The sequence below is a fragment of the Mugil cephalus genome, chromosome 4 (assembly GCF_022458985.1).
Source record: "Mugil cephalus isolate CIBA_MC_2020 chromosome 4, CIBA_Mcephalus_1.1, whole genome shotgun sequence".
NCBI classification, from domain to species: domain Eukaryota; kingdom Metazoa; phylum Chordata; class Actinopteri; order Mugiliformes; family Mugilidae; genus Mugil; species Mugil cephalus.
The window spans coordinates 28,366,147-28,436,800 of record NC_061773.1 but is presented as its reverse complement, the minus strand read 5'-3'; the positions used below and the strand labels follow the sequence as shown (position 1 = coordinate 28,436,800).

Genomic DNA, 70,654 nt, shown 5'->3' with positions numbered 1-70,654 from the left:
TAATAACAAATAAACCTAAATAATACTTTTTAGTAATTTCCCTTACCCTTGCCCATTTGGACTAGTCCAATGACCTGCCCCCAATCATGTTACCTGAGTATAAAAGCAGGAAATATGGCCGCACTCCCTCCTTTGACAAATGGTCTGACCCACTTTGTCCCCCCCCCCCCCCCCCCCCCCCCCCCCCCCCCCCCCCCCCCTTAAGACAGTTACTCTTCAGAGTCACGGGACAAGAAGTCAACAATGACATTCCTATGTCCTGGTCTATACCGGACCTGGAAACGATTAGGTTGGAGAGACAAATACCATCTGGTAATTCTGGCATTGGTGTCTTTCATCTTGTGTATCCACTGTAAAGCACGATGATCAGTCTCAAGAATAAACTCTTTACCAATGAGGTAATACTTCAAAGTGTCCAAAGCCCTTTTGATCGCTAGAGCTTCCTTCTCCACAGTTGAGTACCTCATTTCCCTTGGAAACAGTTTCCGACTGATATACTGTACAGGCAACAGATCTTCAGCTTCCCCTTGAAGTAAGACAGCACCAAGTCCTACTCCAGAAGCATCTGTCTGTACAGTAAAAGGAAGAGTGAAATCTGGACACTGCAACACAGGTTTCTCACAAAGACAGTTTTTCAAGTCCTTAAAAGCATCTTCGCTTTCTTGAGTCCATTTAAGCTTTACTGGGCTGGATTTGCGAGTCATATCAGTTAACACAGCAGATCTTTTTGCAAAGTCGGGTATTAATCTGCGATACCAGCCGACTAACCCCAAAAATTACCTCAGTCTCTTCTTGGTGTTAGGTAATGGTGAAGCTGCAATTACCTCCACCTTACCTACCTGGGGTCGGATGCCACCACCTCCGATCACATACCCAAGGTACTGAACCTCAGGCTTGGCAATGTGACATTTCTTTCCATTAATGACCAAACCAGCACTCTGGATACGTTGAAAGACATCAGCAAGATGTTGTATATGCTCCTCCCAGGTCTCGCTGTAGATAACGATGTCATCAATGTAGGCTGCTGCGTAGTCCTCTGCACCTCGCAAAACCTTGTCCACCAGTCTCTGGAATGTTGCTGGTGCTCCATGCAGACCAAAAGGCATCATTCTAAACCTGAATAAGCCCCTTGGTACTCTAAACGTTGTTAAGTCCTTCGATGCATCAGTCAGGGGTACTTGCCAGTAACCTTTGCAGAGGTCAAGGGTCGTCAGAAAGTTGGCATGTCCCAAGCGCTCAATCAGCTCATCCACCCTCGGCATTGGATATGGATTAAAAGCCGAAACTGCATTCAATTTTAAAAAGTTGACACAAAATCTCAGTTTTGGGTCGTCTTTCTTTGGCACCAACACCACGGGCTGCACCACTCACTACGTGAGGGCTCGATAATTCCCATAGCCAGCATATCCTCCACTTCCTGCTTCAATTCAGGAACAAGTTTGGCTGGAATGCGACAAGTAGTGTCTCTGATGGGTTGCTGCTCGGCTGCATGCAGACGGATGTGATGTTTGATGAGGTGTGTACAACCTGGTTTCACACTGAACAGTTCTTTTGTCATGTGTTTCTGAAGCACCTGGCACTTCTCTGCTGGCAGGTGACTCAACTCAGGATACACTGGTCTATCCATTGCAGAGGGAAAATACTGCTCTTGAAGCTCCTCCTCAACAACTGCACGTGCCCACAGGTCCTAGAATGTTCTGGCTGGTCCACCCAGTCTTTCAAAAGATTTACATGAAAGATCTGATGTTTCTTCTGGCGATCTGGTAAAAACAGTTCATATGTGACCGGTCCAGTCTTTTTGGTGATCTTGTATGGTCCCTGCCACTTGGCCAGTAGACCACTGTCTGATGTTGGGAGCAACAGGAGTACTTTCTGGCCCTCCTGAAACACTCTTCTCCTTGAAGACTTGTCATAGCTCTGCTTCTGCCTCTGCTGTGCCTGTGCCAGATTGTCATTGGCGAGCTCTTGGAACTGGTCAAGCTTGTCTCTCATTTTCAGAACATATGAGAGTTCACTGCACTGTTGCTGTGGTGCGGGTCCCTCCCAGGCTTCCTTCAAGACATCCATTGGACCCCTCACTGAATGTCCAAACAGCAGTTGGAAAGGTGAAAATCAAGTTGATGCCTGTGGGACTTCCCTGTATGCAAACAATAAGAATGGAAGCCACTGGTCCCAGTCTGTCCCAGAGTCATTCACAAACTTCCTCAGCATGGACTTGAGGGTCTTGTTAAAGCGCTCTACCAGACCATCTGTTTGTGGATGGTAGGGACTGGTCTTCACCCCTTGAATGCCCAGCATGCTGTAGACCTGTTTCAGCAGGCTTGAGGTGAAGTTGGTACCTTGATCAGTGATAATCTCTTGGAATTCCCACTCTAGAGAACAGCTGGATGAGGCAGTTGATGATCTGGCGAGCTTTGATCTTCTTCAGTGGAAAGGCTTCAGGGTATCTTGTGGCGTAGTCACAAACTACCAGTATGTACCTATGGCCTGCACTACTTCTTTCGAGGGGGCCTACAATGTCCATGGCAATACGGGAAAAGGGTGTTCCAATGATGGGCATGTTAATAAGGGGGCCCTATCTCCCTTCTTGCCTGGTGCTGTTAACTGACATTGAGGACATGACTGGCAATGTTTAACTGTGTCAGCATATTGAAGAGGCCAGTAAAACTGGGGAACCATCCTAGAAAATGTTTTTGCCTGCCCTAAATGGCCTGCCCAAGGAATAACATGACTCAGATTTAAAATTGTTGACCTCAAACTCTCGGCAATGACTAATTGGTCACCAATCTGGCTACAGCGATACAACAAGTCTCCCTTAACCACATATGCTTCCTTTCCTCTGTCTATTACCTGCATGGACCCTGGTACACATTTAGCAAACAGATTTGACAGAGTAGGGTCCTCTCTCTGTAGCCTAGCCACATCACTAGGAATGAACACGAGATCAGGCTCTAAAGGCTTGGTCACCTCCTCCACTAGTGACGTCCCCCTTATTCTGTCCTGTCTTCTCTGCCTCCTAGTCTTCCTCTCTCTGAGCCGTCTGGTTTGGGTGAAACTAGGTGCTTCCTCATTAGCAAAAGGTAGCTCCTCCCACTCTGAAACTGAGCTAAGCTGATCCTGCTTGGTTTTTGACCTTGTCACTGCTAGTAGACTTGAACTATTGCTAATAGCCCCGGCCTCCAAAGACTGCTTAGCTATCAGATCAGCAAGGATGGGGAGATCACAACCTAAAACAACCTGATAGGGTAGTTGTTCAAATACTCCTACAGAAAGCAAGTAGTTTTGAGCTCCTACTTGTATCATTACCTCAGCTATGGGGTACCCTACCTTATCACCATGCACACAGACCACATCAACTGTCCCTCCACAAAATGTAGTGTCACTAGGGAGACTATCCTGTCTAACCAGGGTGCGATTACTCCCTGAGTCAAGCAGAGTTACACAGGGCTTATCTGCAATCAGCACACCAATTGTCAACTCCTCATGACAACATTCTGTGACTTTACCCTTTACCTCACTACCAGGTAACTGAGGTGTGAAACACATGTAGTTGTTACTGGTATTAAGCTTAGGACACTTGGCTTTAAAATGCCCTGTCTGACCACAAAAATGGCATGCTAAATGGGATTTGTTTCTCGGCTCAAATCTAGTTGAATTAGAGGGTGAGAAACTATGTCTAGAGTTCTTAAATCTAGAGTCATTCAAGCCAGCAGGTTTACTAGAGGGTGTGGGTGGGTGGGGCTTTACTCTGATGTACTCTCTGGATGGACGGCGTGCAGCCAAAAAAGCTTCTGCCATCTCTGCTGCTTCCTTTGAAGTATCTGGGTTTCATTCCTTTATCCAGGTGCGCAGTTCAGGGTTCAGGGCTTTAAGAAATTGCTCCATTATGATTGCATCACCGATCTGGTCTTTTGTTTTTTCAGTTGGCATCATCCACTTGAAGTACAAGTCCTTGAGGCGCACCTGCAGCTCTCGGCTGGCAGTTCTCTGGAAGTGGTGGATGTGGCTACAAGCCCTTCCAGTGTCTGCTGACGATCATGGCGATCCTGATGTACCTTGTGTTGCAGCTGAGCAAACTGGTGCTGTATTCTTTTCCACCACTCCTCCTGTCGCTTGTGGTCCTGATCTGCCCTGATGTCCCGATCAGCCTGCTGTTGCATCAGGCCTCGCAGGAGATTTGAGAGTTCAGCCACGCTGTCTTGCGTCAGTTGACCACCTGCTGCCCCTTGCTGGTCACAGCCATCTTGCAACTCTTCTGGCGGACGCTCACTTGTCAGTTTCTTTAGTCGAGTCGACATTTTCTTCACTACCTCCTACTGGCCTGGAAACCACAGCTGCCACCAAATGTTGGGAAGCTGACCGGAGCGGCATAAGTAGGAGGCAGACTCAAGGCCGTTTGGTTAGAAAAAATCACCACAAGGTGTTTATTTACAGGTGCTTCCAGCTTTGTTTTGTATCAACAAAAGTATATACAACAGAAAAAAAAGGTAACTGAAAAGTTAACTTAGTTGAACTAAATAAAACTCAACTTATAACAAACGCAAAATTCAACTTAAATCATGTGTAAATAGCTACACCTGATAAGCACACTGTTTTCCCCCTTGACAGACAAAAGGCCTCTGCTTAAATAACCTCTCCTCCTCGTAACCCAGCCTCCCTGGCTGTACCACTATGGGAGGAGAGTCCACTGGCTCCTAATAAAACCATTAACAAAGCTAATCTCATACCTAACTACAGTAAAACACCTTTACCTACATTACTGATGAACCATATTTAACCATATCTTCATTTAATAACAAATAAACCTAAATAATACTTTTTAGTAATTTCCCTTACCCTTGCCCATTTGGACTAGTCCAATGACCTGCCCCCAATCATGTTACCTGAGTATAAAAGCAGGAAATATGGCCACACTCCCTTCTTTGACTCTGGCCACATGGTGAGTATGGTAAGTAACACAAATGAATATCAACATAACTTATTTTAACAATTAATTTGTGTATTTGAGCCCATTTCCCAAAACAGAAAACTGTGATGTGCAGAGGCCTTTATATTTAACAGAGACAGAAGAAAAACAACATATTAGATTCTTCATCTGATAAATGTTATTGTTTTTAAAATAAAAACATTTAATGCCAGGTACATGTTCTGTTTCTGTTCTTAGCAGACTGACATCGACAGACGGGAAAAGTCGTGTGTTGTAGGTTAATTATCAACAGGTCGGTAATGTGGCTAGGTATAAAAAAATTAAATGAAATAAAAGGTGAACCAATAAAAGTAAAGATCGGTATAGGTTTACATCCTGGTTTGAGACTGCGCTCGTATTTGAGGCTCGTTATGATTCTGTGAGCCAGAGCAGAATAGTAATAGACCCTGGAGTGTGTTAAAACTATATACCATACCAAAAAATAACAAAAATTATTACGTACACTTTTGAAAAATGTATTCTACTGTAACACTATTTACAAATACTGAATACCACAACTTTCAAGAAGATACAAGATACAAGATGCAGTACTGTTTTATTAGAAATCATACCGTAAAGTGAATATATAAACAAGATGCTAGAAAATGCTGTATGTAGGTCAAGTTAACAAAGAGGAGAGGTTGCTATTCGGCCTATCAGTTCAAACGCCTGCATTCATGACAGCATGGGTAATTAACACATCTATAAAGGCGACATTGACGCTGACTTTTAAGGTTTACAGGTTGTGGATCATCACCATCCAGATGACGTCTTTTCCAGGTAAGTCCCTGATTGTCCTAACATAATATAGGATGTGCATTAACAGACTTCTAGCTACATTGATTGCTGCTATTCTGTCAATTTTCATATATTTTCAACATTTTTTTTTTAGCATTTATTATTTTAACTTTCTCTTGTAAATCCTGTGTAAACAATACATTTTTGCACTATTTTGTATATACTTGCGTTTTTATGCACTGCAAAGGAGAAGCTCTCCAATGTACACACTGTATAATGACTATAAAGGGCATTCAATGCATTTTATTCTATTCTCTTGTATTCTGGGGCATGCTGTATAGCTTGAAGCAAGAAAGGGAACACCTTTCACTTTCAAAACCAAAGCTACTGATCTACTCAGCTCCCCAATAATAATAATAACAACAATAATAATAATAATTTCAATTCCAAGTGCCATTTTATTTTAAGACTGAACTCTAGTGACATCTAGTGGCCAAAATCAGATTTTCACATTTCTTTACTCCTTAAACAGTCACTTCACACAGCGACCTGAAGATCGATTCTAAAAAACACACGTCTAGATGGGAAGTATGGATATTACTGGATCCATACGCACATAACTACTCCACAGTTCCCCAAAAAGAGCTCATCTGCCGTGACATTGTATCGCAATGCCGTGACCCGGATTCGAACCGGGGTTGCTGCGGCCACAACGCAGAGTACTAACCACTATACGATCACGGCGAGCCGTGATGCCGGGTCAAACGTGAACATGTTCAACATGGCACATAAAGCATATACGCATGACGACATTTGGCTTCATTTAAAAAAATAAAAACTGTTGTTGTGTTACTTTACCTGAGGGGTATTGCACAAAACCAGGATAAGGGAGCAAGCCGGGATATATTGGTTATCCTGGATGAACTTATCCATGATCCGGTTGCACGAAAGCAGGATAGGGGAAAGTGGGATATGTTTTGACATAAGTTACCATGGAGATTTATCCTGTGGAGCTAGCCTGCTCCAGACCAGGCTAAGTTCCAGGATCTATTTAATCTCACCCCTTATCTCCGTCAGCAGTCACCACAAATGGAAACCAATATTTATTCTCCTGCCCACTACACATTGTTATCACATTCAACTAGACCCACTGTCATTATTTAAACATTTGTCATCATTAATTGCAGTCATTTTAGATTTTTCAATCAGTAGGTAGTTTAGTTTCCCATAGACTATATATAAAATACACATCCCATAGAAATATAAATACACGTCAGAGAGTAACATGATGTTTCTTTATTGAATAAGGATAAATCAAAGCAAGTAAACCATCAGCTCCTTTCAAAACTGAAGTCACACAGTGCTCTACAAGATAGAAAGAACAGAATCAAAGCATATTATACAACACACAAATAAATGCAGGACAGATCCATATTTAAATGAAGAAACAAATGACAGGCCTGCATACACAGTATACAGCACTATAAGCCAAAACAATATAAAATAACACAAATTCCTTTGCCATTGTAGACCCAATTTAACTTAACTTTAAAGCATATGTCTCTGCCATTACAGGCTATATTCAGCTTAAATGTACAAAAATGCAGTTTAACTGAAATAATTGAAGACGTTTTGGTCTCTGACTAGTCGACCACTGTCGTCAACTGGGAAGATGGCCGAATTGTCCCAGTCCACCGTCTCCACATAGTGGAGGACAGCACAGGCCACAGTGATGTCACATGTCCTGTCTGGCTGACCTTAGATGTTGTAGACACTGTAAGCGTTCCCTCAGGAGTTTAAAGATCATCTCCATCCAGCCCTTGTCCTGGTGGGGGCATTGTTATATGTTTGCTGTGCTTCCTGAGCGTCATAATATGTTGTGAGGCCAAAGGCTGGTAGGCATACCCTCTGCCCCCCAGCAGTACACCAGAGAACTCACCTGTCAGTATAAAATGTCATCATCACAACCTCATCTCACCTTGTGACAGGTATCAATAGATTGACAAATGATTCATGTGGATGTGGACTTAGACCCACCTAGACCCACCTTAGACCCCAACCCAACCCCCAACCCCCAACCCCATGGCAATGACACTCCTTTCAACATTCCCCCCACTCTGCCACAACACTGCTGATCAGATAGTCAGCATCGTAGAGCATGTTAATAAGATGTAGACTATTAAACCAATCAATGCACATCACAAGCAATGTGCAGTGTTCAAATATATCAAAAAGTCATGTTCACCTGAACATTAAGGCTGTGAAAGGATTTCCTATTCACAAAATCTCCCTCACAGGAACATGATGAGGATTTTATTTTGATGCGGGTGCAGTCAAATGCACCAACGATGTTGGGGAAACCTGTAACACAAAGCAATGAGTATCCTACTACGACTGTTAACACTTGTCCTGTAATTTGTAGGCAGGTACAATGTACGCTTGAGCAGATAGAGCGAGCTGGATGGATGGATGGATGGATGGATGGATAGATAGAAAGCATTGCATTGCATTTACATAATTTCCTTTTCATCTGCGTCAGTTTCACTTGTTGTTTCAGCTGTTTCATAATCAGAGTACACCATTGTACCCGGAGATGTTAATGAACTATTTGGATTGTAGACTAATTATGATGTTTCAGCGGAGCAGAGAGTGTGTGTTTGGGCAATACTTACACATTCAGGCGGACTGCAATACGATGCCACATTTTCTCTCTTTGTTTTGAGGCAGTGGCGTTTTTTTCTTTCTTTTTAATTTGATCTTTTGCCTCTTCGTTGTCCTCCATAAGTATGCTCTGCTCCGACGGGGAGACAAACACTACTCGCGTTGCCACGGTGAATCAGTGAATCTGTGATCGATCGCGTGGTCTACTTGAGGAGCCTTGTGTGCGCTCTGATCCAAGATTAGTTTCACCTGGCTTGATGAATTTGTGTCCGCTCATCCTGGTTTGGTGTTTGTGCAAGCGAAAAAGCCTGGGCGCTCTTGTTTTGGATTCGTTGAGCTCAGGCTTAGTCACTTATCCTGGATATCTGAATCCTACTTTTGTGCAACGGACCCCAGGCCTGCATAATAACCTCGTTCTTTATTGATAAACCAAGCGCCGTTCAGCGGATCGAGACACTTTAGGAAGTTTAAAAAGTGACAGTAACCGGTAGATTAAGAAACCCGAAGAGTAGATACTGACCAAAATAGTTATCTGTTGTTTTCCTTAGTAGTGGCGAGTACCCGACGCAGTACATGACTCTGCGGCGGCTTGGATTTAAGAATGGCAGTACACTCAATGGGAATGGCGGCTGCCACTCCGAAATGAATATAGAGGAAACACTGAGTAGGTATTTGTTTCAGTCACACTGGTTTAATTTTTGGCTAAAAAGTTACTGAATCATTTCGGATGTATCGTTCTAAATGAGCCAAAATCGTCCTTGAATGTGTTGGCAACCACGAATCATGACTCAAATCGAATCGTTGTTAAAACGAATCGTTACAACCCCTAGTTGTTAACCATTTATCTTGTTTCTCTGGTTGTCGGCCAGCTCCTAGAGTCTGAGGCTGAGCACTCACTCACAGCTCCATGAGAGGTTCAGTGACGCCATGTGAGACTCTGCAGACTATGATGCGGTGTCGCCTTCGTACATGGTTCACCGGTAGAAACAAAGTTTAGACACAGTTGACAAAGAAAATCTAAGCATTTATAGAAATGCACAATTTATTTTAAAGAAAAACAAAAAAACTAAAGGCACACTGCAGATGTAAGTAATATTCATTTAGTCGCTGCAGCTTCTGTCCCAGTGCAGAGACGAATCCTGGGAGTTTTCAGGAATGCAGTTCAATTTGTGAACTGAACATCTGTCCCGATCAGCATGTAGTCCTGGAGGAAAAATGTTAGGAGTTTATTAAGAGTTCTGTTCATCAAGTCTTAATATCCAAGAACATGCATTATTATTACAGCTTAATTAAGTCTCTGACCTTCAAGATCTTGAGCTGGGGGTTCACAAGCTTCATCTTCCCAATGGTAGGAAGTGGGCATCCCTTAGCAAGTTCAACTGTGAAGCAAAAAAATACACAAATTTAAGTTTTGTCTAGTCGCAAAACCCCAATGTAGCATATAGCATAGTGATAACAGTAGTAGTTGTGTGTAGTACATGTGTTTAATTTTATGTGGTCTTTTTTCTTTTACGTGTAATTGTTTGAAGCCAAATGTCCTATTTAGATTCAGATTTGGATTTAGAGAATCTGCAATATATTCCTTAGCTTAGCTCACTGAGTCGCACCATATTTGGTCCATACAGGAAAAACCAAAGTGTTAGTAATATAGTATATTTACTCAAATCTGTCCTTAATCCAAGTCTGAATGTACTTGAGTGTTACCAGTTTAACACACGACATGAACCTTGGAAATATTGTAACATTTGCCTTGCACTTGTTCTGCTGGGAAAGTTCCTGGACATTAGCTGTGAGGACATTAAAGCTCCCAGATATTTTATATAAAGTCCAAAAATAGATTAACGTGGTGCAGCAGGTGGTTTGTTATCCTGAACCATCTGGGATGTCCTGCCTGGACAAAAGGTTGAGGAGTTTCTAAAAAATGGAAAAACTCGGTGGGTGGTTGGACGAAGCATCTTATAATCAGAGTCGGAAAGCTAGCTATCAGTTAGTGTAGACATTTTCACATTTTCATACCTTACACCAATCAGCCATAACATTAAAACCACTGACAGGGGAAGTGAATAACATCGACCATCTTGAGGCAATTCAGTGTTCTGCTGGGAAACTTTTGGACCTGGCGTTCATTGGTGTGGATGTTACTTAGACATGTAGCACCCACCTAGACCAGGCCAGGTACCCCCACCCCATAGCAATAACACTCCTTGATGGTAGCAGCCATCCAGCAGACACACACACACACAAAAACTCTTTAGGAACAACAACAAAAAAAAAACACAACCCATTTTTATACTGATACTGTGCAATAACTAGTGTTCACTTTATTTTCATATAGTTGTACATATTTCCTTATATATTATGGACTCCCACTGCGCAATACCCCATATTTAATGTTATTATAGAGCAAGAACTCAGAACACTGGTTCATTTATACTTGTGCATATTGTTATATATATTTCTTATACTGTTTACATCGATGTGTGTGTTCTTACTATAATTGCCTACCTACTTATTCTTACTGCCTACGTTGCTACTGATCGTTTGTTCTTTACACTGGTACACTTTGAGTAGGAGCTGCTGCTGTAACAAACGATAAAGTACAGCACAAGGTGTTGACCTGGCCTCCAAATTCACTAGATCCCAAACTGATCAAGTATCTGAGGGATGATCCATAGAGGCCCCCTCCCCTCAACCCTCCCCCACTAACTACATCCTGTTTCCAGACACCACAGGACACCCTCAGAAGGTCCATGTCCATTCTCTGATGAGTTGCTGTTTTAGGTAGACCTGCACAATACTAGGCAGGTGGTCATAATGTTATGCCTGCCTCACAAGGTGCAGTCTAGAGAACAAAAATAAACATTTAGAAACTCACCATTCACTCTGGGTATCACTACGAAATTGACGACCACTTTGAAGATGCCACTGAGGAAACTGACCTGTAGGTAGGTTGACATTAAGGTTATCAGGCTGAGCTGTGTTGAGCTAAAGGCTGTGACTGGTATTAGAACGCAGCTCTCACCTGAAAGTCTCCTACATTACTGGTAACCAGGCTCAGATTTAACCTGTGAAAAGTACAAAAACATGAGAAACATGAGAATGCAGTATTCATCTTTACAAAACTGAAATAGTTTTGAAATGAACTCACTTGTTGAGTGTTACACGTCCAGCCAGCTGCATTTCACTGACAGTCATCTTGGCGCTGACACTGCTGTCCTGTGTAGACGGTTGTTGCAAATGTATGTCAAGTGTTTTTTTTTGTTTTTTTTTCCAAATAACACATTGGTTTTCATTTTATTTTTTCCATTCTATGCGTGGTTTAACATACCAAGTTTAGGACAAAAAGAGGGGACAGCGTGGCGTTGGGTTGGATAGCGTAGGCCGTCACTGTGGTGGTGGTCTGGACTGTCACCTTGTCGGGTGTAAAAGTGATGACGGGAGCCTTCACTGTATTCACCAGCAGCTTCATCATCAGACCTGGGAATTCCTTGGCAATCTAAATTAAAACAACAACACAGATTTGCATTTGATAAATTTCCAAAAATGGAAGTTTATTCTCTTCACGAAATCGGTGAAATATGTCGTCACCTGTGAGATGACGGTTCCAAATGTCCTGGTGTTGAGTCGGAAGGGAGAGCTTTTCGGGATCTGTTGGGAGAGAGCAGATTTTTTAGGTCAGTGGGATGCATCGCAAGTAGATGGCAACAGGAACCGATAGGATGGAGTATACCATGTCGTCTGTGATGTACATGCTGAGGGCTCCGGCTGTGTTGTAGACAAATGCTGCTGAGTTGGCGGTGAAGGCAGACAGGCCGATGTACAACATGTTGCTGGTCTGCAGCGGCAGGGAAAAGGGTGCAGGGGAGAACGGAGGCTCCTGATGCTTCCCGATGTTGTAAAATTCACCCTAAAAACCACGAATACGCAGAATTACGACAGTTTTATCTGACTCATCATCGAAGACTTTATTAATTAAAATGTGTACAATCCTTCACCTTTAAGCCCAGATCTATAGAAGACTTTGAAACGACTGGCGGCGACACCATAGAGTACTCGATCTCTGCATACTTGTCCACCTTGGCTAAGACTGCAGGAAAGTAGAGGGTCACTCATATGTTCAGTGAAACATGATAATTATTACCAACAGACTTTTACCATTGAGAGTTTTCAGCCGGGGGTTTAAGTCGACCACTGCTTCGTCCACCAGACGGCAGATCTGCAACAGTGAATGAACAAATACAGTATTTCCCGGATCCAGAGAGAACTTTAATAGAAGCTTGATAAAGACTACAGGCTGCAGCTGAACCAAACTATTCTCCCTTTAATACATTACATCCTCCTGGTTGTTATGTACAGTATATTTGAAGCTTTTTATATGACTACATGCACGTGGGAAGTGAAACCTCATCTCAAGGCCAATCTGCCATAGAATTATGACCAGGAGGAGTAAGTAACATTGAACATCTTGTGACTAATGTTCTGCTGGGACACTTTTGGACCTGCCATTCATTCACGTGGATGCTACACCTCAGAACAACCTCTGAAGGCCCATGTCCATTCTCTGATGGGTAATTCAATCTCTCTTGAGTACAAGATTTAGTTAGTTAGACTTGGTGAGTGTGACTGTGTTCAGCAAAGAGTAAGTCGCGTAAGGCCATCACCTGTTTCTGCAGTGCATTGCGCAAACCCTTCTCAATGAACTTTCTGAAGAGATTGTACAGCCAGCTGAAACAAACAGCAAGTTGAGGAGTTAGAGGACTCTGCGGTACGTCAAGCACAACGAGCAAAGCCTGAAAAGCAAAGTCATGCCAGGCGGGTTGTTCCTCACCTGGCTCCACCGTGGAACTTGATGTTGACGCCGCCTACAGTAGCGCCACAGTTGAGGCTTCTGACCGCCGGTCGGCCCGTCTCTTCGCTCATGATGCCGATGGTTGTGGCGACGGTGAGTCCCTTCACACTTAGATCAAAGGAGCCCCTGTGCTTACTGTTTTGAGACAGAAAGAGTCAAAGTCAAAGGCGCAGCAGGGACTTCACTTCAAAAAAGTCAATTTGTCAGAGATCTATTCTCACTCACATTATTCGCAGGTACTTGACTCTCCAGTTTCCATGCATGCTGATGAAAGCGTTGCTAATAGACAGTCTGACTCCGGTCCCCTGCACCAGGTTCACTGCAGACTGTGGCAGTCGCACGTTCCGTATTTGCATACTAAAAATAAATAACAATGATTGTTTGTAAAAGCCCAATATCCCTAAACTTTGAGGCGCGTTGAGGAACCTGCCTTACCCTGACAAATTGTACTTGACCTTGCCAAACTTTCCCAGCCTCCTTTTCCCGGATATGTCTGGGATTTTGATGGATTTGAGCTTCTGCTGAACGATGACCATGCCTACTTGTCTTCCTGGTAAAAGGTGGAAAATATGATGAGATCAGTGCTCTTCACTTCGACTTAGATTTGCTTTATTGTCATTGAACAAACACACCATCAGTGCATATATCAAATGAAACTTTGTTACCATGAATGAATGCAAAATTTAAATAAGATTATTATACAAGCATGCAGCAAATAATATGCAAAATGTAAAAATATATTCCTAATCCTAATAAAAATATAAATGCTGGCATGGCTAAAAGATAAGCTAAAATCACAAAGGCTCACCATATTCGAGGCCTTTATCTGTCAGCCTGGCCTCTACCCCAGGGTTGACGCTCAGGGTTGTGGGGACGAGAGCCACGAGAACCAAACAACAGCACAGGAGCATCTTGACTTCTGTGAGAGAAAGTACACAATCATCAGTGAAACGCTCGTACTTATGTGAGCACGGTGTCGCAAACCAGGAAAGTTTTTTGTGTGTGTGTGTGGACGGAATTTTTGCAATAACGTGAAGAATGTATGCAAAGTAGTAAACCAAGACTTCTTCTTTTAGAGCTTAAATTCTGAATATTTCACCAAAAGTAAAATCAGTGAAATTTAAAATCAACCACAGGTAAAAATACAGAAGTTTAAAGCATCAGTGCAACTTCCATTTTTCTTCGTTTTTTTTTTTTCTTTTTTTTTTCGTTTGTTCATTTTTTTCACTGGGCTGGAAGGTTCCTGGCTTGGTGGAGAGGATTGTGACAGAGTTGACTGTCCTTGCTGCACATGACTGCAGGTTTATTCAATTAGGGTGAGGTCTTTGCTGCACAATTTACAACCTGCTCTGAATCTAAATCCCTGGAGAAATGTTGCAGACTTCATAGTTTAACAAAAAAATCCAGAATAAAATAGATAACATGGATGTTTAAAGCTAACTTTACCATGAACTAATACATACGGCTTTAAAAAGAAAAGACAGTTGTGTAAAACTTTCAGAGATTCAAAAAACACAATCCAGCTGTTTAAAAACTCAACTGTCTGCCACAGATAACTAAAATAAAGTTATTCAAGTTAATGCACATTATTACACCTTATTAATCCTTCCTATGGATATATTTACTTCTGTCTCTGTTTCTTGTTCACATGCTAATTGTTATGTATAACTAAACTACTTACTGTGAGCAGGATATTGACTTATTGATGGTTAAAGTAAAAAAATATGAATCACATCAGTTCACAGGCTGTTAGTGATATGTTCTCAACATGCAGAACAAATCAAAGCATCGTAAAACGACCAAACTGAACTGATTGCGCAAGATAAAGCTGAAAAAAATGGGGAACGTGAAAGTTGTGCCCTTGTGGAACGTGACTGCTCTGGTAGTTCATTAGTCATCACTGTTACAGTTATTTCACATGCTTTTCAAGGACAACTGAAAACTGAAAAACCTTAACTGTGTGTAAACTTTTGTTACTACACCATCTACATCAAACGACAGCACACCCAGTCTTACCTGAAGCAGCAGCTCGTCAGGAACAGAGCGTTTCTCATGAACATAGGGAGGGGGGAGAACTGGCTTATCTCTGTTGGGCATAAGAAGTAAAAATAGAAAATGCCTTATAACTTTCTACAGCTTTTTACATTTCGTTACACTGCATGAAGACATACCCTGTAAAAAAGAAGAAGTTTAGAAAACGGTTCCAGGCCACATGGTGCAAGAGATTCTTAAGTTTTCTGAACTTTTGCCTGCTGTTGATGACTTGTTGACTAAGATTTTTAAGTTTTGCCAAGAGTTCTACTCACTTGGATCTTCTTGTTCACCTTATTAGGATAATAGCGTGAGACATCCATGTATTTCTAACTTCACCAAATGCATTTTTTTTTTTTTTGTAGATATTCTTGTTGAATATATTTAGAATTATTCCTTCAATGGCATATATTCCCACATTCCCCGAACACAAATATTCTTGTTGGTTAAACATATATTTTACCTTTATAAATCAAGCAAAAATGATGTTGCTGTAATATTTTTGTTTGTTTTGGGGAGATTTTTAGGCCTTTATTTAACTAATAACAGAGACCACTGAATAATTTATCTGAAACCTTTATTGATCTTAACAGTAAACAGACAGGATAGCCATCTTAAAGACCATATTTGTAAAAAAAAAAAAATTAAAAATAAATTTTAGAGGAATAGAAATGCCTGCCAGAACAACACTATCAACTTCTGCATGCAAATGTATCATGTTCCATTGGTTACAGAACGAATTCCACTAATGGAAATTAAGTATCAATAGGCCTATTATGACAGGCCAGGCCTTCGTTAGCCTAATAGCATAACTGCCTTTGTCACCTTTTTGACATACTGTTACAAAATAAATAAAAATACTGATGTGTTTCCTGAAAAATGTTTTTACTTCATCTTGTTTTCGGAAGACGTTCAAATGTGACTTAGACAATTATGCTATTAGGCTAATTGAAACACAACCTATCAGGGCTGCCAAGTTTCAGAAAATGACAAGAGTGAGACTCTAGAGCTATGATGCGTTTGGCCAGAGGCAAAAAAAAATTGGCCTTTTTTTTTTTTTAACATCGATTTGGCCTGTTTTAACGTTGACTCATACCTTAAGATTGATGTCCTCACCACCATGCCAGCTGCTCTCCCTGCACCGTGGCCTCCTAATGCAAGTCTTAATTGACCAGAAATTAGAAATGAAACTTGTAACAAAAAATTGACAGAATACATTTATTTGTCAATATTTCATTTCAACCAGCTCTCCATCATTTAGCTGGGGACATGTCTCATGTTGTAGGTGTTTGTTGCAGATTTTGATGCCTTGATGATGGAGGCAGGGGGCTCCCACTTAAAACACTGTGGCTCAAGGCTCGCCATCGTCACTGTCATGATGGATGATAGAGTTCCCTCAAGAGCCAAACTATTTTGGTTTTGTTCAGTCCAACCGCAGAGAAAACTCGTTCTGCGTCAGCATTTGAATGAGGAAGTACCAAGACCAACTTGGCAATACGAGACAGTCTGCCAGATCTGCTCATACCTTTGAAAAATGTACATAAGAAGCCTAATTACTCTCAAGTAATTTTGTTTAGTATTAAGTTGATTATGTCAATGGGTATTCACACCTTATTCTTCATTGATGCCAATCACCAACCTTTCTCCTACAACAGACACAAATCAACAACTTCAGAGGTCATTAACGATGCTGTATGCACCAACATGTCGGTATGAGACGGGAATAAGACTTTGTTGAGTCACTTTAGTCACCATCAAAAACCACAATAGCTAACTTGAAAGCACCCCTTTAAGTATCTTCATCATATCAGTGATTGATTGAATAGTTTATTAGACAGAAATGCAAACAGCATAGTCACTCTGTGGGTTCCTTTAGGGGGGTCTAAATTGAACCAACACTGCACAAGATCTACAACTCTGACACACACACACATTGAGACTAATGTTGGTCTCTTTTTCAAGTGTGAACGGGGCAACAGAAGAGGCAAATAACAGCTCTGCCACAAATACAGGACAGTGATAGACTTATAGCAGCCTTGAAATAGTACATATTGACTAGGAAACTCAAGGAGAAGCAGTGAATCAACAGTGAACAAAATTGGTACCTAGCGCCCTTCCTCTAGCAAGCAGGAGAAAGTCGAGTGGGTTTTAAATGTCGGAGCTGTTGTGTGTGAAAGATTAAAGACGCCAAGACCTGCCTTACGCTGCTTCTGATTGGTTTATATTGCGTGGTGCCTTTCGTGGTTGGTTAGATTTAGGCACAAAGGACTGATGGATTGGTCTGGGATTGGTTATCTCGGTCAGTCAATCAAATTACTCGAACTACGGCAAAAGTTTATCATGAAAAAAATAAATATTGAGTAATGAATGGGAAAATGTAAAGTGGCTTGTGGTGTGACAATGGGTCAAATTGCGTGACTGTCACACTCAAAGCGTGACACTTGGCAGCTCTGACATATGCACCTCTTGGTACCTTGCAAATGAATACATATTAAAGGCAAAGGACATTAACTTTATTAACTTTAACTAGGGCTGCACGATAAATGGAAGAAAAAAAAAACGGGATCTCAATTCACACATACACGTGACCTTGTTTCGAAACACAACGATTCTTAAGCGTTTTATTTCAGGAGCAGCATCACAAACAAATGTAGAAAGCACAAAGAGGAAAACACGAATGACTGCAGACTGAACCTTAATATCATCATTTTATGTTCCTGTCTTTTTCTGGTTGCTGTGTTTCTTTGACTTCGCATGCGATTGTAATGATTTTTATACCCAAGTTGCAGCAAGTTGCAGTGGCCTTGACATTGGTCTTCAACGGGCATGCTGGTTACAAAACTAATAAGTTTAGCAACAGAAGGAGAAGCTCTCCAATGTCGTTATGCAATGTATAATGACTATAAAGGGCATTCTATTCATTTTGTTCTCTTGTATTCTGGGGCATGCTGTGTAGCTTGAATCCTGTATGTAGCAAGAAAGGGAACACTTTTCACTTTCAAAACCAAAGCTACTGATCTACTCAGCTCCCCAATAATAGTAATAACAACAATAATAATAATAATTTCAATTCGCAGTGCCATTTTATTTTAAGACTGAACTCTAGTGACATCTAGTGGCCAAAACCAGGTTTTCACATTTATTCACTCCTTAAACAGTCACTTCACACAGCGACCTGAAGATCGATTCTAAAAAAAACACACGTCTAGATGGGAAGTATGGATATCTCTGGATCCAGACGCACATAACTACTCCACAGGTCCCAAAAAGAGCTCATCTGCCGTGACATTGTATCGCAATGCCGTGACCCGGATTCGAACCGGGGTTGCTGCGGCCACAACGCAGAGTACTAACCACTATACGATCACGGCGAGCTACGATGAGCTGTAATGCCCCTTCAAACGTGAACATGTTCAACATGGCAGCAAAAAAATTAAAAACTGTTGTGTTACTTTACCTGAGGGGTATTGCACAAAACCACAAAAGTAGGATAAGTTTATCCTGGACAAGTAACCATGGTGATTTATCTTCTGCAGCCATCCTGCTCCAGACCAGGCTAAGAACCAGGATAAGATCAATCCTGTGTTGGATCTAATGTCAACACTGTGAGAAATTAATGTGTTTCACAGCATTTCCATTGTTTTTGTATACATGTTAGATAAGGTCAATCATCCTGCATCCAAGTATTATAAATATAGTCGTTTCATTTGCTGGTTGACTTTTAGTTTTAGTAGTATTTATTTACACAGATTATATATGAAGACAAAAGCTCATATTAGTAGACAAAACATTTCAGCAAAAAAAAAATAAATAATATTAATAATAATAATATTAAAGAAGAAGCCAGGTTTATTTGGAATTTTGTTAATATAGATGTAAAAAAAAGAAAAAAATACATAGAAAAGAGAAAGATATTTATAGGTTTTGTGAACAAATGATCTTGTGTGGTAGTTTTTTCTGTGTATGTGTATTTTGTCTAGTATTGGTTCAAAGTCCCACCTCTTCAAATCAGTTGCGTACCCCACATTCATGGTGACAGAAAAAAGGACACGATTTTTCTAGATCAAAATTTAATTTACAAGCACCATTTTTTTCAGCTTTGAGCCTGGAGTACAGAAAGCAAAGGTCACATGAAATAACACACTCCATCACAAACACAGACACACAAAGAAAATCTATGCGTTTATAGAAATGCACAATTTATTTTAAAGAAAAACAAAAAAAACTAAAGGCATACTGCAGATGTAAGTAATATTCATTTAGTCGCTGCAGCTTCTGTCCCAGTGCAGAGACGAATCCTGGGAGTTTTCAGGAATGCCGTTCAATTTGTGAACTGAACATCTGTCCCGATCAGCATGTAGTCCTGGAGGAAAAAAATAGGAGTTATTTAGGAGTTTATTAAGACTTCTGTTTATCAAGTCTTAATAGCCAAGAAGTATCATTACGGCTTAATTAAGTCTCTGACCTTCAAGACCTTCAGCTGGGGGTTCACAAGCTTCATCTTCCCAATGGTAGGAAGTGGGTATCCCTTAGCAAGTTCAACTGTGAAGCAAAAAAAATACACAAATTTAAGTTTTTTTTCTAGTCTCAAAACCCCAATGTAGCATATAGCATAGTGATAACAGTAATAGTTTTGTGTTGAATCATATGAGGTCTTGCACTGCATAGATCTTAATATGCTTTTCATAAAAGTAATACAATACAATTACAACAAAGACATAAAAGTATAGTCTGGATGTGAGGAGATATTAAATCACATTGACACTCGTCACAACTGCTAATTTTTTCTTTTACTTTTAATTGTTTGAAGCCAAATGTCCTATTTAGATTTAGAGAATCTGTAATATATTCCTTAGCTTAGCTCACTGAGTCGCACCATATTTCACACCAAAATCTGTCCCTAATCCAAGTCTGAATGTACTTGAGTGTTACCAGTTTAACACACGTCATGAACCAAGCATCGTACAGCATCTAAAATATGAACCCTTCAAAAGAATATAGAGGCGTGAGAATTAACTCCGCTTCAGCCCAGACTGGAGGCTTCTTACATATTACTATATGTACAGTACTATATATACTTATATAACCCTGGCAGAGACATTTAGCATATGCACATCTATGAACTGTACCACTATTTTCCACAGGATTGTCCCACATCTGGCATTAAAACAAACAAACAAAATAAAAAACGTGCTACTTTTCAATAAACAGTCCAAGAGACGGTAGATTACTGAAGACCAATGTGCTTTGTTGCACTTTTCCTTAGAGAGTGAACTGTCGCTCTTTTGATGCATCAGCAGATTATTTTATTTAATCTTCCTCAGGCCCTTTGCCCTGCTGTAGGAAAATGTGGACAACAGTGCACTTGTTCCTGGACATTAGCTGTGAGGACATTAAAGCTCCCAGATATTTTATAAAAAGTCCAAAAATAGATTAACGTGGTGCAGCAGGTGGTTTGTTACCCTGAACCATCTGGGATGTCCTGCCTGGACAAAAGGCGGGTGGTTGGACGAAGTATCTTATAATAATAATAATCATTTTTGGACCTGGCGTTCGTTGGTGTGGATGTTACTTATTTCTTATACTGTTTACATCGATGTGTGTGTTCTTACTATAATTGCCTACCTACTTATTCTTACTGCCTACGTTGCTACTGATCGTTTGTTCTTTACACTGGTACACTTTGAGTAGGAGCTGCTGCTGTAACAAACGATAAAGTACAGCACAAGGTGTTGACCTGGCCTCCAAATTCACTAGATCCCAAACTGATCAAGTATCTGAGGGATGATCCATAGAGTCCCCCTCCCCTCAACCCTCCCCCACTAACTTCATCCTGTTTCTAGACACCACAGGACACCCTCAGAAGGTCCATGTCCATTCTCTGATGAGTTGCTGTTTTAGGTAGACCTGCACAATACTAGGCAGGTGGTCATAATGTTATGCCTGCCTCACAAGGTACACTCTAGAGTACAAAAGTGAACATTTAGAAACTCACCATTCACTCTGGGTATCACTACGAAATTGACGACCACTTTGAAGATGCCACTGAGGAAACTGACCTGTAGGTAGGTTGACATTAAGGTTATCAGGCTGAGCTGTGTTGAGCTAAAGGCTGTGACTGGTATTAGAACGCAGCTCTCACCTGAAAGTCTCCTACATTACTGGTAACCAGGCTCAGATTTAACCTGTGAAAAGTACAAAAACATGAGAATGCAGTATTCATCTTTACAAAACTGAAATAGTTTTGAAATAAACTCACTTGTTGAGTGTTACACGTCCAGCCAGCTGCATTTCACTGACAGTCATCTTTGCGCTGACACTGCTGTCCTGTGTAGACGGTTGTTGCAAATGTATGTCAAGTGTTTTTTTTTTTGTTTTTTTTTTCCAAATAACACATTGGTTTTCATTTTATTTTTTCCATTCTATGCGTGGTGTAACATACCAAGTTTAGGACAAAAAGAGGGGACAGCGTAGCGTTGGGTTGGATAGCGTAGGCCATCACTGTGGTGGTGGTCTGGACTGTCACATTGTCGGGTGTAAAAGTGATGACGGGAGCCTTCACTGTCTTCACCAGCAGCTTCATCATCAGACCTGGGAATTCCTTGGCAATCTAAATTAAAACAACAACACAGATTTGCATTTGATAAATTTCCAAAAATGGAAGTTTATTCTCTTCACGAAACCGGTGAAATATGTCGTCACCTGTGAGATGACGGTTCCAAATGTCCTGGTGTTGAGTCGGAAGGGAGAGCTTTTCGGGATCTGTTGGGAGAGAGCAGATTTTTTTTTTTAGGTCAGTGGGATGCATCGCAAGTAGATGGCAACAGGAACTGATAGGATGGAGTATACCATGTCGTCTGTGATGTTCATGCTGAGGGCTCCGGCTGTGTTGTAGACAAATGCTGCTGAGTTGGCGGTGAAGGCCGACAGGCCGATGTACAACATGTTGCTGGTCTCCAGCGGCAGGGAAAAGGGTGCAGGGGAGAACGGAGGCTCCTGATGCTTCCCGATGTTGTAAAATTCACCCTAAAAACCACGAATATGCAGAAATACAACAGTTTTATTTAAAGTCAAACTCAGCATCGGAGACTTTATTAATTAAAATGTGTACAATCCTTCACCTTTAAGCTCAGATCTATCGAAGAATTTGAAACGACTGGCGGCGACACCATAGAGTACTCGATCTCTGCATACTGGTCCACCTTGGCTAAGACTGCAGGAAAGTAGAGGGTCACTCATATGTTCAGTGAAACATGATAATTATTACCAACAGACTTTTACCATTGAGAGTTTTCAGCCGGGGGTTTAAGTCGGCCACTGTTTCGTCCACCAGACGGCAGATCTGCAACAGTAAATGAACAAATACAGTATTTCCCGGATCCAGAGAGAACTTTAATAGAAGCTTGATAAAGACTACAGGCTGCAGCTGAACCAAACTATTCTCCCTTTAATACATTACATCCTCCTGGTTGTTATGTACAGTATATTTGAAGCTTTTTATATGACTACATGCACGGGGGAAAGAAACCTCATCTCAAGACCAATCTGCCATAGAATTATGACCAGGAGGAGTAAGTAACATTGAACATCTTGTGACTAATGTTCTGCTGGGAAACTTTTGGACCTGCCATTCATTCACGTGGATGCTACACCTCAGAACACCCTCTGAAGGCCCATGTCCATTCTCTGATGGGTAATTCAATCTCTCTTGAGTACAAGATTTAGTTAGTTAGACTTGAGTGTGAGTGTGTTCAGCAAAGAGTAAGCCTTGTAAGGCCATCACCTGTTTCTGCAGTGCATTGCGCAAACCCTTCTCAATGGACCTACTGAAGAGATTGTACAGCCAGCTGGAACAAACAGCAAGTTGAGGAGTTAGAGGACTCTGCGGTACGTCAAGCACAACGAGCAAAGCCTGAAAAGCAAACTCATGCCGGGCTGGTTGTTCCTCACCTGCCTCCACCGTGGAACTTGATGTCGACGCCGCCTACAGTAGCGCCACAGTTGAGGCTTCTGACCCCCGGTCGGCCCGTCTCGTCGCTCATGATGCCCATGGTTGTGGCGAAGGTGAGTCCGTTCACACTTAGATCAAAGGAGCCGCTGTCCCTGCTGTTATGAGACAGAAAGAGGAAAGTCAAAGGCGCAGCAGGGAATTCCCTTCAAAACAGTACATTCGTGACAGATTTGTTCTTACTCACAATATTCGCCTGTACTTGACTCTCCAGTTTCCATGCATGCTGATGAAAGCGTTGCTAATAGACAGTCTGACTCCGGTCTCCTGCACCAGGTTCACCGCAGACTGTGGTAGTCCCACGTTCCGTATTTGCATACTAAAAAAAAATAACAATGATTGTTTGTAAAAGCCCAATATCCCTAAACTTTGAGGCGTGTTGAGGAACCTGCCTTACCCTGACAAATTGTACTTGACCTTGCCAAACTTTCCCAGCCTCTGTTCCCCGGATATGTCTGGGATTTTGATGGATTTGAGCTTCTCCTGCATGATGACCATGCCCACTTGTCTTCCTGGTAAAAGGTGGAATATATGATAAGATCAGTGCTCTTCACTTCGACTTAGATTTGCTTTATTGTCATTGAAAAAACACAACATCAGTGCATATATCAAATGAAACTTTGTTACCATGAATGAATGCAAAATTTAAATAAGATTATTATACAAGCATGCAGCAAATAATATGCAAAATGTAAAATATAATCCTAATCCTAATAAAATACAAATATAAATGCTGGCATGGCTAAAAGATAAGTTAAAATCACAAAGGCTCACCATATTCGAGGCCTTTATCTGTCAGCCTGGCCTCTACCCCAGGGTTGACGCTCAGGGTTGTGGGGACGAGAGCCACGAGAACCAAACAACAGCACAGGAGCATCTTGACTTCTGTGAGAGAAAGTACACAATCATCAGTGAAACGCTCCTACTTATGTGAGCACAGTGTCGCAAACCAGGAAAGTTTTTTGTGTGTGTGTGTGGATGGAATTTTTGCAATAACGTGAAGAATGTATGCAAAGTAGTAAACCAAGACTTCTTCTTTTAGAGCTTAAATTCTGAATATTCCACCAAAAGTAAAAGCAGTGAAATTTAAAATCTCCCACAAGTAAAAATACAGAAGTTTAAAGCATCAGTGCAACTTCCATTTTTCTTTTTCTTTTCTTTTTTTTTCTTTTTTCGTTTGTTCATCTTTTTCACTGGGCTGGAAGGTTCCTGGCTTGGTGGAGAGGATTGTGACAGAGTTGACTGTCCTCCAGCACATGACTGCAGGTTTATTCAATTAGGGTGAGGTCTTTGTTGCACAATTTACAACCTGCTCTGAATCTAAATCCCCAGAGAAATGTTGCAGACTTTATAGTTTAACAAAAAAAATCTCAAATAAAATGGATAACTTGGATGTTTAAAGCTAACTTTAACATGAACTAATACATACGGCTTTAAATCTCAGCTGCCATGAGTTTTAGTTTTTTATTTTATTTTTGTTTAGTTTGAGATCTAGACCTCCCTCAGCTAATCTACGTCACTAATAATCAATCAGGTGTTTTTCCTGATGAGTTTGGTGCTGGTGCTTGAGCATGTTTTGGATTAGAAAGCTAACAACTCTGAGCTACACGACATGTGACTGACAGGAATGTCTGTGTGGGTCTGAAGAGCAGCAGAAAAGACAGTTGTGTAAAACTTTCAGAGATTCAAAAAACACACGATCCAGCTGTTCAAAAACTCAACTGTCTGCCACAGATAACTAAAATAAAGTTATTCAAGTTAATGCACATTATTACACCTTATTAATCCTTCCTATGGATATATTTACTTCTGTCTCTGTTTTTTGTTCACATGCTAATTGTTATGTATAACTAAACTACTTACTGTGAGCAGGATATTGACTTATTGATGGTTAAAGTAAAAAAATATGAATCACATCAGTTCACAGGCTGTTAGCGATATGTTCTCAACATGCAGAACAAATCAAAGCATCGTAAAACGACCAAACTGAACTGATTGCGCAAGTTTCCTGTGTTAAATAGATAAAGCTGAAAAAAATGGGGAACGTGAAAGTTGTGCCCTTGCGGAACGTGATTGCTCTTGTAGTTCATTAGTCATCACTGTTGCAGTTATTTCACATGCTTTTCAAGGACAACTGAAAACTGAAAAACCTTAACTCTGTGTAAACTTTTGTTACTACACCATCTACATCAAACGACAGCACACCCAGTCTTACCTGAAGCAGCAGCTCGTCAGGAACAGAGCGTTTCTCATGAACATAGGGAGGGGGGAGAACTGGCTTATCTCTGTTTGGCATAAAAAGTAAAAATAGAAAATGCCTTATAACTTTCTACAGCTTTTTACATTTCGTTACACTGCATGAAGACATACCCTGTAAAAAAGAAGAAGTTTAGAAAACGGTTTCCAGGCAACATGATGCAAGAGATTCTTAAGTTTTCTGAACTTGTGCCTGCTGTTGATGACTTGTTGACTAAGATTTTTAAGTTTTGCCAAGAGTTCTACTCACTTGGATCTTCTTGTTCACCTTTTTAGGATAATAGCGTGAGACATCCATGTATTTCTATCTTCACCAAATGCATTTTTTTGTAGATATTCTTGTTGAATGAATTTAGAATTATTCCTTCAATGGCATATATTCCCACATTCCCCAAACACAAATATTCTTGTTGGTTAAACATATATTTTACCTTTATAAATCAAGCAAAAATGATGTTGCTGTAATATTTTTGTTTGTTTTGGGGAGATAGATTTTTAGGCCTTTATTTAACTAATAACAGAGACCACTGAATAATTTATCTGAAACCTTTATTGATCTTAACAGTAAACAGACAGGATAGCCATCTTAAAGACCATATTTGTAAAGAGGAATAGAAATGCCTGCCAGAACAACACTATCAACTTCTGCATGCAAATGTATCATGTTCCATTGGTTACAGAACGAATTCCACTAATGGAAATTTAGTATCAATAGGCCTATTATGACAGGCCAGGCCTTCGTTAGCCTAATAGCATAACTGCCTTTGTCACCTTTTTGACGTACTGTTACAAAATAAATAAAAATACTGATGTGTTTCCTGAAAAATTTTTTTACTACATCTTGTTTTCGGAAGACGTTCAAATGTGACTTAGATGATTATGCTATTAGGCTAATTGAAACACAACCTATCAGGGCTGCCAAGTTTCAGAAAATGACAAGAGTGAGACTCTAGAGCTATGATGCGTTTGGCCAGAGGCAAAAAAAAATTGGTCTTTTTTTTTTTTTAACATCGATTTGGCCTGTTTTAACGTTGACTCATACCTTAAGATTGATGTCCTCACCACCATGCCAGCTGCTCTCCCTGCACCGTGGCCTCCTAATGCAAGTCTTAATTGACCAGAAATTAGAAATGAAACTTGTAACAAAAAATTTGACAGAATACATTTATTTGTCAATATTTCATTTCAACCAGCTCTCCATCATTTAGCTGGGGACATGTCTCATGTTGTAGGTGTTTGTTGAGGATTTTGATGCCTTGATGATGGAGGCAGGGGGCTCCCACTTAAAACACTGTGGCTCAAGGCTCGCCATCTTCACTGTCATGATGGATGATAGAGTTCCCTCAAGAGCCAAACTATTTCGTGTTTTGGTTTTGTTCAGTCCAACCGCAGAGAAAACTCGTTCTGCATCAGCATTTGAATGAGGAAGTACCAAGACCAACTTGGCAATACGAGACAGTCTGCCAGATCTGCTCATACCTTTGAAAAATGTACATAAGAAGCCTAATTACTCTCAAGTAATTTTGTTTAGTATTAAGTTGATTATGTCAATGGGTATTCACACCTTATTCTTCATTGATGCCAGTCACCAACCTTTCTCCTACAACAGACACAAATCAACAACTTCAGAGGTCATTCACAATGCTGTATGCACCAACATGTCGGTATGAGACGGGAATAAGACTTTGTTGAGTCACTTTAGTCACCATCAAAAACCACAATAGCTAACTTGAAAGTACCCCTTTAAGTATCTTCATCTATCTGTGATTGATTGAATAGTTTATTAGACAGAAATGCAAACAGCATAGTCACTCTGTGGGTTCCTTTAGGGGCGTATAAATTGAACCAACACTGCACAAGATCTACAACTCTGACACACACACACATTGAGACTAATGTTGGTCTCTTTTTTCAAGTGTGAACGGGGCAACAGAAGAGGCAAATAACAGCTCTGCCACAAATACAGGACAGTGATAGACTTATAGCAGCCTTGAAATAGTACATATTGACTAGGAAACTCAAGGAGAAGCAGTGAATCAACAGTGAACAAAATTGGTACCTAGCGCCCTTCCTCTAGCAAGCAGGAGAAAGTCGAGTGGGTTTTAAATGTCGGAGCTGTTGTGTGTGAAAGATTAAAGACGCCAAGACCTGCCTTACGCTGCTTCTGATTGGTTTATATTGCGTGGTGCCTTGTATGGTTGGTTAGATTTAGGCACAAAGGACTGATGGATTGGTCTGGGATTGGTTATCTCGGTCAGTCAATCAAATTACTCGAACTACGGCAAAAGTTAATCATGAAAAAAATAAATATTGAGTAATGAATGGGAAAATGTAAAGTGTGGCTTGTGGTGTGACAATGGGTCAAATTGCGTGACTGTCACACTCAAAGCACGACACTTGGCAGCTCTGACATATGCACCTCTTGGTACCTTGCAAATGAATACATATTAAAGGTGAAGGACATTAACTTTATTAACTTTAACTAGGGCTGCACGATAAATGGAAGAAAAAAAAACGGGATCTCAATTCACACATACACGTGACCTTGTTTCGAAACACAACGATTCTTAAGCGTTTTATTTCAGGAGCAGCATCACAAACAAATGTAGAAAGCACAAAGAGGAAAACACCAATGACTGCAGACTGAACCTTAATATCATCATTTTATGTTCCTGTCCTTTTCTGGTTGCTGTGTTTCTTTGACTTCGCATGCGATTGTAATGATTTTTATACCCAAGTTGCAGCAAGTTGCAGTGGCATTTGACATTGGTCTTCAACGGGCATGCTGGTTACAAAACTAATAAGTTTAGCAACAGAAGGAGAAGCTCTCCAATGTCGTTATGCAATGTATAATGACTATAAAGGGCATTCTATTCATTTTGTTCTCTTGTATTCTGGGGCATGCTGTGTAGCTTGAATCCTGTATGTAGCAAGAAAGGGAACACTTTTCACTTTCAAAACCAAAGCTACTGATCTACTCAGCTCCCCAATAATAGTAATAACAACAATAATAATAATAATTTCAATTCAAAGTGCCATTTTATTTTAAGACTGAACTCTAGTGACATCTAGTGGCCAAAACCAGATTTTCACATTTATTCACTCCTTAAACAGTCACTTCATACAGTGACCTGAAGATCGATTCTAAAAAAAAACACACGTCTAGATGGGAAGTATGGATATCTCTGGATCCAGACGCACATAACTACTCCACAGGTCCCCAAAAAGAGCTCATCTGCCGTGACATTGTATCGCAATGCCGTGACCCGGATTCGAACCGGGGTTGCTGCGGCCACAACGCAGAGTACTAACCACTATACGATCACGGCGAGCTACGATGAGCATTTAAAAAATGTTGTGTTACTTTACCTGAGGGGTATTGCACAAAACCACAAAAGTAGGATAAGTTTATCCTGGACAAGTAACCATGGTGATTTATCTTCTGCAGCCATCCTGCTCCAGACCAGGCTAAGAACCAGGATAAGATCAATCCTGTGTTGGATCTAATGTCAACACTGTGAGATATTAATGTGTTTTACAGCATTTCCATTGTTTTTGTATACATGTTAGACAAGGTCAATCATCCTGCATCCAAGTATTACAAATATAGTCGTTTCATTTGCCAGCTGACTTTTAGTTTTAGTAGTATTTATTTACACAGATTATATATGAAGACAAAAGCTCATATTAGTAGACAAAATATTTCAGCAAAAAAAATAACTAATAATAATAATAATAAAGAAGAAGCAAGGTTTATTTGGAATTTTGTTAATAAATATGTAAAAAAAAAGAAGAAAAAAATACATAGAAAAGAGGGAAAGATATTTATAAGTTTTGTGAACAAATGATCTTGTGTGGTAGTTTTTTCTGTGTATGTGCATTTTGTCTAGTATTGGTTCAAAGTCCCACCTCTTCGAAGCAGTTGCATACCCCACATTCATGGTGACAGAAAAAAGGACACGATTTTTCTAGATCAAAATTTAATTTACAAGCACCATTTTTTTCAGCTTTGAGCCTGGAGTACAGAAAGCAAAGGTCACAAGAAATAACACACTCCATCACAAACACAGACACACAAAGAAAATCTATGTGTTTATAGAAATGCACAATTTATTTTAAAGAAAAACAAAAAAAACTAAAGGCATACTGCAGATGTAAGTAATATTCATTTAGTCGCTGCAGCTTCTGTCCCAGTGCAGAGACGAATCCTGGGAGTTTTCAGGAATGCCGTTCAATTTGTGAACTGAACATCTGTCCCGATCAGCATGTAGTCCTGGAGGAAAAAAATAGGAGTTATTTAGGAGTTTATTAAGACTTCTGTTTATCAAGTCTTAATAGCCAAGAAGTATCATTACGGCTTAATTAAGTCTCTGACCTTCAAGACCTTCAGCTGGGGGTTCACAAGCTTCATCTTCCCAATGGTAGGAAGTGGGTATCCCTTAGCAAGTTCAACTGTGAAGCAAAAAAATACACAAATTTAAGTTTTTTTCTAGTCTCAAAACCCCAATGTAGCATATAGCATAGTGATAACAGTAATAGTTTTGTGTTGAATCATATGAGGTCTTGCACTGCATAGATCTTAATATGCTTTTCATAAAAGTAATACAATACAATTACAACAAAGACATAAAAGTATAGTCTGGATGTGAGGAGATATTAAATCACATTGACACTCGTCACAAACTGCTAATTTTTTCTTTTACTTTTAATTGTTTAGATTTAGAGAATCTGTAATATATTCCTTAGCTTAGCTCACTGAGTCGCACCATATTTCACACCAAAATCTGTCCCTAATCCAAGTCTGAATGTACTTGAGTGTTACCAGTTTAACACACGTCATGAACCTTGGAAATATTGTAACATTTGCCTCATTCCCACATTCGGCTTTTAAAAACCTGTCGTAAGCATCTAAAATATGAACCCTTCAAAAGAATATAGAGGCGTGAGAATTAACTCTGTTTCAGCCCAGACTGGAGGCTTCTTACATATTACTATACGTACAGTACTATATATACTTATATAACCCTGGCAGAGACATTTAGCATATGCTCTATGAACTGTACCACTATTTTCCACAGGATTGTCCCACATCTGGCATTAAAACAAAAAACAAACAAAAAAACGTGCTACTTTTCAATAAACAGTCAAAGAGACGGTAGATTACTGAAGACCAATGTGCTTTGTTGCACTTTTCCTCAGAGAATGAACTGTCTTTTGATGCATCAGCAGATTATTTTATTTAATCTTCCTCAGGCCTTTTGCCCTGCTGTAGGAAAATGTGGACAACAGTGCACTTGTTCCTGGACATTAGCTGTGAGGACATTAAAGCTCCCAGATATTTTATAAAAAGTCCAAAAATAGATTAACGTGGTGCAGCAGGTGGTTTGTTACCTTGAACCATCTGGGATGTCCTGCCTGGACAAAAGGCGGGTGGTAGGACGAAGCATCTTATAATCAGAGTTGGAAAGCTAGCTAACAGTTAGTGTAGACATTTTCACATTTTCATATCTTACACCAATCAGCCGTAAGGCTTTAAGTAAAGGTGTTGACCTGGCCTCCAAATTCACTAGATCCCAAACTGATCGAGTATCTGAGGGATGATCCATAGAGGCCCCCTCCCCTCAAACCTCCCCCACTAACTACATCCTGTTTCCAGACAGCGCAGTACACCCTCATAAAGACTGATTGCTGAAGGACAGAGATTTTTGTTCATTATTTCATTTCAATCAAACAAATCAAATGTGTTGTTACACGATTGTTAATGGAAGCGCATAGGCGAATGGCGACTGTGCTTTATATACAGCTTGTACAGCGATATCCCACACTCTAATGATCATGGCAGCGCTCTGCATTCGAGGAAAAGAGGAGATTTGGCGGCAGCATCGGAGGAAAAGAGGAGATTTGGCGGCAGATATTGGCCTCTGTGCAGGACATAGTGATTTATTCTAATATCAGCCTTTTGAAAGAGCGGGGGTTTGACCGGCCCATTCTTCAAGTCATCAACAAACTGCAATGTTATCTGCAAGGTACACGATGACATATGAGGGAGGAAAAAACAGGCACGCAACTCTCACAGCGGAAGGTCCGACCCGGGATTTTTTGCCGATGTGAAAGCACACCAAAGGCGAGTTGGCCCGGGTCATGAAAGCGGTAACAAAAAAGAATTATGAATAAGAATTAGGTGACCAGAGTAATTTGTGGCATATTTGGTCCATACAGGAAAATACAAAGTGTTAGTAATATAGTATATTTACTCAAATCTGTCCCTAATCCAAGTCTGAATGTACTTGAGTGTTACCAGTTTAACACACGACATGAACCTTGGAAATATTGTAACATTTGCCTCATTCCCACATTCGGCTTTTAAAAACCTGTCGTAAGCATCTAAAATATGAACCCTTCAAAAGAATATAGAGGCGTGAGAATTAACTCCATTTCAGACTGGAGGCTTCTTACATATTAGTATACGTACAGTACTATATATACTTATATAACCCTGGCAGAGACATTTAGCATGCATGTGCATATCTATGAACTGTACCACTATTTTCCACAGGATTGTCCCACATTTGGCATTTCAAAAAACAAACAAACAAACAAACAAAATAAAAAACGTGCTACTTTTCAATAAACAGTCCAAGAGACGGTAGATTACTGAAGACCAATGTGCTTTGTTGCACATTTCCTTAGAGTGAACTGTCGCTCTTTTGATGCATCAGCAGATTATTTTATTTAATCTTCCTCAGGCCCTTTGCTCTGCTGTAACAAAATGTGGACAACAGTGCACTTGTTCCTGGACATTAGCTGTGAGGACATTAAAGCTCCCAGATATTTTATATAAAGTCCAAAAATAGATTAACGTGGTGCAGCAGGTGGTTTGTTACCCTGAACCATCTGGGATGTCCTGCCTGGACAAAAGGTCGAGGGGTTTCTAAAAAATGGAAAAACTCGCGGGTGGTTGGACGAAGCATCTTATAATCAGAGTCAGAAAGCTAGCTATCAGTTAGTGTAGACATTTTCACATTTTCATACCTTACACTAATCAGCCATAACATTAAAACCACTGACAGGGGAAGTGAATAACATCGACCATCTTGAGGCAATTCAGTGTTCTGCTGGGAAATTTTTGGACCTGGCGTTCGTTGGTGTGGATGTTACTTATTTCTTATACTGTTTACATCAATGTGTGTGTTCTTACTATAATTGCCTACTAACTTATTCTTATTGCCTACGTTGCTTCTGAACATTTGTTCTGAACACTGGTACACTTTGAGTAGGAGCTGCTGCTGTAACAAACGATAAAGTACAGCACAAGGTGTTGACCTGGCCTCCAAATTCACTAGATCCCAAACTGATCAAGTATCTGAGGGACGATCCATAGAGGCCTCCTCCCCTCAACCCTCCCACACTAACTACATCCTGTTTCCAGACACCACAGGACACCCTCACAAGGTCCATGTCCATCCTCTGATGAGTTGCTATTTTAGGGAGACCTGCACAATACTAGGCAGGTGGTCATAATGTTATGCCTGCCTCACAAGGTGCAGTCTAGAGAACAAAAGTGAACATTTAGAAACTCACCATTCGCTATGGGTATCACTACGGCTTTGACGACCAGTTGGAAGATGTTACTGAGGGGTTTGACCTGTAGGTAGGTTGACATTACGGTTGTTAGGCTGAGCTGTGTTGAGCTAACGGCTGTGACTGGTATTAGAACGTAGCTCTCACCTGAAAGTCTCCTACATAACTGGTAACCAGGCTCAGATTTATCCTGTGAAAAGTACGAAAACATGAGAAACATGAGAATGCAGTATTCATCTTTACAAAGCTGAAATAGTTTTGAAATGAACTCACTTGTTGAGTGTTACATGTCCAGCCAGCTGCATTCCACTGACAGTCATCTTGCCGCTGACACTGCTGTCCTGTGTAGACGGTTGGTGCAAATGCATGTCAAGTGTTTTTTTGTTTTTTACAAATAACACATTGGTTTTTATTTTATTTTTTCCATTCTATGCGTGGTGTAACATACCAAGTTTAGGACAAAAAGAGGGGACAGCGTAGCGTTGGGTTGGATAGCGTAGGCCGTCACTGTGGTGGTGGTCTGGACTGTCACATTGTCGGGTGTAAAAGTGATGACGGGAGTCTTCACTGTCTTCACCAGCAGCTTTATCATCAGACCTGGGAATCTCTTGGCAATCTAAATAAAAAACAAAAAACACAGATTTGCATTTGATAAATTTCCAAAAATGGAAGTTTATGCTCTTCACGAAACCAGTGAAATATGTCGTCACCTGTGGGATGACGGCTCGGAATGTCCTGGTGTTGAGTCGGAAGGGAGAGCTTTGCGGGATCTGTTGGGAGAAAGCAGATTTTTTAGGTCAGTGGGATGCCACGCAAGTAGATGACAACAGGAACCGATAGGATGGAGTATACCATGTCGTCTGTGATGTACATGCTGAGGGCTCCGGCTGTGTTGTAGACAAATGCTGCTGAGTTGGCGGTGAAGGCAGACAGGCCGATGTACAACATGTTGCTGGTCTGCAGCGGCAGGGAAAAGGGTGCAGGGGAGAACGGAGGCTCCTGATGCCTCCCGATGTTGTAAAATTCACCCTAAAAACCACGAATATGCAGAATTACGACAGTTTTATGTAAAGTCAAACTCATCATCGAAGACTTTATTAATTAAAATGTGTACAATCCTTCACCTTTAAGCCCAGATCTATAGAAGACTTTGAAACGACTGGCGGCGACACCATAGAGTACTCGATCTCTGCATACTTGTCCACCTTGGCTAAGACTGCAGGAAAGTAGAGGGTCACTCATATGTTCAGTGAAACATTATAAATATTACTAACAGACTTTTACCATTGAGAGTTTTCAGCCGAGGGTTTAAGTCGGCCACTGCTTCGCCCACCAGACGGCAGATCTGCAATAGTAAATGGAACAAATACAGTATTTCCCGGATCCAGAGAGAACTTTAATAGATGTCACACCGTGGTGAGGGCGTCTTGTCTTGGGGTTGTTTTGTCCTGTCATTTCCTGTTTTATTTTGAAAAGTAGCTCTCCTCTTGTTTCAGGTCACTTGCCCTTCCTCATGTGTCACCAGTCTGATTGTCTTCCCTGATTCCTGATTGTGTCCACCTGTCCCCTATTTCCCTCCATGTGTTTAAGTAGTCTGTGTACCCCTTGTCTCGTGCCAGAGTGTTGTCGTCGTCAACCTGTTCTCGTGCTTTGCTTCATGTTTTCAACCCAAGTAATTTCAAGTAAGCCTGTGAATCCTCTCGGAGAGATAGTTTTGGTTTGTTTAGTCTTTTCTTTGTTATTTCCTCAGTTCTGAGGTTTTCCTCCATTCGGAGTGTTTTGTGTTTATTTTGGTGATTTGTTTCTTCGATTTGAATTTCCTCCTTTTGGAGAGTTTTTTGTTTCACTGATTAGATTTACGTCCAGGAATTTTTGTGGCCATTTGTTTGTCCCTCTGTGAGGGATCTCTGAGCATTCCAATTAAAGCCCCTTTGTCATCTCTGCATACTAAGTCCTGAGTTCTGCTTTGAGTCCCGGCCTGACAGTACACTCTGGCCAGTATGGACTCAGCAGAGACTGGCCAGGATCTTGTAAGGCTTTTTTCATAGACTGTGCCATTCACTTTGAACATTCCCCCCTTGCATTTACCACAGATCGGTCGAAGATCGCCTTCATGATGTCTCATCTGACCGGAAGAGCGAGAGCATGGGCCACAGCAGAATGGGAGTGTGACTCTCCACTGTGCCACTCGCTTCCACAGTTTCAAACAGCTCTTCAGAAGACTTTTGATCCGGTGTCAACGGACAGAGAGAAAGCTAGGGAATTGAGCGGGTTGAAGCAGGGAAACGACTCGGTAAGCGACTACGCCATCCGCTTCCGCACCCTGGCAACGGAGAGCGGATGGAACTCCATAGCCCTCTATGATGATTTCTTGGATGGACTGTCTATTCCCATACGGAAGCTACTGGTGCCCTTGGACCTGCCTGCGGACCTGGATTCCCTCATCGCCCTAGTCATCCGGACAGGTAACCGGATCCAAGAACTCCATCGGCATCAGAAGGGCCAACCATCGTTGGAGAGGTACCGACAACCGCTGGTTCGGGATGGGCATGAAGCCCGGGGACCGACTCCCGAACGTCCTCCTTCCTTATCCACGGTAGGAGAGGCTGAACCCATGCAGTTGGGTCAGACCCAGCTCACCCAGGCGGAACGACAACGTCGTCTCAAGGAGGGGCGTTGCTTCTACTGCGGAGAATCTGGACATCGTGTGGTCGTCTGCCCAGTCAAGGCAGCTCGGGGAGTAAGCAAGTTCTCAACCTCAGGTTCTCCTTCACGCAGTTTGACCGCCATAAAGCTAAAACACAACACTACCGTCATGGAGATGAACGTTTTAATTGACTCTGGGGCTGATGAGAGTTTAATGGACTGGGGATTAGCCAAGAAACTGGGAGTGAAAACTGAGTCTATCTCACGACCCATCCTGGCAAGGGCCTTAAATGGTAACGCTCTGTTCACTATAGCCCACGTCACAGAACCCATAGCCATTACCATAGATAATCACAGCGAATTAATGAACTTTTATTTGTTTAAATCACCGACACGCACCCTGGTATTGGGACATCCATGGCTCACGCGCCACAACCCCCATATAGACTGGCCTACGGGCAAGATCTTGGGATGGGGGGGCTTTGTGAGAAAGAGTGTCTGCAGGACAAGATTCAGGAGAAGGTTACCACTGTCATAAATTCTGTTTCCGCTCACCCTGTTACAGACGCCAAGTACCCCGATCTGACTTCGATACCCACCTGTTACCACCACCTCAAGGAGGTTTTTAATAAAATCAAGGCCACGTCACTTCCACCTCATCGACCATATGACTGCGCCATCGACCTCATCCCCGGGTCCACCATTCCCAAGGGGCGGCTGTACTCTGTGTCAGGGCCCAAGCGGCAGGCCATGAAAGACTACATAGAGTCATCTCTGAAGGCGGGACTCATTCGTCCATCTTCGTCACCTGCTGGAGCCGGTTTTTTCTTTGTAAAAAAAGAAAGATGGGACCTTAAGACCATGTATTGACTACAGCCCCCTCAATGACATTACTATCAAGAACCGCTACCCCTTGCCCCTCATGTCATCTGTGTTTGATCAACTACAACAGGCCAAAATATTTACAAAATTAGACCTTCGAAATGCATACCATCTGGTCAGGATCAGGGAGGGGGACGAATGGAAGACGGGGTTCAACACCCCTAGCGGTCATTATGAATATCTGGTTATGCCATTCGGGCTCACTAATGCTCCTGCTGTGTTCCAGGCCATGATTAATGACGTGCTAAGGGACTTCCTTGACCATTTTGTGTATGTTTACCTTGACGACATTCTCATCTACTCACCTGACCTGGACACCCATAAAAAACATGTAGCAGCTGTATTACAGAGACTATTAAACCATAAACTTTACGTCAAAGCTGAAAAGAGCGAGTTTCACGCCGATACCGTCTCCTTCCTGGGCTTCATCGTAGCCCCTGGAAGGGTGCAGATGGATCCGGCTAAAGTTAGCGCTGTGGTCAATTGGCCCACTCCTGATAGCCGCAAAAAAGTTCAGCAATTCCTTGGTTTTGCTAACTTTTACAGGCGGTTCATCAGAGGCTTCAGCGCAATAGCGGCTCCTCTGCACGCACTCACCTCTTCGAAGGTTCATTTCTCCTGGTCACCAGAGGCAGGAGCCGCCTTCCAGAAGCTGAAGTCCCGCTTCACCACGGCGCCCATCCTCATCATGCCGGACACTCAGCCGCAATTCGTTGTAGAGGTGGATGCTTCCAACGAGGGTATAGGGGCCGTCCTTTCTCAGCGGTCAGAGCAGGATGGGAAGATGCATCCCTGCGCCTTCCTGTCGCGACGACTGTCCAGAGCGGAGCGGAATTACGATGTCGGCAATCGGGAGCTGTTGGCGGTTAAGGTGGCGTTGGAGGAGTGGAGACACTGGTTGGAGGGAGCTGAGCACCCGTTCATCGTTTGGACTGACCACAAGAACCTGGAATATATACAGTGGGGGAAATAAGTATTTGATCCCCTGCTGAATTTGTAAGTTTGCCCACTTCCATAGAAATGATCAGACTCTGGTTTTTATGGTTGTTTACTGGTTATGGGTATAGACAGAATATCAGTCGAAAATGCATAAAAAACACACAATCTAAAAGTTATAAATTGTTATGTATTTTATTAAGGGAAATAAGTATTTGATCCCCAAGCACAACACAAGTCAGTACTTTGTAGAGAAACCTTTGTTGGCAAGCACAGCGATGAGACGTTTCTTGTAGTTGGTCACCAGGTTTGCACACAGCGCAGGAGGGATTTTGGCCCATTCATCTTTACAGACAGTCTTTAAATCCTTCAAGTTTCTTGGCTGCCTCTTGGAAACTCGGAGCTTCAGCTCCCTCCACAGGTTTTCGATCGGGTTAAGGTCTGGAGACTGACTAGGCCACTCCATGACCTTAATATGCTTCTTCTTGAGCCACTCCTTTATTGTCCTGGCAGTATGTTTTGGGTCATTGTCATGTTGGAAAACCCACCCACGAGGCATCTACAGTGTTCTTGCTGAGGAAAGAAGGTTTTTGTCCAAGATGTTACAGTACATGGCTGCATTCATTGGCCCCATAATGCGGTGAAGTTGCCCTGTACCCTTTGCTGAAAAACAGCCCCAAAACATGATGTTTCCACCTCCATGCTTAACCGTGGGTATGGTGTTCTTTGGGTCATACTCACGTTTTTTCATCCTCCAAACACGGCGGGTCAAGTTAATGCCAAATAGCTCAACTTTGGTTTCGTCAGACCACAGCACTTTCTCCCAAGCCTTCTCTGAGTCATTTAGATGTTCACTGGCACACTTAAGGCGGGCCTGTACATGTGCCTTCTTGAGCAGGGGGACCTTGCGGGCACTGCAAGAGTTCAATCCATAACGGCGCAGTGTGTTGCCAACTGTTTTCTTGGTGACGGAGGTCCCAACTGCTTCCAGATCATTAACAAGCTCCTGCCGTGTTGTTTTAGGCTGCTCCCTCACCTTTCTTATCATCATCCTCACTCCATGAGGCAAGATTTTGCGGGCAGCTCCAGACCGAGGACAGTTGATGGTCCTTTTATGGGTCTTCCACTTGCGAATAATGGCACCAATAGTTGTCACCTTCTCACCAAGCCTTTTGCTGATGGTTTTGTAACCTATACCAGCCTTGTGCAGGTCTACAATCTTGTCCCTGACATCTTTTGACAGCTCTTTGGTCTTGCCCATGGTGCTGTAGAAGTTGGAATGTAAGAAACTGATTCTTAGAGCAGGTGTGCTTTATATACATGACGAGTTAAGATCAGGAGTATTGGTAATTAGTTGACTGAGCACAGCTGTGTGCCACATGCGCACCAGCCAATCTGTAGGAGCCTGAATTCTAAGTGAATTGTTGGGGATCAAATACTTATTTCCCTTAATAAAATACATAACAATTTATAACTTTTAGATTGTGTGTTTTTTATGCATTTTCGATTGATATTCTGTCTATACCCATAACCAGTAAACAACCATAAAAACCAGAGTCTGATCATTTCTATGGAAGTGGGCAAACTTACAAATTCAGCAGGGGATCAAATACTTATTTCCCCCACTGTACGCAGGGCAAAGAGACTCAATTCTCGCCAGGCCAGGTGGGCGCTGTTCTTTAACCGCTTTTCTTTTTCTCTTTCTTACAGGCCGGGGTCCCGAAACGTCAAGCCTGATGCCCTGTCACGTCTATACGACCCTGAGCCTGTAGCCAAAGAACCAGAGCCTATCCTTCCACTGACCTGTGTGGTTGGAGCGGTGACTTGGCAGATAGAAAATGAGGTTAAGCAAGCTAATGGTGAGGCTCCGCCACCTAGTGGGTGCCCCGAGAATCGATTTTTTGTCCCTGTCGATTTGCGCCCACAGGTGATTCATTGGGCCCATTCCTCGCTGCTTTCCTGTCATCCGGGAGTTCGGCGGACGGTGTTCGCCATCTCTCGGAGGTTCTGGTGGCCATCCATGGAATCGGAGGTCCGGGAGTACGTCAAGGCTTGTTCGGTCTGTGCGAGGAACAAGGTGTCCTCCGGATCACGTATGGGACTTCTGCAACCACTGCCTATCCCCTCCAGACCATGGGCCAATATATCGATGGATTTCGTCACGGGGCTCCCGGTCTCTCAAGGTAACACCACAGTCCTCACTGTGGTGGATAGATTCTCTAAAATGGTCAGATTTATTGCCCTGCCTAAACTGCCTTCAGCCAAGGAAACAGCTGAAATAATGATTGACCATGTTTTCAAGATTCACGGATTTCCCAAGGACATCGTCTCAGACCGGGGGCCCCAGTTCGTGTCACGGTTCTGGAGGGAATTTTGCCGGCTCATCGGCGCTAAGGCCAGTCTGACCTCGGGCTACCACCCGGAGGCTAATGGCCAGACCGAACGCCTTAACCAGCAGTTGGAAACCGGCCTCCGTTGTCTAGTGTCCCAGAACTCCTCGACATGGAGCAAACACCTGGTCTGGGTCGAGTACGCCCACAACTCCCTGCCTACGTCTGCCACAGGGTTTTCGCCCTTCAAGTGTGTTTATGGTTATGAACCTCCTGTGTTCGCTGCCCAGGAGCCTGAAGTCACGGTCCCATCCGCCCACGCCATGATCCGCCGCTGCCGACGCATCTGGGCCGCTGCACGGCAAGTGCTTATCCGCCAAGGGGACCGGACCAAGAAAGCGGCGGACCGCAAGAGGCGACCCGCACCTGCATACCAGCCAGGTCAAAGGGTTTGGCTTTCTACCAAGAATCTTCACCTCAGGGTCCCCTCCAAGAAACTGGCACCGCGTTTTGTGGGTCCCTTCCCCATTACCAAGGTCATCGGTCCTGCGGCTGTCCGGCTCCGCCTACCTCGCTCCCTCCGTGTTCACCCCACCTTCCATGTCAGTCAGGTCAAGCCGGCCAAGGAGAGTCCCTTGGTTCCCCCCCTCCCGCCCCCTCCTCCTCCTGAGATGATAGACGGGGGTCCGGTCTACAAGGTTAAACGCCTGCTGGCTGTACGCAACAGGGGCCGGGGCAGACAGTACCTGGTGGATTGGGAGGGGTACGGTCCAGAGGAGAGACAGTGGATCCCATCACGGTTCATTGTGGACCGTACCCTTATTGCTGACTTCAACCGCGACCATCCTGAACAGCCTGGACCGTCTGGTAGACGGTCCTAAGAGGGGGGGGTTCTGTCACACCGTGGTGAGGTCGTCTTGTCTTGGGGTTGTTTTGTCCTGTCATTTCCTGTTTTATTTTGAAAAGTAACTCTCCTCTTGTTTCAGGTCACTTGCCCTTCCTCATGTGTCACCAGTCTGATTGTCTTCCCTGATTCCTGATTGTGTCCACCTGTCCCCTATTTCCCTCCATGTGTTTAAGTAGTCTGTGTACTCCTTGTCTCGTGCTAGAGTGTTGTCGTCGTCAACCTGTTCTTGTGCTTTGCTTCATGTTTTCAACCCAAGTAATTTCAAGTAAGCCTGTGAATCCTCGCGGAGAGTTAGTTTTGGTTTGTTTAGTCTTTTCTTTGTTATTTCCTCAGTTCTGAGGTTTTCCTCCATTCGGAGTGTTTTGTGTTTATTTTGGTGATTTGTTTCTTCGATTTGAATTTCCTCCTTTTGGAGAGTTTTTTGTTTCACTGATTAGATTTACGTCCAGGAATTTTTGTGGCCATTTGTTTGTCCTGTCTCTCTGTGAGGGATCTCTGAGCATTCCAATTAAAGCCCCTTTGTCATCTCTGCATACTGAGTCCTGAGTTCTGCTTTGAGTCCCGGCCTGACAATAGAAGCTTGATAAAGACTACAGGCTGCAGCTGAACCAAACCATTCTCCCTTTAATACATTACATCCTCCTGGTTGTTATGTACAGTATATTTGAAGCTTTTTATATGACTACAAAGAAACCTCATCTCAAGACCAATCTTCCATAACATTATGACCAGGAGGAATAAATTACACTGAACATCTTGTGACTAATGTTCTGCTGGGAAACATTTGGACCTGCCATTCATTCACGTGGATTCTACACCACAGAACACCCTCTGAAGGCCCATGTCCATTCTCTGATGGGTAATTCAATCTCTCTTGAGTACAAGATTTAGTTAGTTAGACTTGAGTGTGAGTGTGTTCAGCAAAGAGTAAGCCGTGTAAGGCCATCACCTGTTTCTGCAGTGTGTTGCGCAAACTCTTCTCAATGAACTTTCTGAAGAGATTGTACAGCCAGCTGGAACAAACAGCAAGTTGAGGAGTTAAAGAACTCTGCGGTACGTCAAGCACAACGAGTAAAACTTGAAAAGCAAACTCACGAGGAGCTGGTTGTTCCTCACCTGCCTCCACCGTGGAACTTGATGTTGACGCCGCCTACAGTGGCGCCACAGTTGAGGCTTCTGACCGCCGGTCGGCCCGTCTCGTCGCTCATGATGCCGATGGTTGTGGCGACGGTGAGTCCGTTCACACTTAGATCAAAGGAGCCGCTGTCCCTGCTGTTATGAGACAGAAACAGGGAAGTCAAAGGCGCAGCAGGGAATTCCCTTCAAAACAGTACATTTGTGACAGATTTGTTCTTACTCACAATACTCGCCTGTACTTGACTCTCCAGTTTCCATGCATGCTGATGAAAGCGTTGCTAATAGACAGTCTGACTCCGGTCCCCGGCACCAGGTTCACTGCAGACTGTGGCAGTCCCACGTTCAGTATTTGGGTACTAAAAATAAATAACAATGATTGTTTGTAAAAGCCCAATATCCCTAAACTTTGAGGCGCGTTGAGGAACCTGCCTTACCCTGACAAAGTGTACTTGACCTTGCCAAACTTTCCCAGCCTCTGTTCCCCGGATATGTCTGCGATTTTGATGGATTTGAGCTTCTGCTGAACGATGACCATGCCCACTTGTCTTCCTGGTAAAAGGTGGAAAATATGATGAGATCAGTGCTCTTCACTTCGACTTAGATTTGCTTTATTGTCATTGAACAAACACACCATCAGTGCATATATCAAATGAAACTTTGTTACCATGAATGAATGCAAAATTTAAATAAGATTATTATACAAGCATGCAGCAAATAATATGCAAAATGTAAAATATAATCCTAATCCTAATAAAATAAAAATATAAATTGCAAGAATAAAACACTTGGTCCAAGGCTCACCATATTCGAGGCCTTTATCTGTCAGCCTGGCCTCTACCCCAGGGTTGACGCTCAGGGTTGTGGGGACGAGAGCCACGAGAACCAAACAACAGCACAGGAGCATCTTGACTTCTGTGAGAGAAAGTACACAATCATCAGTGAAACGCTCCTACTTATGTGAGCACGGTGTCGCAAACCAGGAAAGTTTTTTGTGTGTGTGTGGTGGGAATTTTTTAACAAGTACGTGAAGAATGTATGCAAAGCAGTAAACCAAGACTTCTTCTTTTAGAGCTTAAATCCTGAATAGTCCACCAAAAGTAAAAGCAGTGCAATTTAAAATCAACCACAAGTAAAAATACAGAAGTTTAAAGAATCGGTGCAACTTCCATTTTTCTTCGTTCATTGACTGTTCAACTGTTTGTTGACTGTCCTCGCTGCAGACATGCAGCACATGACTGCAGGTTTATTCAATTAGGGTGAGGCCTTTGCTGCACAATTTACAACCTGCTCTGAATCTAAATCCCTGGAGAAATGTTGCAGACTTCATAGTTTAACAAAAAAATCCAGAATAAAATAGATAACTTGGATGTTTAAAGCTAACTTTACCATGAACTAATACATACGGCTTTAAAAAGAAAAGACAGTTGTGTAAAACTTTCAGAGATTCAAAAAACACAATCCAGCTGTTTTAAAACTCAACTGTCTGCCACAGATAACTAAAATAAAGTTATTCAAGTTAATGCACATTATTACACCTTATTAATCCTTCCTATGGATATATTTACTTCTGTCTCTGTTTCTTGTTCTCATGCTAATTGTTATGTATAACTAAACTACATACTGTGAGCAGGATATTGACTTATTGATGGTTAAAGTAAAAAAATATGAATCACATCAGTTCACAGGCTGTTAGCGATATGTTCTCAACATGCAGAACAAATCAAAGCATCGTAAAACGACCAAACTGAACTGATTGCGCAAGATAAAGCTGAAAAAAATGGGGAACTTGAAAGTTGAGCCCTTGTGGAACGTGACTGCTCTGGTAGTTCATTAGTCATCACTGTTACAGTTATTTCACATGCTTTTCAAGGACAACTGAAAACTGAAAAACCTTAACTGTGTGTAAACTTTTGTTACTACACCATCTACATCAAACGACAGCACACCCAGTCTTACCTGAAGCAGCAGCTCGTCAGGAACAGAGCGTTTCTCATGAACATAGGGAGGGGGGAGAACTGGCTTATCTCTGTTTGCCATAAAAAGTAAAAATAGAAAATGCCTTATAACTTTCTACAGCTTTTTACATTTCGTTACACTGCATGAAGACATACCCTGTAAAAAAGAAGAAGTTTAGAAAACGGTTCCAGGCCACATGGTGCAAGAGATTCTTAAGTTTTCTGAACTTGTGCCTGCTGTTGATGACTTGTTGACTAAGATTTTTAAGTTTTGCCAAGAGTTCTACTCACTTGGATCTTCTTGTTCACCTTTTTAGGATAATAGCGTGAGACATCCATGTATTTCTATCTTCACCAAATGCATTTTTTTGTAGATATTCTTGTTGAATGAATTTAGAATTATTCCTTCAATGGCATATATTCCCACATTCCCCAAACACAAATATTCTTGTTGGTTAAACATATATTTTACCTTTATAAATCAAGCAAAAATGATGTTGCTGTAATATTTTTGTTTGTTTTGGGGAGATAGATTTTTAGGCCTTTATTTAACTAATAACAGAGACCACTGAATAATTTATCTGAAACCTTTATTGATCTTAACAGTAAACAGACAGGATAGCCATCTTAAAGACCATATTTGTAAAAAAAAAAAAATTAAAAATAAATTTTAGAGGAATAGAAATGCCTGCCAGAACAACACTATCAACTTCTGCATGCAAATGTATCATGTTCCATTGGTTACAGAACGAATTCCACTAATGGAAATTTAGTATCAATAGGCCTATTATGACAGGCCAGGCCTTCGTTAGCCTAATAGCATAACTGCCTTTGTCACCTTTTTGACGTACTGTTACAAAATAAATAAAAATACTGATGTGTTTCCTGAAAAATGTTTTTACTTCATCTTGTTTTCGGAAGACGTTCAAATGTGACTTAGACGATTATGCTATTAGGCTAATTGAAACACAACCTATCAGGGCTGCCAAGTTTCAGAAAATGACAAGAGTGAGACTCTAGAGCTATGATGCGTTTGGCCAGAGGCAAAAAAAAATTGGCCTTTTTTTTTTTTAACATCGATTTGGCCTGTTTTAACGTTGACTCATACCTTAAGATTGATGTCCTCACCACCATGCCAGCTGTTCTCCCTGCACCGTGGCCTCCTAATGCAAGTCTTAATTGACCAGAAATTAGAAATGAAACTTGTAACAAAAAATTTGACAGAATACATTTATTTGTCAATATTTCATTTCAACCAGCTCTCCATCATTTAGCTGGGGACATGTCTCATGTTGTAGGTGTTTGTTGCAGATTTTGATGCCTTGATGATGGAGGCAGGGGGCTCCCACTTAAAACACTGTGGCTCAAGGCTCGCCATCGTCACTGTCATGATGGATGATAGAGTTCCCTCAAGAGCCAAACTATTTTGGTTTTGTTCAGTCCAACCGCAGAGAAAACTCGTTCTGCGTCAGCATTTGAATGAGGAAGTACCAAGACCAACTTGGCAATACGAGACAGTCTGCCAGATCTGCTCATACCTTTGAAAAATGTACATAAGAAGCCTAATTACTCTCAAGTAATTTTGTTTAGTATTAAGTTGATTATGTCAATGGGTATTCACACCTTATTCTTCATTGATGCCAATCACCAACCTTTCTCCTACAACAGACACAAATCAACAACTTCAGAGGTCATTAACGATGCTGTATGCACCAACATGTCGGTATGAGACGGGAATAAGACTTTGTTGAGTCACTTTAGTCACCATCAAAAACCACAATAGCTAACTTGAAAGCACCCCTTTAAGTATCTTCATCATATCAGTGATTGATTGAATAGTTTATTAGACAGAAATGCAAACAGCATAGTCACTCTGTGGGTTCCTTTAGGGGCGTATAAATTGAACCAACACTGCACAAGATCTACAACTCTGACACACACACACATTGAGACTAATGTTGGTCTCTTTTTCAAGTGTGAACGGGGCAACAGAAGAGGCAAATAACAGCTCTGCCACAAATACAGGACAGTGATAGACTTATAGCAGCCTTGAAATAGTACATATTGACTAGGAAACTCAAGAAGAAGCAGTGAATCAACAGTGAACAAAATTGGTACCTAGCGCCCTTCCTCTAGCAAGCAGGAGAAAGTCGAGTGGGTTTTAAATGTCGGAGCTGTTGTGTGTGAAAGATTAAAGACGCCAAGACCTGCCTTACGCTGCTTCTGATTGGTTTATATTGCGTGGTGCCTTTCGTGGTTGGTTAGATTTAGGCACAAAGGACTGATGGATTGGTCTGGGATTGGTTATCTCGGTCAGTCAATCAAATTACTCGAACTACGGCAAAAGTTTATTATGAAAAAAATAAATATTGAGTAATGAATGGGAAAATGTAAAGTGGCTTGTGGTGTGACAATGGGTCAAATTGCGTGACTGTCACACTCAAAGCGTGACACTTGGCAGCTCTGACATATGCACCTCTTGGTACCTTGCAAATGAATACATATTAAAGGCGAAGGACATTAACTCTATTAACTTTAACTAGGGCTGCACGATAAATCGTAAAAAAAAAACGGGATCTCAATTCACACATACACGTGATCTTGTTTCGAAACACAACGATTCTTAAGCATTTTATTTCAGGAGCAGCATCACAAACAAATGTAGAAAGCACAAAGAGGAAAACACCAATGACTGCAGACTGAACCTTAATATCATCATTTTATGTTCCTGTCCTTTTCTGGTTGCTGTGTTTCTTTGACTTCGCATGCGATTGTAATGATTTTTATACCCAAGTTGCAGCAAGTTGCAGTGGATTTGACATTGGTCTTCAACGGGCATGCTGGTTACAAAACTAATAAGTTTAGCAACAGAAGGAGAAGCTCTCCAATGTCGTTATGCAATGTATAATGACTATAAAGGGCATTCTATTCATTTTGTTCTCTTGTATTCTGGGGCATGGTGTGAGGCTTGAATCCTGTATGTAGCAAGAAAGGGAACACTTTTCACTTTCAAAACCAAAGCTACTGATCTACTCAGCTCCCCAATAATAGTAATAACAACAATAATAATAATAATTTCAATTCAAAGTACCATTTTATTTTAAGACTGAACTCTAGTGATATCTAGTGGCCAAAATCAGATTTTCACATTTATTCACTCCTTAAACAGTCACTTCACACATCGACCTGAAGATCGATTCTAAAAAAAACACACGTCTAGATGGGAAGTATGGATATCTCTGGATCCAGACGCACATAACTACTCCACAGGTCCCCAAAAAGAGCTCATCTGCCGTGACATTGTATCGCAATGCCGTGACCCGGATTCGAACCGGGGTTGCTGCGGCCACAACGCAGAGTACTAACCACTATACGATCACGGCGAGCTACGATGAGCCATGATACCAGTTCAACCGTGAACATTTTCAACATGACAGCAAAAAAATTAAAAACTGTTGTGTTACTTTACCTGAGGGATATTGCACAAAACCACAAAAGTAGGATAAGTTTATCCTGGACACGTAACCATGGTGATTTATCTTCTGCAGCCATCCTGCTCCAGACCAGGCTAAGAACCAGGATAAGATCAATCCTGTGTTGGATCTAATGTCAACACTGTGAGATATTAATGTGTTTTACAGCATTTCCATTGTTTTTGTATACATGTTAGATAAGGTCAATCATCCTGCATCCAAGTATTACAAATATAGTCGTTTCATTTGCCAGCTGACTTTTAGTTTTAGTAGTATTTATTTACACAGATTATATATGAAGACAAAAGCTCATATTAGTAGACAAAATATTTCAGCAAAAAAAATAACTAATAATAATAATAATAAAGAAGAAGCAAGGTTTATTTGGAATTTTGTTAATAAAGATGTAAAAAAAAGAAGAAAAAAATACATAGAAAAGAGGGAAAGATATTTATAAGTTTTGTGAACAAATGATCTTGTGTGGTAGTTTTTTCTGTGTATGTGCATTTTGTCTAGTATTGGTTCAAAGTCCCACCTCTTCGAAGCAGTTGCATACCCCACATTCATGGTGACAGAAAAAAGGACACGATTTTTCTAGATCAAAATTTAATTTACAAGCACCATTTTTTTCAGCTTTGAGCCTGGAGTACAGAAAGCAAAGGTCACAAGAAATAACACACTCCATCACAAACACAGACACACAAAGAAAATCTATGTGTTTATAGAAATGCACAATTTATTTTAAAGAAAAACAAAAAAAACTAAAGGCATACTGCAGATGTAAGTAATATTCATTTAGTCACTGCAGCTTCTGTCCCAGTGCAGAGACGAATCCGGGGAGTTTTCAGGAATGCCGTTCAATTTGTGAACTGAACATCTGTCCCGATCAGCATGTAGTCCTGGAGGAAAAAAATAGGAGTTATTTAGGAGTTTATTAAGACTTCTGTTTATCAAGTCTTAATAGCCAAGAAGTATCATTACGGCTTAATTAAGTCTCTGACCTTCAAGACCTTCAGCTGGGGGTTCACAAGCTTCATCTTCCCAATGGTAGGAAGTGGGTATCCCTTAGCAAGTTCAACTGTGAAGCAAAAAAATACACAAATTTAAGTTTTTTTCTAGTCTCAAAACCCCAATGTAGCATATAGCATAGTGATAACAGTAATAGTTTTGTGTTGAATCATATGAGGTCTTGCACTGCATAGATCTTAATATGCTTTTCATAAAAGTAATACAATACAATTACAACAAAGACATAAAAGTATAGTCTGGATGTGAGGAGATATTAAATCACATTGACACTCGTCACAACTGCTAATTTTTTCTTTTACTTTTAATTGTTTAGATTTAGAGAATCTGTAATATATTCCTTAGCTTAGCTCACTGAGTCGCACCATATTTCACACCAAAATCTGTCCCTAATCCAAGTCTGAATGTACTTGAGTGTTACCAGTTTAACACACGTCATGAACCTTGGAAATATTGTAACATTTGCCTCATTCCCACATTCGGCTTTTAAAAACCTGTCGTAAGCATCTAAAATATGAACCCTTCAAAAGAATATAGAGGCGTGAGAATTAACTCTGTTTCAGCCCAGACTGGAGGCTTCTTACATATTACTATACGTACAGTACTATATATACTTATATAACCCTGGCAGAGACATTTAGCATATGCTCTATGAACTGTACCACTATTTTCCACAGGATTGTCCCACATCTGGCATTAAAACAAAAAACAAACAAAAAAACGTGCTACTTTTCAATAAACAGTCAAAGAGACGGTAGATTACTGAAGACCAATGTGCTTTGTTGCACTTTTCCTCAGAGAATGAACTGTCTTTTGATGCATCAGCAGATTATTTTATTTAATCTTCCTCAGGCCCTTTGCCCTGCTGTAGGAAAATGTGGACAACAGTGCACTTGTTCTGCTGGGAAAGTTCCTGGACATTAGCTGTGAGGACATTAAAGCTCCCAGATATTTTATAAAAAGTCCAAAAATAGATTAACGTGGTGCAGCAGGTGGTTTGTTACCCTGAACCATCTGGGATGTCCTGCCTGGACAAAAGGCGGGTGGTAGGACGAAGCATCTTATAATCAGAGTTGGAAAGCTAGCTAACAGTTAGTGTAGACATTTTCACATTTTCATTCCTTACACCAATCAGCCGTAAGGCTTTAAGTAAAGGTGTTGACCTGGCCTCCAAATTCACTAGATCCCAAACTGATCGAGTATCTGAGGGATGATCCATAGAGGCCCCCTCCCCTCAAACCTCCCCCACTAACTACATCCTGTTTCCAGACAGCGCAGTACACCCTCATAAAGACTGATTGCTGAAGGACAGAGATTTTTGTTCATTATTTCATTTCAATCAAACAAATCAAATGTGTTGTTACGCGATTGTTAATGGAAGCGCGTAGGCGAATGGCGACTGTGCTTTATATACAGCTTGTACAGCAATATCCCACACTCTAACGATCATGGCAGCGCTCTGCATTCGAGGAAAAGAGGAGATTTGGCGGCAGCATCCGAGGAAAAGAGGAGATTTGGCGGCAGATATTGGCCTCTGTGCAGGACATAGTGATTTATTCTAATATCAGCCTTTTGAAAGAGCGGGGGTTTGACCGGCCCATTCTTCAAGTCATCAACAAACTGCAATGTTATCTGCAAGGTACGCGATGAGATATGAAGGAGGAAAAAACAGGCACGCAACTCTCACAGCGGAAGGTCCGACCCGGGATTTTTTGCCGATGTGAAAGCACACCAAAGGCGAGTTGGCCCGGGTCATGAAAGCGGTAACAAAAAAGAATTATGAATAAGAATTAGGTGACCAGAGTAATTTGTGGCATATTTGGTCCATACAGGAAAAACCAAAGTGTTAGTAATATAGTATATTTACTCAAATCTGTCCCTAATCCAAGTCTGAATGTACTTGAGTGTTACCAGTTTAACACACGACATGAACCTTGGAAATATTGTAACATTTGCCTCATTCCCACATTCGGCTTTTAAAAACCTGTCGTAAGCATCTAAAATATGAACCCTTCAAAAGAATATGGAGGCGTGAGAATTAACTCCATTTCAGACTGGAGGCTTCTTACATATTAGTATACGTACAGTACTATATATACTTATATAACCCTGGCAGAGACATTTAGCATGCATGTGCATATCTATGAACTGTACCACTATTTTCCAAAGGATTGTCCCACATCTGGCATTTAAAAAAACAAACAAACAAACAAACAAAATAAAAAACGTGTTACTTTTCAATAAACAGTCCAAGAGACGGTAGATTACTGAAGACCAATGTGCTTTGTTGCACATTTCCTTAGAGTGAACTGTCGCTCTTTTGATGCATCAGCAGATTATTTTATTTAATCTTCCTCAGGCCCTTTGCTCTGCTGTAACAAAATGTGGACAACAGTGCACTTGTTCCTGGACATTAGCTGTGAGGACATTAAAGCTCCCAGATATTTTATATAAAGTCCAAAAATAGATTAACGTGGTGCAGCAGGTGGTTTGTTACCCTGAACCATCTGGGATGTCCTGCCTGGACAAAAGGTCGAGGGGTTTCTAAAAAATGGAAAAACTTGGCGGGTGGTTGGACGAATCATCTTATAATCAGAGTCGGAAAGCTAGCCAACAGTTAGTGTAGACATTTTCACATTTTCATACCTTACACCAATCAGCCATAACATTAAAACCACTGACAGGGGAAGTGAATAACATCGACCATCTTGAGGCAATTCAGTGTTCTGCTGGGAAACTTTTGGACCTGGCGTTCGTTGGTATGGATGTTACTTATTTCTTATACTGTTTACATCGATGTGTGTATTCTTACTATAATTGCCTACTTACTTATTCTTACTGCCTACGTTGCAGTACTGATGTTGTTCTTTACACTGTACACTTTGAGTAGGGTGCGCTGACACCAAACGATAAGTACAGACAAGGTGTTGACTGCCCAAATTCACTAGATCCCAAACTGATCAAGTATCTGAGGGATGATCCATAGAGTCCCCCTGCCCTCAACCCTCCCCCACTAACTTCATCCTGTTTCTAGACACCACAGGACACCCTCAGAAGGTCCATGTCCATCCTCTGATGAGTTGCTGTTTTAGGTATACCTACACAATACTAGGCAGGTGGTCATAATGTTATGCCTGCCTCACAAGGTACACTCTAGAGTACAAAAGTAAACATTTAGAAACTCACCATTCACTCTGGGTATCACTACGAAATTGACGACCACTTTGAAGATGCCACTGAGGATACCGACCTGTAGGTAGGTTGACATTAAGGTTATTAGGCTGAGCTGTGTTGAGCTAAAGGCTGTGACTGGTATTAGAACGTAGCTCTCACCTGAAAGTCTCCTACATAACTGGTAACCAGGCTCAGATTTATCCTGTGAAAAGTACAAAAACATGAGAAACATGAGAATGCAGTATTCATCTTTACAAAGCTGAAATAGTTTTGAAATGAACTCACTTGTTGAGTGTTACACGTCCAGCCAGCTGCATTTCACTGACAGTCATCTTGGCGCTGACACTGCTGTCCTGTGTAGACGGTTGTTGCAAATGTATGTCAAGTGTTTTTTTGTTTTTTTTTTTCCAAATAACACATTGGTTTTCATTTTATTTTTTCCATTCTATGCGTGGTGTAACATACCAAGTTTAGGACAAAAAGAGGGGACAGCGTGGCGTTGGGTTGGATAGCGTAGGCCGTCACTGTGGTGGTGGTCTGGACTGTCACATTGTCAGGTGTAAAAGTGATGACGGGAGTCTTCACTGTCTTCACCAGCAGCTTCATCATCAGACCTGGGAATCTCTTGGCAATCTAAATTAAAACAACAACACAGATTTGCATTTGATAAATTTCCAAAAATGGAAGTTTATTCTCTTCACGAAACTGGTGAAATATGTCGTCACCTGTGGGATGAAGTTTCCAAATGTCTTGGTGTTGAGTCGCAGGGGAGAGCTTTGCGGGATCTGTTGGGAGAGAGCAGATTTTTTAGGTCAGTGGGATGCCACGCAAGTAGATGACAACAGGAACCAATAAGATGGAGTATACCATGTCGTCTGTGATGTACATGCTGAGGGCTCCGGCTGTGTTGTAGACAAATGCTGCTGAGTTGGCGGTGAAGGCAGACAGGCCGATGTACAACATGTTGCTGGTCTGCAGCGGCAGGGAAAAGGGTGCAGGGGAGAACGGAGGCTCCTGATGCTTCCCGATGTTGTAAAATTCACCCTAAAAACCACGAATATGCAGAATTATGACAGTTTTATTTAAAGTCAAACTCATCATCGGAGACTTTATTAATTAAAATGTGTACAGTCCTTCACCTTTAAGCCCAGATCTATAGAAGACTTTGAAACGACTGGCGGCGACACCATAGAGTACTCGATCTCTGCATACTGGTCCACCTTGGCTAAGACTGCAGGAAAGTAGAGGGTCACTCATATGTTCAGTGAAACATTATAAATATTACTAACAGACTTTTACCATTGAGAGTTTTCAGCCGGGGGTTTAAGTCGGCCACTGCTTCGTCCACCAGACGGCAGATCTGCAATAGTAAATGAACAAATACAGTATTTCCCGGATCCAGAGAGAACTTTAATAGAAGCTTGATAAAGACTACAGGCTGCAGCTGAACCAAACCATTCTCCCTTTAATACATTACATCCTCCTGGTTGTTATGTACAGTATATTTGAAGCTTTTTATATGACTACAAAGAAACCTCATCTCAAGACCAATCTTCCATAACATTATGACCAGGAGGAATAAATAACACTGAACATCTTGTGACTAATGTTCTGCTGGGAAACATTTGGACCTGCCATTCATTCACGTGGATTCTACACCACAGAACACCCTCTGAAGGCCCATGTCCATTCTCTGATGGGTAATTCAATCTCTCTTGAGTACAAGATTTAGTTAGTTAGACTTGAGTGTGAGTGTGTTCAGCAAAGAGTAAGCCGTGTAAGGCCATCACCTGTTTCTGCAGTGCGTTGCGCAAACTCTTCTCAATGAACTTTCTGAAGAGATTGTACAGCCAGCTGGAACAAACAGCAAGTTGAGGAGTTAAAGAACTCTGCGGTACGTCAAGCACAACGAGTAAAACTTGAAAAGCAAACTCACGAGGAGTGGGTTGTTCCTCACCTGGCTCCACCGTGGAACTTGATGTTGACGCCGCCTACAGTGGCGCCACAGTTGAGGCTTCTGACCGCCGGTCGGCCCGTCTCGTCGCTCATGATGCCGATGGTTGTGGCGACGGTGAGTCCGTTCACACTTAGATCAAAGGAGCCGCTGTCCCTGCTGTTATGAGACAGAAACAGGGAAGTCAAAGGCGCAGCAGGGAATTCCCTTCAAAACAGTACATTTGTGACAGATTTGTTCTTACTCACAATACTCGCCTGTACTTGACTCTCCAGTTTCCATGCATGCTGATGAAAGCGTTGCTAATAGACAGTCTGACTCCGGTCCCCTGCACCAGGTTCACTGCAGACTGTGGAAGTCCCACGTTCAGTATTTGGATACTAAAAATAAATAACAATGATTGTTTGTAAAAGCCCAATATCCCTAAACTTTGAGGCGTGTTGAGGAAGCTGCCTTACCCTGACAAAGTGTACTTGACCTTGCCAAGATGATGGTCAAGCTTCTCTTCCCCGGATATGTCTGGAATTTTGATGGATTTGAGCTTCTGCTGCACGATGACCATACCCACTTGTCTTCCTGGTAAAAGGTGGAAAATATGATGAGATCAGTGCTCTTCACTTCGACTTAGATTTGCTTTATTGTCATTGAACAAACACACCATCAGTGCATATATCAAATGAAACTTTGTTACCATGAATGCATGAGAAGGTTAATTTGAATATGTAAATAAGGAAAGTAAACATTCACCAAGAAATAATGGAAATGCAAATATCAATATCAATAATGCAAAATTTAAATAAGATTATTATACAAGCATGCAGCAAATAATATGCAAAATGTAAAATATAATCCTAATCCTAATAAAATAAAAATATAAATTGCAAGAATAAAACACTTGGTCCAAGGCTCACCATATTCGAGGCCTTTTCCTGTCAGCCTGGCCTCTACCCCAGGGTTGACGCTCAGGGTTGTGGGGACGAGAGCCACGAGAACCAAACAACAGCACAGGAGCATCTTGACTTCTGTGAGAGAAAGTACACAATCATCAGTGAAACGCTCCTACTTATGTGAGCACGGTGTCGCAAACCAGGAAAGTTTTTTGTGTGTGTGTGGTGGGAATTTTTTAACAAGTACATGAAGAATGTATGCAAAGCAGTAAACCAAGACTTCTGCTTTTAGAGCTTAAATTCTGAATATTCCACCAAAAGTAAAAGCAGTGCAATTTAAAATCAACCACAAGTAAAAATACAGAAGTTTAAAGAATCGGTGCAACTTCCATTTTTCTTCGTTCATTGACTGTTCAACTGTTCGTTGACTGTCCTCGCTGCAGACATGCAGCACATGACTGCAGGTTTATTCAATTAGGGTGAGGTCTTTGCTGCACAATTTACAACCTGCTCTGAATCTAAATCCCTGGAGAAATGTTGCAGACTTTATAGTTTAACAAAAAAGTCCAGAATAAAATAGATAACTTGGATGTTTAAAGCTAACTTTAACATGAACTAATACATACAGCTTTAAATCTCAGCTGCCATGAGTTTTAGTTTTATTTTATTTTTACTTTGAGATCTAGATCTCAGCTAATCTACGTCACTAATAATCAATCAGGTGTGTTTCTGATGAGTTTGGTGCTGGTGCTTGAGCATGTTTTGGCACGACATGTGACTGACAGGAATGTCTGTGTGGGTCTGAAGAGCAGCAGGAAAGACAGTTGTGTAAAACTTTCAGAGATTCAAAAAACACACGATCCAGCTGTTCAAAAACTCAACCGTCTGCCACAGATAGCTAAAATAAAGTTATTCAAGTTAATGCACATTATTACACCTTATTAATCCTTCCTATGGATATATTTACTTCTGTCTCTGTTTCTTGTTCACATGTTAATTGTTATGTATAACTAAACTACTTACTGTGAGCAGGATATTGACTTATTGATGGTTAAAGTAAAAAAATATGAATCACATCAGTTCACAGGCTGTTAGCGATATGTTCTCAACATGCAGAACAAATCAAAGCATCGTAAAACGACCAAACTGAACTGATTGCGCAAGATAAAGCTGAAAAAATGGGGAACTTGAAAGTTGAGCCCTTGCGGAACGTGACTGCTCTGGTAGTTCATTAGTCATCACTGTTGTAGTTAATTCACATGCTTTTCAAGGACAACTGAAAACTGAAAAACCTTAACTCTCTGTAAACTTTTGTTACTACATCAAATGACAGAACACCCAGTCTTACCTGAAACAGCAGCGCGTCAGGAACAGAGCGTTTTTCCTGGCAGAGTGAAAGAGGAAGAAATAGGCATGGCCTCTGATTCACTTTCTCATCAACATAGGGAGGAGGGAGAACTGGCTTATCTCTGTTTGCCATAAAAAGTAAAATAAAAAATGCCTCATATCTATCTACAGCTTTTACATTTCGTTACACTGCATGAAGACATAGTTAAGTTACATCAACCTACAACAGACATGGTCGTCCTCAATCTATAGATAGAGGTGCTGGACTGAAAATGTGACAGGAGCCAAAGAAGAATAGAATATAGAAAATGCACTGGGAGCAGCAAGGTGTGGTGTTATTTGAATAATGCAGCTTTTGTCCCAGTAGTTCAGGTCACTTACTTCTTGTTATTACCCAACAGCACTGAAGTATAACAAAGCAGGAGATAAAAATACACTGGCAAGGCCTGCAGGGTTAATATTTAGCAGAGCAGAATTGTGTTTGAGTGTTTCAGTGCAACACAAACTGAAGTGGAACATAGAGCCAGGTTTGTTCATGTGTTCATGTAGCAGGGAGAATCCCTGTCTGATATTAGCCCTGTTTGCACAGGATTAATTTTACCTGGGGACCTTACATGATTCAGAAATGAACCCCCATACGCCTGCGCTTCATGCAGCCCATTCACAAACTCTGTTTTACTCTAATTTACCGTCTCTGCTACTTTCCGCCTGACTCCACTGCATATCAGAGGACATTTTAGACTATCTGACAACACATGCAAATTCTAATTGATAATAAAAAATATATTTTTACAATTACTAGAGATTGATCCAGAGGAAGAAATTACAAACGACCTGTCAATACTTAAATCAGCTCCACCTACACTGATAAACACATTAATGCTTGATTTAATGATTTAATTCACCTAAATTGGTGAATGGGTCAGAAACACCTCACTAATATCTGTCCAAACGTTTCTTTTATAGCACATCTTCATAATTCTTAAGTGACAAGAGGCAGAAAGTCTTAAAAGACTAAAAACTCCAAATCACAGTGATGCTGATTCACATTGGATTAGTTTTATCAGAGGACCTCTGTGTTAGGAGAAATAGGGTGCAGGTAATTTTACCCTACAAACACAGACAATGGACATTTCACACAGGATTAAGATCACCGACGACTTCTGCTGTTATTACAAATAACTGGAGGTCTCCAGATAAACTAGTCCCATGCAAATAGGGCTATTGTTGACATTATTATTAATTAATTTAATAATTAAGCATCCAAGAGTATTCATATTTTCTTTCATTCACAATGGATTTTATTTGAAAATTAATTAATGAAGGTGTTAATTTGTGCTTTTGCGCCCATTTCCCAAAACTGTGATGTGCAGAGGCCTTTATATTTAACAGAGACAGAAGAAAAACAACATATTAAATTCTTCATCTGATAAATGTTTTTGTTTTTAAAATAAAAACAATTTAACGCCAGGTACATGTTCTGTTTCTGTTCTTAGCAGACTGACATCGACAGACGGGAAAAGTCGTGTGTTGTAGGTTAATTATCAACAGGTCATTAAAGCTGAGTATAAAAAGATTCACTGAAATAAAAGGTGAACCAATAAAAGTAAAGATCAGAATAGGTTTACATCTCGGTTTGAGGCTGCGCTCGTATTTGAGGCTCGTTATGATTCTGTGATAGAATCTGAAGCATGTTAAAACTATATACCATACCAAAAATAACACAAATTATTACGTACACTTCTGAAAAATGTATTCTACTCTAACAATCTTGTAGCTCTTTACAAATACTGAATACCACAACCTTCATGAAGATAAAATTTAGTGCAGTACTGTTTTATTAGAAATCATACCGTAAAGTGAGAAGTGAAATGAAAATACTGTATGTAGGTCAAGCTCACAAAGAGGAGAGGTTGCTAATCGGCTTATCAGTTCAAACGCCTGCATTCATGACAGCATGAGTAATTACATCCATAAAGGCGACATTGACGCTGACTTCTAAGGTTTACAGGTTGTGGATCATCACCATCCAGGTGACGTCTTTTCCAGGTAAGTCCCTGATTGTCCTAACACAATATAAGATGTGCATTAACAGACTTCTAGCTACATTGATTGCTGCTATTCTGCCAGTGCTATTTTTTTAACCTTGTGCAATACATGTCTTCCATTTTTGTATATTTTATATATTTTTTAGCATTTATTATTTTAACTTCTCTTGTAAATCCCTTGTAAATAATGCATTTTTTGCACTATTTTGTATATACTTGCGTTTTTATGCACTGGAAAGGAGAAGCTCTCCAGTCTCATTGTGCACTGTATAATGACAATAAAGGGCATTCTATACATTTTATTCTATTCTCTTCTCTTCTATTCGCAGCTTGAATCCTGTATGAAGCAAGAAAGTGAAAACCTCACTTTCAAAACCATCTTTATAGAAGACTGAATTCTAGCGATACCTAGTGGCCAAACCCAGGCATTTATCACATTTATTTACACCCTGAACAGCCACTTCATAAAGTGACCTGAAGGTCAATTCTAAAGAAACACATCTAGTTCAGAAGTATGGATATTACTGGATCCAGACGCACATAACTACTCCAAAGCTCCCAAAAAGAGCTCATCTGCCGTGACATTGTATCGCAATGCCGTGACCCGGATTCGAACCGGGGTTGCTGCGGCCACAACGCAGAGTACTAACCACTATACGATCACGGCGAGCTACGATGAGCCGTAACGCGTCCCCTCCACTGCGCCAACCCACTCCCACGCTCGTAGTGGAACTACAATTTCAGACGTTAGTGTTTGTATTTACACATTTGTTTTAGCAAATATGGATAATTTCAATATGGCAGCTAAAGCATATAAGTATAGCGACACTTGGCTTCATTTAAAAAAATAAAAACTGTTGTTGTGTTACTTTATCTGAGTTTAAACTGCGCTGTGCGCTCAGCGTCCCGCACCGGCGCATGCGCATGACATATCCAGAGCGTCCTTGCTTAGAGCATTGACTGAATGTACTGATTTGGATTTAACACAGGGCGACCAGACCTCCTCTTTTTTCTTTCTTTCTTTCTTTCTTTCTTTCTTTCTTTCTTTCTTTCTTTCTTTCTTTTTTTTTTTTAAGAAAATTCCGAATATGCAATCAATACAAGGCTCCCCAGATAACAACACAAAGGGGGAAAGAGAAATGAATGACACATTCGAGAAGGAGTGAGATGAAGCGCAGCCTGTAAGCTCTCACCCCTTTGTCACAATGCATACATGTTCACGCACACACATATAAACGTATACAAACACACACCTACATGCACACATATACACATGCACATATAAGATGTTTGGACTTTGCTTGAGTTCCTCACTGAGCTTGTTCCATTGTTTGACACCTGTAATTGATCTGCAGAAACTTTTCAAGGTTGTTCGCATGTTTAACATTTTGAAGTTATGTTCTGCTCTTAATTGATAACTTCCCTCCCGAGTAGTTTTTTCTTTTTTTTTTTTTTTGCCTGATTGTGGTTTGGTAAGATACGATGTCAGTGAATTTCTGTATTTTTGATTGTAGAAAAAAACGTCAAACTCAAACTTTGAAACAATGTCACCCTAGTTAACGCTCTTGCTGCGCATTTCAGTAGAGATTGATATATTTTCAGGTCTGAAATATGTTTGATAAACATTTATTGATGTTCAGCAAGTGCCACAGTAAAGCTGGTTTGGTGACCTCTATGGCCCCCACTAACGGACACGTCTAGATGGGAAGTATGGATATCTCTGGATCCATACGCACATAGCTACTCCACAGGTCCCAAAATGAGCTCATCTGCCGTGACATTGTATCGCAATGCCGTGACCCGGATTCGAACCGGGGTTGCTGCGGCCACAACGCAGAGTACTAACCACTATACGATCACGGCGAGCTACGATGAGCCATGACGCTTCCCCTCCACTGCGCCAACCCACTCCCACGCTCGTAGTGAAACTACTATTTCAGACTTTAGTGTTCGTATTTACATATTTGTTTTAGCAAACATGGACATCTTTTAATATGGCAGCTAAAGCATATAAGTATAGCGACATTTGGCTTCATTTAAAAAGATAAAAACTGTTGTTGTGTTACTTTATCTGAGTTTAAACTGCGCTGTGCGCTCAGCGTCCCGCACCCGCGCATGCGCATGACCCACATTGACATACTGATTTGGACTAAACGACCAGACCTTCTCTGTTTTTCTTTCTCTTCTTTTTAAAGAAAATTCCTAATATGCAAGAAAACACGAGGAAGCGAACAACAACAAAACAAAGAAAAAAGAGAAATGAATGAAAAGGAGTGAGATGAAGCGCAGCCTGTAAGCTCTCACCCCTTTGTCACAATGCATACATGTTCACACACACATAAACGTATACAAACACACACCTACATGCATACATACACACATGCACATATAAGATGTTTGGACTTTGCTTGAGTTCCTCATTGAGCTTGTTCCATAGTTTGACACCTGTAATTGATCTGCAGAAACTTTTCAAGGTTGTTCGGATTTTTATTTATTTATTTTCCTTACGGTTGTTGTTTGGCAGGATACGACGTAAAGCGGGTTGGGTGACCTCTATGGCCCCACTAACGGACACGTCTAGATGGGAAGTATGGATATCTCTGGATCCATACGCACATAACTACTCCACAGTTCCCCAAAAGAGCTCATCTGCCGTGACATTGTATCGCAATGCCGTGACCCGGATTCGAACCGGGGTTGCTGCGGCCACAACGCAGAGTACTAACCACTATACGATCACGGCGAGCTACGATGAGCCATGACGCAGCATCTCCACTGCGCCAACCCACTCCCACGCTCATAGTGAAACTACAACTTGAGGTATCGAGGCATCACGAATTGTCGCAGGTGTGAGTGACAGGTTGTGAACAGATTGACTGGATTAAACAGTTAAAGAGTCACTGGGGAGTGTTGTCTGTCTGCTGTCTGCAGGATGCTTAAATACTCTGTTAAATGATATTTGATTGTCCAAATCAACATTTAAAAAGTGCCTCACAAAAGCATAACAATCTTCAAAAAACATTTTTATCAGCAGCTGAATTTTGAACCATTTGAAGTCTTGAAATTAATGTCCAAACAGGTCAAAAGGCTGCTGCAATAATCCAGAGGTGATGAAATAAAAACATGTAACATAGTCTCTGTGTCTTCAAAAGATAACATGAGATGGATTTTGCCTTACAACAATTAAAGCTTATCTACTATTCCAACTGAACAGCACAACAAAAATACATCATACACAGTAAAATACATTTAAAGTGTCAGTCTCCAAAACATGTCATTGCCTGTGACCCGCTGATGAAAGTGCATGAAAGTCTTTATATTTACAGTGTTAGAAAGTGGGTCTTTGTGGCACATGACAAGCCACACACAGGGAAGTGATGGATAATCCTTCAACCTGCAGCCACGTACTTTTATGCAAGCAGGAGTAGACGTGGCTAATGTTTACTGGCAGCTTGGTGACATCTTGGATTTCTGGGAGATGAGGTTATTTCAAAAGGTGAAGAGAATGTAGACAGATATTTTATTTATTCCAAGACAAACAAACACATGTTGGTCAGATATGAACATAAAGGTGCATTATATAGAAACACTCGGTTTTAATGTTGTGGCTGATCAGCTGATCTCCAGGCCTGTGTGTTATTACTGTTATTATTACTGTATGTTGTGTGGACATAGAACCAGATGCTGTGTGAGGTATTTTACACATTGTGACTCTGATGTGTTTCCAGTTGAGTCACACAGACTCTGGCTCTGCTGTCTGAACCGTTTGGACACACAGCTCTGGAAAACTGAAACAGTCTCATTGGGGGAGATGTAGAGCAGGGTGAAGATGCTCTGCGGCTCACAACAGGGGAGACGAGTTCACACAGAGTTCAGTCTCCATGTTACACCCTCCGCTGCTCCTGCCTCCAGGCCGGATACACTCAGAGAGCACGCTGCTTTATTTATTTTATTCTTTCTTCTTCTTTTTTTTAATGTCCCCTCCAGTGAGTTTAACCAACCCTGTCAGCCGGTGCACCACCGCCAGGAAGACAGGACTCAAAATGTAAAGGAAACCCATTTAGAATACAGGCATACAACTCCCTAGAATAAAGCTATAATTAATGTCTTAAAGCTATTTTCATGTTCCTGTAAATGGGTTTCCATCTTAATCCCAGATATAAATATGAAATTACTGCTTTCTGCAAATATATATATTTTATAATATAAATAAAATTTCATATCTCACCATACTATATATACTGTGCATGATCTATCTATCTATCTATCTATCTATCTATCTATCTATCTATCTATCTATCTATCTACTGTTTTTTTCAAACCTGGGGAAGTGATGCCCCCTTGAGGCTGGAGTCCGCATTGCAGTCAACTTTTTTTTTTTCCATTTTTCCTGATTTCTCAGTAATGAGGCCACATTTATTTGCAAATATTTGCCAAAGCAGGTAAAAACTACAATATATTTCTGTCAATCAATAAAGCAAAAGAAAGAAAAAAAAGAAAGATTCTCCATGTTGTACGGTACGGTATTTATTACACAGTATTTATTTTTAAGTAAAGTAAATTAGGAAAAGTTAAATGTCATGACTGGAACTCTAAATATCCTGCAGTCACGTCTGATGATCTAAAAAAACAAACATGATAATTCATATTAATTAGAATTATTGTATTATTTCATGACTTTGCAGGTTATGTGAGCCGCAAAACAAATATTAATATCACCTATGAAGTCATTTTTACTTGACTTTCACGTCTCTGGATCTATGATAACATTTCTCACTGCACACACTCTACTTAAAAAAACTTTTTTTGTACCAATTTCCAGCTTGTAAATCCAACACTGGATGAAGTTACTGAATGTAGAGCTGCTGAGTGAACAATGAATAAGACCCAGTGAATGAGGAATTTCTGTTACTCTCACAATTTAAATTCCTAGATAAGACACTGAAGGCACATCTACTTACTACTAAACTTCTCGTTACAGTACTGAAGCTTAGCAACAGAAACAAAATCAAGAATGCAGACCTCAAAATACAATTTCTTGCTTTCCAGAAATCAATACATATATTAAAGAAGAAGAAGCAACCGGGCTCATAAAGTATAATTGTGCATCTTTGAAGTTTCTGCTCGAGTAGAAACCAAACCGCCTGCAGCTGATTTAGTGGATTTTATTTTGTACAAAATAAATAATTAAATGCACACTTTTTCACACCTTTGTTTCTTTCTTTCTTTCCTTCTTTCTCAGAAATAAACCAAGGACATGAGACTCTGAAAATGCCTCAGCAGTCAAGTAATAGGATGACACAGATGGCCAGAGCACCCCGTCGTCACCCTGAGGGCGCATTCGCTCGCCTTTTTATTGGAGGTTGGAAGAACTCAAGGACATTACACCGTTTATTCCAAAACACCAGAAAAAAAAAATCACATTTCATTCATTCATCGATTTAAATATTAAGTCAACATCAGTGCACGACTAGGACGCAGAGAAACTGCACCGTCCCAGAAAAATCACAGCTTGAGCAGATGCAACGTTGAGACACTTTTATTTCCTTTAATTCCTTTTAATAGGAGTCACGTGAGCGATCCGGTATCACACGTTTAACACCGAGGACGGTTTTAACGAGACCGGCTTCCTCGTCGTCTCCTCACCTCTCACGCTAATGGCTCCAAATGGTGCCTGAAATTAATTTGAACCGTGCGCTGAAGTTGCGCAGTGAAGCGTCAGTAAAACACACTCAGCGTGCTCATGATGATTAACCCAGCGCCCGGCTCTTCTGATGGCTTCACACCAAAAGATACAGGAGGGACAGTTTTACCGTGAATGAATTTAACACAATGTGTCCTCGGCGCGGAGGAGGGAGGAGACGCGCTGGGTTCAAAATGTTTTAATTTCCTGTCTGCACCTTGATTTGGACATTTTTCCTCTGTTGCAGTGATAATTTACTGAGACATCTGATGATGCCATTTGTACATTTACAGGCAAAGACTTGTTATTATGACACACTTCCTGTTTTATTTTGTAGTACTGTTCCTTGTGTATATTTAGTCCAAAGTTACTTCCTGTTGTTTCCCGCCACCTTCTCCCACACACCTGTACCTTGTTTAGTAATTAGTCGGGTCCTGTTTATTCCCTGTGTTTCCTTGCGTTCACGCTGTCCAGCCTTTGTTTTCTCGTGTTTGCTTGCCTGGTTTTGGACTCTGCTTTTATTTTTTTGGACTTTGGTTTTTGTGCTTTTCCCCTGATTGGATTTGGTTGTTTTCTCTGCCTGCCTGCCCACCCATGTATGACTTTGGACTGGATTAGTAAAAGTTTTCCCTGTGCACGTGAATTAAGTGTCTCCTGGGATTCTTCTTCTGCGCCTGAGTCTAAGGTTTGTGCAAGATCGTTTCAAAAAGCCGGTATTAAATCATATATTCTTCCCCTTTTCAAGTGGGAACTGCATGAACATCGTTTAGTGAGTTTTTATTATTATTATTTTCTCCTGGAACAGCAAAGCTCCAGATTATACTCGCAACTGCACAAATACTGCATAAAGCGTGTGAAGCTCAGCAGTACACACAGTAAAACGAACAGTTTGTGTCTTATTTTGGGACTATCTTTTTTTTTTTAAATACTTTTTTTTAGAAGTGATGTCTGTCTTTCCAGATGTTGTGTTCTGCAGATACATGGACAGATCTCAGACAACACACAGTCTTAAAACACTGTTTTAATACAGAGAATAGTCAGAGCATATGTGGATTGTAAAATAAATAAATAAATAAATGGGTCCAATATTTAGTTACTGGGGTGATGGAGTTTGTCAGAGTGTGCGTTTCCATTTTCCTGCTCCCATTAGAGTGAACAGACTCAGGAGCTGCCTCTCGACTAAAAGTATGAACAGTGGCGACACAAACAAATGTGACACAGATACAGGAAATGAATGATTCTGTGTACCGCACCTTGATCATAACGATAAAACTAACATGCAGTTTTGGGTATCTGGAGCTCAGCAACATAGATTTCCTCTGTTTTTATTTCTGAACTTTACACTGATCAGGCATTACATTATGACCACCTTCCTAGTACTGTGTAGGTGTCCCTGGTTACCTTCAATACGGCTTAGACTCATCAGAGAATAGACATGGATCTTCTGAGGGTGTCTGGAAATGGGATGTTATTAGTGGGGGTCCTTTGGATCCTATAGGTTGAGGGGAGGGGCCTCTGTGGACCCCCCCCTCTGTGAGGGTGCATGGTCTGGTCTAGGTGGGTACTGCATGTCTAAATAATATCCACATAAATAAAAACCAGGTCCTGAGTTGTCACAAAATGTTGGTCAGTGGTTTTAATGTTGTGGCTGACCGGTGTATAATCTTGTTATATTATTATTGTTGCATTAACTTTTTATTTTTAGTATTTCCGGACCTGTTCTAGACTTTGTGATAGGAGCAGTAGTCTTGCATCATCAGGACAAACTAGGGCAGTTTAAATGCCCTTCCACCCATTTCTCCAAACATAAATAACTGCTGCAGGGAGAAATGTTTTGCTCCGATGTGCTGTGCAAACTTTGTGAGTTTCATGGTCTTATGTAAGAGTTTTATAATGAAGTCTTCTGGCGAGTGTCAAAAAAAACCTGTAGTAGTTCACATGGTTACTTGAGGCTGGCTCTAAAACCAAGTCAACAACTATAGCCCCTGTGTTAAAATGCCCAATTTAAAGGATAAACTAATATTTAATAATGTATATTTAGTTCTGTCTTTCTTGTATGTGTGTTCATTTTATAATTTTTTTTGCTTACATTTTTGTTTTATGCCATTTTTACTTGTATTTTTATGTTTTTAAACTATATTCACCTACTTTTCTCTTACTAGTGATTCTCAGGAGGGTTTTTTTTTATGTACAACTGTGACCAAACAATTTCCCTTGTGGATTAAAGTCTTAATCTAAGTTGTGTACAGTCTTTCCCAGAGCCAGTAAAAGTCTTATTCCAGTGGAGCTCCAGCTAACCACCTCATAACATCTTGCACATTGTCGTGTCAGACGACTCCAGGTAATAATGAGCGTCCTGTAATCACACATGACGTTGCTTACATCTGTTCAGTGCGGTGGTGCAGCAGTTCTGCACCCACATCCTGTTTAGCTGTTGTCACACCCTGTATGAAGCTAATGCTTCCACTGAGTCCATTATTTCAAAGCCTATTAGTGCTGAGTGCACGTTTGAATTAAGTATTTAAAATGTACGTTTCTCAATCCAGACTGTGCTCCTGCACGATGTAGGTCAGTCAATAATTTAATACTTGCTGTGCTCGTTATGACATCACGTTATATTTTCTGTACATGTGTTTTCTTGTGAGCGGTTGTGAACTCCAGATGTAGTAGTGGTGTTAAATTTTCTAATTGTAAAACACTCGCACATCCGTGAAAGACATCGCAGGCACAGCTAAAGAGTGTGATTTGAAAAGTTGCTCTTCAGAATTATAAAAGAGCCCCAGCCTCTTTATTGACAGACTTCCTCCCACTGAGGTTGTAAACCGGTCAGAGCATCAGCCAGCGGAGAAGTGCAGCGAATAGCAATCAGGTAAACTGTGGGCCGGCAGTGATAGCTGGACACACGCAGGGAGGGCTGGCCGTGGGTGTGTGTGTGCACTTCTTCAAATATTGGAAAGCGTTTAGAACAACCCTGGCCTGTTGTGAAGTGACTCACTCTTAAATGTAATAGCGCGCTGTGTAAAGCTTTACAGCAGAGACATGTGCAGGCTAAATGAACTACTTCAATGAAAGTACAGTCATCTAGTGTAACATTAGAACCACCTTCTGGATAAATGAATGCAGATTCTTTTTTTTCAAGACAAAAAGGATTTGTTTTTCTTTTCTTTAAATACCTGTTTCAACGATCACCTGTGGTCTTCTTCAGACATCATCTGGCAGATGTTTTGTGTCATTTAAAGGTGACAAAACAACAAATTCAAGAGGCCATTGAAATCAGGAAGCAGACTAACTGGACCCTGGGAACATTCATGAGTGCGGATTGATACTGGAACATCGATACCCGGTCTCTAAAATCGATACTTTAGATACTTCAGTCATTGGAGATAATGTAGGAACACAGTGGAAAGTAACTAAACTATGGGCAACACAACAAACCTTGTGAAACACCTCAGGTTAAACCACAACACAGAATATGAGGCATTTATGATGATGAGGACAGAAGAGGAGAGAACAGAGTCACAATTAAGATGCAAGGTTTCATTTTATAGTAGTTATAAATAGTTAAACAATAATTTACTTTATCATTTTGCTCATTTCCTTTTTAGTGTTTGAAATAGCATTTACACATATTTTGTATGATTGTGTCTCTGTTTGGTTTTTCTGTTGTTGTATTATCTCGGCTACATAGTAAATGAGGCCACTACCTCAATATACTTCAGAGTTTAAAATAAATAACTCTGTCTTGTATTCTTTATGAAGTTATGATTTTAAAATACAATACTTTTTTCTTTTTTTTTTTTAAAGATTTATCAGACACATTAGGGTGTATTGATATCTGATCGGTATCGCTGATACCAGTCTGAATTTTACTCGGTTTTGGGTCAGAAAGGAAATCGGTGGTATTTGTGGTATCGGGAGGGTCCACAGGAAGAACACCTTTTAAACGACACGTCACATCCGGCAGATGACGCCTCTGAAGAAGATCGTGGGTTGAAATTTTTTTCAAAAATCTTACCTGTTCCGTTTTGTCTTGATAAAATAATCTGCACAATTATTCAAGTTAAAGAAGGCGAGATGAACGTTGCCAAAACATGCCTGACCCGTCCAGACCTGGCCTCCTCCAGACCCCCTGAAGGTATCTGTGGTATCTGGCACCAAGACGTCAGCAGCAGATCCTTTAAGTCCTGGAAGTTGCGCGGTGGGGCCTCCAAAAGACCGGGCTCGTTTGTCGCACAGATGCTGGATTAGATTGAGATTTGAGGAATTTGGAGGCCACGCCTCAGACTCATTGTTGTCGCTCCTCAGATGGTTTTTGCTTTGTGTCAGGGAGCATTATCCTGCTGAAAGAGGGAATATCGTTCCAGTGAAAGCCTCAGGCAGCTCGTCTTCTTCCTTGGAGACGTGTTTTCACCCGGTCATCCACGTGACAGAGAAGAGAACATGATTCATCAGACTAGACCACCTCCTTTGAAGAAATATACTCGGATGAGTCGCAAAAAATCTTCTAAAAACTGTACAAGTCCAGTTTCCTTTTTGGAAAAACCCCGACCTGGATGACTGAGAACCTTCATGGAACCCAGTCAAGCAGCCATCACAGTTTGTCAAACTCATTTTTCCCGCTTCTACATCAACTCTGAGGACAAAATGTTCACTCATTGCCTATTACATCCCATCCACTAACAGGTGTCCTGATGAAGAGGTAATCAGTGTCTCCTGTCATAGTGTTATGCCTGATCGGTCTAAACACGTTTGTGATACCGCAACTATCACTTTCACGTCATTGTATCAACCTCCAGTACTTTCTGGTATCGCGTGTTTTTGTTTGTCTTAATTTGAGACAATCTGGGTGAAAATTGGAGCAGTCACTCTGTTGCTTCCAGTTAATTCCTCTCAAGATCTAATCCAGTTTTACACTCTGTCCCTGGGAAGCACTGGAGCCTGAATCTCTCACCTCGTGACTGAACACAAAATGAAACCCAAACACATGAGATGATGCAAATAGATTCAACTTTGCCCCGGAGCGGGAATGAAAGTGGAGACACAACAGCTCGAAAAAAAGGTTTCCGCTTGAAGGACTAATATCAGCAGTTAATTAGAGCTTGTCCCAGAGCTGCAAGATTACAATTCATAGATATTACAACAACAAGAGGATGACAGATGAATGCATTCATTGTCATTGTTGTGTCAAATTGCAACAACTTGATTTTGTGGAATGTGTGTCAAGACAAGAAGGAAAATAATGTCACTGGAGCAAAGGAGTCTAACATAGAACAATTTTAGTTTTCAGATATGTGTCCGTTAACTGTATCTATGAGTATGTTACAACTCATTAAATGATTGTCTAATTGAGGGGTGTCGTTTTAGTTCAGTGTGATCTCAAGAACACACTAACATAATAACCTATAAATAACGACAACTCCAGAATTTTCCTTTGTTTTAGTAAAAAAAAACATTATGATACAAATCTTTTTATAAAATATTTTCATTAACAACCTGAAATTTAGTTTGGTGTAAATAAGAGTGGTTTGCAGAGCTGTTTATTAGAGAGAGTTTGGCTGACTAGTGAATGGACCGTCTGAGTTATCCCGCTATGCTGACTGGTTCTCATCTAACCAATATTCACTCATAGAGAAGTGGCAATTACAGAGAATAAAATTAAAAGTTAAAATATGCCACAGTGCTCAGCCAATGGCTCCAGAACAGGATCAGGAAACCATGGAGAAACTCCACCGTTTCCCCAGTGAATAAAAACAGAGAAAGTTAAGGAGCAGAAGATTAAAAGGAAGAACTGGATGTCAAACTGATTTCTGTGTGAAGTAAATGTCAATGTCTCTCTTTGACGTTTGGTAACGTTTTATATAGGAAAAATAAAGTCATGTCATCATTAATGTGAACCATGAAGCTAACCTAGCCTTATGCTAACCTTATGCTAGCTAGTTATCTAGACTAAAGGCTTAGAAAAATAGCAGAATTTATATACATGTAGATGGACAAAATAATTGACATGTAACTTTACCTCAGTGACTAAGTTATTATGGCTAACATGCTAATGCTATAATGATAATACTAAATAACAGTAAGAGTATCTATAATTTTTCAGAGTAATCAACCTTTTAACAGTGATGGATGAACACGCAGACTGAGGAGAAGGTAAACACAGCTCCATGACTGATGAGGTGATTGAACTACAAAGCATTTTGCAGGATCATTTATGATATTTAAAGTAAGTAGACGCTGGGATATTTAAGTGAGGGTCTTTTACATATCGACAGACATTAGCGATGACATTTATAGGCCTGTTAATGGTGGAAATAATACATTTATTTCAACATAGCACATCCGCCTCCATAGAGTTACAATGTAGAATCTAACCTCTGATGTAGCAAACATGGCGCCATGATTTGAGTTGGTCAGACTCTCTCTAATATACGACTCTGGTGATTTGGGCTCATTGCTGCCATCTACTGTTTGGTTCTGGTTCTCTCAGGTTTGTGTTATATCCACTACTTGAGAAATGTTGTTTATTTTCTGTAAGTTTTCTTCTTCATCCCTTCCTCCCTTTTCTCCTTCCTCGTCTACTTCTCCTTTCCCTCCATCCTTCGTCTTCACATTCTCCTCATCTTCTTCCTCTTGCCCCTGCTCCTCTTCATTCTTCCTCATTTCAATCATCCTCCTTTTGCATCCTTATCCTCCTCTTCCTCCTCATCCTCTTTTCTCTCCTCTTCCATCTTCTTCTTCTCCTCTTCCTTCGCAAATTCATCCCACTGTTTGTTCATACTTTCTGATGTGACCTGTAAGATTCATTGAAAACAAAAATAAATGAGCCTTTTGTGATCACAGCGGTATGTTAAATTTTAAATAAGTTTATCCACGAAAAAAAGAAACTTTGTGTTAAAATGGTTTAAAAGTGTCTTCATCAAATTAGTGAATAGAGACAAATGATCTTTTTGGGATAGAGATTTTTATTATGTCCTTTCCATAATAACTTTGTTTAAAGTATCAGTATAATAACACTTATACATATCATTCCAAATGCTTATGTGCATTAATAATGTTGACTTATAAATTATATTGCACCTTGCATATTGTATCCGAAATATGTTTCAAAGCCTTGTAGTTCATAACATCTTGGAAACTGCAGCGATAACCTCTTAAACTTTCACTTCCCCCGATAACTGG

General features: G+C 41.0%; 4 protein-coding genes and 7 non-coding genes across 11 annotated transcripts; all 11 read right to left on the bottom strand.

The window, feature by feature from the left end:
- Positions 1-6,376: 6,376 nt before the first annotated feature.
- trnah-gug lies at positions 6,377-6,448 on the bottom strand. The gene has a single exon. It is a non-coding gene; the product is annotated as a tRNA-His (tRNA).
- Positions 6,449-9,386: 2,938 nt separating this feature from the next.
- Positions 9,387-15,363, bottom strand: LOC125006064 (bactericidal permeability-increasing protein-like). Its single transcript, XM_047581776.1, has 16 exons — positions 15,231-15,363; positions 14,023-14,133; positions 13,650-13,764; positions 13,440-13,571; positions 13,194-13,349; positions 13,027-13,090; positions 12,521-12,581; positions 12,361-12,452; positions 12,096-12,272; positions 11,954-12,013; positions 11,694-11,861; positions 11,514-11,581; positions 11,388-11,430; positions 11,241-11,304; positions 9,668-9,744; positions 9,387-9,569 (listed from the first exon to the last, which is right to left on the bottom strand). Exons 2-16 carry the CDS (start codon positions 14,123-14,125, stop codon positions 9,528-9,530), a joined length of 1,422 nt encoding a protein of 473 aa, XP_047437732.1. The 5' UTR covers positions 14,126-14,133; positions 15,231-15,363; the 3' UTR covers positions 9,387-9,527.
- A 3,181-nt stretch (positions 15,364-18,544) lies between these two features.
- trnah-gug lies at positions 18,545-18,616 on the bottom strand. Its single transcript has one exon. It is a non-coding gene; the product is annotated as a tRNA-His (tRNA).
- Positions 18,617-19,423: 807 nt separating this feature from the next.
- Positions 19,424-25,581, bottom strand: LOC125006063 (bactericidal permeability-increasing protein-like). Its single transcript, XM_047581775.1, has 16 exons — positions 25,469-25,581; positions 24,028-24,138; positions 23,651-23,765; positions 23,441-23,572; positions 23,196-23,351; positions 23,029-23,092; positions 22,527-22,587; positions 22,367-22,458; positions 22,095-22,271; positions 21,948-22,007; positions 21,688-21,855; positions 21,505-21,572; positions 21,388-21,430; positions 21,241-21,304; positions 19,711-19,787; positions 19,424-19,608 (listed from the first exon to the last, which is right to left on the bottom strand). Exons 2-16 carry the CDS (start codon positions 24,128-24,130, stop codon positions 19,567-19,569), a joined length of 1,422 nt encoding a protein of 473 aa, XP_047437731.1. The 5' UTR covers positions 24,131-24,138; positions 25,469-25,581; the 3' UTR covers positions 19,424-19,566.
- A 3,185-nt stretch (positions 25,582-28,766) lies between these two features.
- trnah-gug lies at positions 28,767-28,838 on the bottom strand. The gene has a single exon. It is a non-coding gene; the product is annotated as a tRNA-His (tRNA).
- Positions 28,839-29,472: 634 nt separating this feature from the next.
- Positions 29,473-43,957, bottom strand: LOC125006067 (bactericidal permeability-increasing protein-like). The gene is made up of 16 exons (XM_047581778.1): positions 43,885-43,957; positions 42,730-42,840; positions 42,363-42,477; positions 42,153-42,284; positions 41,908-42,063; positions 41,741-41,804; positions 34,375-34,435; positions 34,215-34,306; positions 33,943-34,119; positions 33,801-33,860; positions 33,539-33,706; positions 33,364-33,431; positions 33,238-33,280; positions 33,091-33,154; positions 29,885-29,961; positions 29,473-29,782 (listed from the first exon to the last, which is right to left on the bottom strand). Exons 2-16 carry the CDS (start codon positions 42,830-42,832, stop codon positions 29,741-29,743), a joined length of 1,422 nt encoding a protein of 473 aa, XP_047437734.1. The 5' UTR covers positions 42,833-42,840; positions 43,885-43,957; the 3' UTR covers positions 29,473-29,740.
- A 3,237-nt stretch (positions 43,958-47,194) lies between these two features.
- trnah-gug lies at positions 47,195-47,266 on the bottom strand. The gene has a single exon. It is a non-coding gene; the product is annotated as a tRNA-His (tRNA).
- A 679-nt stretch (positions 47,267-47,945) lies between these two features.
- Positions 47,946-55,876, bottom strand: LOC125006062 (bactericidal permeability-increasing protein-like). The gene is made up of 16 exons (XM_047581774.1): positions 55,746-55,876; positions 54,422-54,532; positions 53,969-54,086; positions 53,759-53,890; positions 53,514-53,669; positions 53,347-53,410; positions 52,856-52,916; positions 52,696-52,787; positions 52,424-52,600; positions 52,282-52,341; positions 52,022-52,189; positions 51,842-51,909; positions 51,716-51,758; positions 51,569-51,632; positions 48,358-48,434; positions 47,946-48,255 (listed from the first exon to the last, which is right to left on the bottom strand). The coding sequence occupies exons 2-16, from the start codon at positions 54,522-54,524 to the stop codon at positions 48,214-48,216; spliced, it is 1,425 nt and encodes a 474-aa protein (XP_047437730.1). The 5' UTR covers positions 54,525-54,532; positions 55,746-55,876; the 3' UTR covers positions 47,946-48,213.
- A 2,511-nt stretch (positions 55,877-58,387) lies between these two features.
- trnah-gug lies at positions 58,388-58,459 on the bottom strand. The gene has a single exon. It is a non-coding gene; the product is annotated as a tRNA-His (tRNA).
- Positions 58,460-59,583: 1,124 nt separating this feature from the next.
- trnah-gug lies at positions 59,584-59,655 on the bottom strand. Its single transcript has one exon. It is a non-coding gene; the product is annotated as a tRNA-His (tRNA).
- An 808-nt stretch (positions 59,656-60,463) lies between these two features.
- trnah-gug lies at positions 60,464-60,535 on the bottom strand. The gene has a single exon. It is a non-coding gene; the product is annotated as a tRNA-His (tRNA).
- Between the last annotated feature and the right edge of the window lie 10,119 nt (positions 60,536-70,654).

Coding starts and splice junctions, on each gene's coding strand:
- LOC125006064 (XM_047581776.1), bottom strand. CDS start 14,125: ATGCTCCTGTGCTGTTGTTTGGTTCTCGTGGCTCTCGTCCCCACAACC. Junction 13,572..13,649: donor GTCAAGTACAATTTGTCAGG/GTAAGGCAGGTT, acceptor ATTTATTTTTAG/TATGCAAATACGGAACGTGC. Junction 13,091..13,193: donor AAGTTCCACGGTGGAGCCAG/GTGAGGAACAAC, acceptor TGTTTGTTTCAG/CTGGCTGTACAATCTCTTCA.
- LOC125006063 (XM_047581775.1), bottom strand. CDS start 24,130: ATGCTCCTGTGCTGTTGTTTGGTTCTCGTGGCTCTCGTCCCCACAACC. Junction 23,352..23,440: donor GTCAAGTACAGGCGAATATT/GTGAGTAAGAAC, acceptor GTCTCATAACAG/CAGGGACAGCGGCTCCTTTG. Junction 22,588..23,028: donor GCAATGCACTGCAGAAACAG/GTGATGGCCTTA, acceptor TTACTGTTGCAG/ATCTGCCGTCTGGTGGACGA.
- LOC125006067 (XM_047581778.1), bottom strand. CDS start 42,832: ATGCTCCTGTGCTGTTGTTTGGTTCTCGTGGCTCTCGTCCCCACAACC. Junction 41,805..41,907: donor AAGTTCCACGGTGGAGGCAG/GTGAGGAACAAC, acceptor TGTTTGTTCCAG/CTGGCTGTACAATCTCTTCA. Junction 33,432..33,538: donor CTCTTTTTGTCCTAAACTTG/GTATGTTACACC, acceptor CCGTCTACACAG/GACAGCAGTGTCAGCGGCAA.
- LOC125006062 (XM_047581774.1), bottom strand. CDS start 54,524: ATGCTCCTGTGCTGTTGTTTGGTTCTCGTGGCTCTCGTCCCCACAACC. Junction 53,670..53,758: donor GTCAAGTACAGGCGAGTATT/GTGAGTAAGAAC, acceptor GTCTCATAACAG/CAGGGACAGCGGCTCCTTTG. Junction 52,601..52,695: donor CTATAGATCTGGGCTTAAAG/GTGAAGGACTGT, acceptor CGTGGTTTTTAG/GGTGAATTTTACAACATCGG.